A 65,617-nucleotide genomic window follows, 5' to 3' on the forward strand; every position below is an offset into this window, starting at 1 on the left:
TCACACACACATATTAAATCAGATCATAGCCTCTGGAGTGTACTGTGTTGAGATTTTCCATGAGCGGGAGAAGAAAACACACACACACACTCCCTCTAGACAAGCCTGCTATTAATCCAGCCTCCCCCTCTAGCCTAGCCCCTCCCTCTCCCCAGCGCATTTCCCAGGCTCAAGCTGTTCTTTGTTTTGACGGGTTGGAGGTTCACTGTGCTAAGATAGGCTAGCCTGGGAAGGATGACACCATGGAGCTAGCATGGCTGCACCTACTTAACCAAATTAGCAAAATACATTATGGGAAAGTGTGTATCTATGTACCATGGTCAGTGTCCATTCAGCTCCCATTCCAGTCAATTCAGGAAGTGAATAACAACAAATAGTTAACAACCATACTTAGCACTCAAGATTGGTACATGATGGCTTGACAATTCTGTTCTACAACCAAAGAGCCCAACCCTGATATCTAGAGTATAATTTCTTCGTGATCATATATTGGGCATGCACAGCACAGATAACAAACACATGATAGAAAACATTATGACATACACAAACACAAACACACACGCTCTCACACACCCTAATCATGAAAACAGAAAAAAATATATTATTAGATTAATCTTCCATTGTGTTGTTGTTTCATAGCAACTGGCAACCCCCACCTCGGTGACCCTGAACCACAGATCTGAGAGCCTGATTAAATAAAGCCCTACATACTGTACATACAAATTAAACAGATGTGAGTGAAACAAATAAACTTGTGCACACAAATACACACAAACAAAATAAACATGCACAAAAACACACACACACACATACACGTACACACACACACACACACACACATACATACACGTACACACACACACAAACACACGTACACATACACACACACATGTACACGTACACACACAAACGTTCACACACACACACAGACAATACACGTACACACACACACACACACACATACACGTACACACACACACAAACACACACACACATACACGTACACACACACACACACAGACAATACACGTACACACACACACACACACACACATACACGTACACACACACACAAACACACACACACACACACACACACATACACGTACACACACACACAAACACACACACACACACACACACATACACGTACACACACACACACACAGGGATTATGCTGGATCATAGTGAAGTCTGAGAGGTCAATAATAACAACAGGGAGACACTCAGATTAAAATTAATTTAATCACAAATAGCAAATCCATCAGTTTGGCTGTCTCTATATTCTCCATGTTAGCCAGAGGAGCATGGATCCACCCTAAAAAGGCCTGTTCCAACATGATTTCACCCTCTTCAAGGCTTTCCTAAACCATAGCTGCATCCTAATCGTGTTAGATTGGCTCCTTTCCTAATCTCGCCCAGGGTTACTGATCTGAAAGGACATAACCGGTGAAAACGATGATAAAAATGTGTTCAGCCAATCTATCTGGTATCCATCAATTGCCAAAAAGGCAAGGCAAGGAAGTAAGAAATTCAGGAGTATTGAAGCAAAGCCCTTGTTGTCCTAGCAGGTATGCTGTATTAGGGAACTAGGTACAGGAAGACAACAGTATATACTTTACTTGGAAGGCCAAATTCTCCAGATAAGTTTTCCAAGGCAGTGCCTATGTCTGTGGGAAACATATTGGTGTTGTACTCTTAAAACTTTAAAGCCAAATCACTATGAATTTAAGTTTCCAATTCTCACTTAAAATCCATATGCTCGCTTATCAAGTTTATGGAGTTATGCTCATGTGCAATTCCCCCAAGATTAAAATAACAACAATTTAGATCTATTGTTGAGAACCATGTAAAGAATTTCACAAAAAGAAGGATTTGGTAAAGTTGTGAGAATGCTGAAAAGTCCCTTTCATGGTCTGGGACATTGTTCACAGTATTTGCTTGTAGTGTGTGCCCAGGATACGCCTCACTCGCAGTAGCAGGAAGTGGGGAAAATGGCTAGCTAATCTTCACTAGCCAGCTCTAAAGAGGATAGGGCTACAAATCTACGCTCACACTCTCCCCCTCTGTTTACGAGCTTACTCGCTAGCACATGGATTATCTCCAAGGTTACTTGGCAGTTGCCTGCTTTGTGTTTTGACAACAATGAAGGCAAAGGGCTTTTATGAAGTGCATTAAGTGAACACAGAGAAATGTTACTGGTGTGTGTGTGTGTGTGTGTGTGTGTGTGTGTGTGTGTGTGAGAAATGGTGGCTCTTAACCTTCAATAACACTGTTGTTGATATCCTTCCTCATCCTTACCTCCCACTTTGAAAGTGCTTATACCAGCTCCTCTGGTCTGGAATGTGGATCTCTTGTCCTTCATTTTTATAAATAGTCTATGTATTTTACATTCAATTCTAAATAGCATTTTTGTGGGTTTGTTTGCTGCGGTTTTAATCTACAATGTAATGTAATTCATATTATTGTGTTTATGGAGTACTTTTTTACTATCAAAGTTGTATTATCATTGCATAGTAGTAGAAGTGGTAGAAGTATTATTAGTAATATGAGTAGCAGAAGTCATAATATGAGTGGTTATAGTCTATAAATCACTAACATGGCAGTAATAGAAGTAGTGGTGGTGGCAGTAGTTTAGTAGTGGTTGAAGCAGTAGTAATGGTAGTAGAAGTTACATCATTGTTACTGTTTAGGTTTAAACAGTCATCTGAGGAATGACAACAGACACCCACCCATGCACAACATCGCCCTCATTTCACATGAGGACGGCACCTCCCCAACTACTCTCCCCTTAACATCACATGACTTTTGAGGGGAAGAATTCAAAAGAGAGACTGGTTATACAGCTCTCACCAGTACAGAATGTACAGTCCTAACCAGTATGGGGTCAACGGTGGAGCTGTGTGTGATACTGGATGTTATGTAAAGGGCCGAAACAACAATGTCCAACAATGCTTACTAGCAGAGGAGTGGGGTCTGCAAAACATTATGGGACATAATGAGACTGACTATACACTGCTACTTTCATAAATGAATAATAGGCATTTCAAACAAAAACAAAACAAAAACACTGTTGTATTAGCCATACAATCAATCGAATCAACTGTAGGAATGTGGTCATTTTTGCACACAACCCCCCCAAGACACCCCCAGGGAGAACATGGCTCAGTGCTCTGGACTCTGGACTGCATCCATCTCCTACAACGGAACTGTAAATGAATGTGAGTTAAAGAGTTAGTATATCCCTTATAAAAAATAAAAAAAATAATAATATATATATAAATTTACATATATGGCTTTGTTTACTTGCCCACAGATTAGCATTAGCAATGTAGCATGCAAAACAAAGGGAGTTGTAGAACCTCTATTAGCTACAAACCAAGTTGTAATACCATTGAAGGTTGCAAATGTGTGATTTGGATAAGCTATCCTTTAAAGGGTATGCCGACAGTTCACTTAAACGTCAAGGCTCTATGATAGTGTTCTTGCACTGAACATTGGCTGTATTGGATGTAGCATGTGCCTGCTAACTTTAGCCTAAACTACTGAGAGTCCATGGACATGGTATTAGAAACTAGTATTAGCATGCTATTTTAGGGTCATAGAGGCAAGGAGAGCCTAATCTAACTGTGGACCTCTTTCGAGGCCAGAAATCATTTAGCATCATTACATTTTCACAGGGCTTTGACATTATATTTCACTTACACTTTTTCTTCTTTTAATCTAATTTGAATCACATATTCTCTGGCACAAGCTTCACCCACCCTAATTACTGAGAAGCATCTTTATGCATTGCTGACTCATCAACTGGCGAGGTTTTATTAGCACACATGCAGGGCCTCGGACTCTGTCCAACGCACACAAACAGACACACCAAATGGGCTCTGTCCATTTCTCAGTGAAGTGAGTTCCGAGAACTGACCCCCCTCAATGGGACACATTTGATGGGTGCGCCGCAGTCCAATGACACGCCAGGCAAACTCTTTGCTGTCTCCCTTAATGACTGACTCAGCTCTTGCATTCTCCCCTAGTCGAGAGGGATATGACATTTAAGGACCTCAATTACTTGTGGAAAACAAGCTGTTCATTGGTAAAATCAATTTGGACGTGATTACAAATTAGTGATAGGCTAAGTGGTTGGATGTCTTTTTGGCGAAAAGGAGGTCAGGTCAGCTTTTGTAAACAAAACAAACAACCTTAGAGTAATTATGTCCCTATAGAAACCATACGCCCTTGAGATTAACCATTGATAGTAGCCTACTTCAGTTAGGTGTGTTTTTGAATGGCCTTCAAATCCAGGGTGTGTCATGTTCAGAATCAGAAGTATAGCTATTGTAAATAGAAACGTAACAATAATAATTGAGTGGAATGGAAGTTGTGCTGCACTGAATGTCTGTCTGATTTCAGTAATGTACTGTACTGTGCTTCCACACACCCCTCTCTGCATAACGACGCTGTTATGTAAGTCTTGACACAAAGTCAATACCGTCTGTTACAAGAACGTTAGGTGAAGTAAAATGATAGGTCAATATTGATGTTAAAGGGATTACAGGCTGTCATCAAGTAATCTTTGTTTATCAATCCCACATGGCAAAAGAGGTTTATGATTGGCTAGCAGTTGCAGAGAAAAGAGGGGTGTTATAGTCTCTCAAGGAACAGCATGCCCCTGCCAAGCCAGTCCTATACACGTGTTAATTCAACACTGTATGATGCCATGTTTTTTTTTCTGAAATAGATATGTTCACATCATGATCATCACATCAGAGGAGTGCTAGTGCTTCATGGAAAAATGATCTAAAAAATAAACATGTAGCTTTTATGAATGTAATCAAAGATAGATGATGCAGATAAGTATTCTAATACAGGATACCTGCATTGTGCATCTTTTGTTTTGCTATAGCTATAGAGACAATTCAACTACACTCTTGTGGAATTTCAGCCCTGATTAAGCTGAGCTACAGACTGTGTGTGTGTGTGTGTGTGTGTGTGTGTGTGTGTGTGTGTGTGTGTGTGTGTGTGTGTGTGTGTGTGTGATTGTGGGAGATTGTGGGCGATTGTGTGCGCGTGCCATTTTACTGTAGAATATTATTGTTGAAGTTAGCTCAAGTCCACTCTGGAGTTATAAGCTTTAGTGCAACAATGAAATAAACAAAACTTCCACTATTGTGTCAGAGCGGATGCAAGCTCTTCACATTCCTGACAGACCTACACATGATGTCAGTGTGTGCTCTACACTTTCAATGGTGGAGGCGAACCCGATGAACCGCTCCTATATGGCAGAGTTCCAAGTCCTATCAAAGTTGATTCAACAGATGAATAGACACGTTGGTTACACTGTTTTCCTATTTGCCCCCTCCCCCTCTCACAGACAAGGATAGAGTCACACACTAGTAAGGAACATTCCTGCAACCGTCAACGGGGACGTCTGAACAACCAGCTGCTATTTCAGACAAACAGGAATTGTTGTTGAGCAGCCACAGCTGTTTACTTCAATGACTCAGTCATAGCGGATAGAGATGAGGAAGGGGACGTGTCTTAGTTATTGTGCTCGCTCGCTTCAAATAAACAGAGTCAACTCTCGTTTGCAAGCACGTGAATGTGTTTTATAGGCTTGCAAAACGTTATAGTAGTCAAACAGTTGTCTTCTTATCCCAAATACGCGGGACAGTAGAAGGCTACGGGCTCTGCTTTTTCTATATAGTCCACCACGTGAACATGGTAGTAGTTCCTTATTTGGTCATGAGGGCGCTCTTTGACTGGAGCATTCAAGTTTAGTACAAGGTTCTGAGAAATCAGAAAGGTACTCCATGTTCTATTCAGGCCTACACACAACTCACACACCCCGTTTGCACTGAACAGATCGTTTTCATGTATTTGTGGGTCCATCTTGAGATAATTCAATTCGAAAATGGATTCTAAATGTATCAACCATATATTATGTCATTCACACAATTACGGTGGTACTATTATTACCCATGCTATAATAGACATATATAGATTTTGTTTTTATAAATCATCGTATATGGCAATCAGACCATGCACGGCGTTTAAACAAGGAGTCTGATGAAAATGTGATTGTTGATATGATTAATATAATAATAATAATAATAATAATAATAATATTAATAATGTGAACATAATCCACCAAATGAGTTTGTTTGCTTGGGGCGATGGATATCTGCACTGAGAAGGTGTATTGGAATTTGTTGTTGATGATAGGTTGTAAATGCATCGTTTATTTTACCTACAGACATTACAGTTACGAGTTATGTAATGTCCAGTTGGCTGGATGTTCCAAGAGAGAATAGAATAAGGGGGATCTTAAAGATTGTTGTTTATACACGATATCCATAATCGGAAATATGCTTGAAAGACACTTATAATTGAACGTTACACCGGGGAATATACTAAAGCCGTGCAGATATAAAATACGTAGAAATATATACGACTCGTGTTTCACTATGTACAATCATTGGATACATGAGCGCAACCCCAACAGAAATGGTACGTTCCGTATCCTACGTCACCCATTGTTTACAAATGAACTCGAAGGGGTTGCTTTCTTGCCGAGCAGCGTGGTGAGAGCAAGGAGCCGACGTACGCTCTCATTCATTCGAAAACAAACAAAAAAAATAGCCTATAATCTCCACAAAATTACAAGAAAATGCCTTGTCGAAAAGAGAACTATATCCTTCTGGAGCAGTCTGTTACCGTCGATTCCAAAGAGGTAGACGCTTTAGTCACGAGAATCGGCGAGGCATTGCAGCTTCACAACAATAGTGCTAATCAAAACACGATGTCATGTCTCCACGGTCTCAGCAGCAACGGCGGTAGTAGCAACGGCAAACAAGCGAACAACAACAATGGTGCGGCCATGCAAAAGCGGACCGGGTGCTGCATGCGGCTTCGAAACCGGGGGCAACGTAGCAGCAGAGCCAGCCCGTACAACATCCCTGGATCAAGTGACCAGGAGTGGGACCACTTCAAACCCTGGAACCGAAAGAGGATCAGTCGCGAACAGGACGACCCACATCAATTACTTCAGGAATTAATATTGTCTGGGAATCTAATAAAAGAAGCCGTCAGGCGACTGCAGTTTTCTGCGGCGGATTGTGGGGATCTTTCGAAAACAGACAATTTGCAATGCTAATGGGCAACCGGACAATGTGTCAATTAACACAGATGTTTAGGACAACACGAAAAAAAGACTTTCTAACAAGCGTTATTATTAGCTATAAATGTTGAGAACGGTGAAACGTGTCATTGGCTTGTTGGTTTGCTTGTCTAATTTGTGTGCATCCCTGATTAGCTAGCTAGCGAACCAGCTAGATTTCTCATTTAGCCCAGCTTGGTAGTTGCCCATGTTTGTGTTTTGAACCTCTCCTCGATGGATCATTTGTTTCTGTTCACATGAGCTCTTCTCGCATGTATGCAAGCTAGCTCTTCTAGCTAGCTGTGTGGGGAAACACTGCTATGTTGACCTTGTTTACAATATCAGGGCGCCAGCATTGGCTGTTTGTTTTGGTCCTGTAGATTTGAATGACGACCCTACCCGCCAAGGTCTTCTTCTTATTGTTATTGTTGTTGTTAACTGCCCCCTCATGTCATGATGAATTTACCCTGCAAGTCAACACACTGTGACAGCGTCAAAGGCAGCTTGGATTTTTTTTTTTTACTAAGAAGAATGCAATAGAGAGAAAAACCACCAAATGTTGGGCAGACATTGAGCGACATTTGAAAACATTTGGACTCTTTGAACTGTCTGTATGTTCTACATGTGGGCATTATGGGAAGATGTCAGCCATCACACACAAGACACAGTGGTGCTTCACTTTTGAATTCCGACGGGGAGTTCTGTTTTTTTTTTTTACTATTATTTTCATTTTTTTCCACTGTGTAAAGTAATTTACCATGTCCACTTCGCAACGAAGTATTTAATAATGTTCCTGAATGTTCAGGCCCTTTGGTGTCTTAATAAACACTGTTTTTTCAATCTGCTCTCATGTTTTATTATTGTATGTCAATGCTTTTATACATATTTTGGGTTTAGGATCCTCTTTGTTAAACTAGGCCCCTAAATATGCTATTCGTGTAACCCTCTCTTTACACATGCCCCATGTCATCATTCCTTCTGAGCATGTAATCCCCCCTGCTCTTTTCAATCCTAAAAAAGTCGGGCCTGGTGTTAGTCTTGAATTTTGCCCCTGGTGGCCCATATTGAGCTTGCATTTCACCACTACTGGGTGGAAAACATGTTTTTCTATTATGACTTGGCCTTACAATACTCTGAGGGCCAAGAAATCATCCCTTCCCCCATGAATTTTATATTGCAGCATGTTCAGCTATACGTCATTATCATTTATGGCATTTGAACATATGTTCAGAGAATGTTGTGACATGTTTTGGCCTTCGAATGTAGGATTTGGGAGGGGTTTTTTGGCATAACTACACACAGTGGCCAATTATTTTTGGACCTCTGAACAATGTGGAATGTGGAAAATTAGCTATTCTTATGATCAGAATTTTTAGAATAGAACCCATTTATCCACCTCCTTTCACATTGAAGTTTCAAAGCGTGGGATACAGTGAGTGCTTAACAGTACAATGAAATGATTACTTGCAAGCTCTCCTCTTTGAAAACACAGAATACAGTAGTAACACCATAATACAGTAACATCCCAGTACACAGTAACTCTACAGCCCTGACTAAACATGATAAATAAAGTTGTGGTGAATTAATAAATAGATTATCTTGCAAGTACGATGTCTTTACCTCCATGAGGTCACATCTTAAACCGGTTGCTTTTTGAGTTTACACCACTAGTTTGGTATTGACATAAGGTCCAGGCTGAAGAGTATAGTTTGGTGTGGACACATAAACAAAGGCCATGTCCGAAAGCTCATACAGCCTACTGTTTACTGAAAGTATCTAGGCCTACTACATACTAACCATACTACATACTGTTTAGCGCCTACTGTTTAGTAAAAGGTATGCAGTAAGCGACACATTTCAATAAACTACACCTCATTCATACTGAGAAACTGGCGGGTTCATGTTGTTCATAGTAATTGGTTAAATGTCGCTACTGCTTGCCTCCCTACCTGCTCTATTAAATCGTGGGACTGAAATAGGAAAGGACTTCCCGAATAGTGTGCAGTAAGTTCATACGAGATGGAAAGGCACATTTTATAAAGGCATTTTATACATACTCAATTTTGCTAAATTTGCATACTGCAAAACTTTCTAATCTTGCATACTGAAAACACTTGCTAAATAGGTTGCAGTATGAGCATTCGGACACGGCCAAATAGGAACACCATAATCCACCATGAGGATGGAGTATTCTGTGAGCATAGCCTGCAGCACACAACATTGCACTGTTCAGCATGTCTTTTGAGAATGATTGTATCATATCAGGCTTATTCAGTGGGATACAATATATAGAATGTAACAGATAGAAACTGAACTGACTCTTCTACTCCCCAATGCTCCTTAATATGCCTATATAATGTGATCCATTCCCAACTCAAAACCACTTGAATATAGCTTTGTTTTTGTAATATTCTGCAATGGCTTCCTCACCTGTTTGGTCAGGCACATGTTGAGAGTTACCCCATCCACGTGGCGAAATATGGAGATCACAGTTTCTTGTCTGTTTGCACCTGATGGTGACCCCATGTGGCCAGAACTGTAATGGTATACAATCAATTGTCTGATCACTTTCAGCACAACAAAAACATTTGTTACTGATATATAGCCACTAGATGGCAGTATAACACTAAAACCTGAGCAAGCCTATGTTTATTCCACAAGGTTCCAGGCATTCGTAGCATTTGTTAGAACTCTAAGAAAAGATGTAATGTAAAATAATTTAGATAAAATATTTGAGAGATTGTGGCTTAAAGGTAGACTCTGGGATATGACATCACGCCTGTGAAAACAGAGCAACCTTCATCAATGATATTATAGTGAACAAGAGCGAACGAGAGGGTCCACTAGTTTGACTGCCCTCAAACATAAGATGTGTTCAACTCTACAGTGTAATCTTTTCCTCCCTTCTCTGAAATGGTTTGTGTTTGGTTTTTCAACTTTGGGTTTTCACTCTGCAGCAACATGCTCATCCTTTAGTAAACCTGAGGATTCAAATGGAACAACATGTAGCCATTAATTCACGATTTACCCAATTTCAACCATCAAACCTTATAGATCAATGTGTAGCAGAGGTGATTTGGAATCACGCTCTTGTGATGAGGTAGCCGTGTCTGAGACGTGTTAACTCAAGTGTCACTCATGGACCTTGAGGATGTCCTCCTGGCTTAATGGTGATGTTTGTGTCTTCCACATTGGAGACCTGGGTTTGAACCCTGCCCAATACAAATGCATTGGTGGAGGGTGTTGCATTCAAGAATCCTATTGTGGCTTGTATAAAACCTGAGCTTAGTGGGTAACATTGAACATTCTTGCATAAGTGTGCCACTCTCTCTCAGCCTGTTCCAATCACTTGAAGTCTTGCTCCTGCTTTCAATGTTACAAACATCGAATTCTAAACCCTTTCATATATAGGTCTTACATAAGGAAAAGCTCTCCTTATTCATAACATGTTCTATATATACCATTTAGCTGACGCTTTTATCCAAAGCGACTTACATTGCAGTGAGTGCATACATTTCAGTATATAAGATCCCAGCGGGAATCAAACCCACAACCGCTGCATTGTTAGCGCCGTGCTCTACCAACTGAGCTACAGAGGACCACCATGTTCTACATTCTCGACTAAATTGACGCAAAAGGTTAGAAGAATGGGTCTATTGAATGAAAAGGCTGTAGAACCTCCCTCACTAGAACCCTGTCTGCCACCAACAACAGCAGCAGCAGCAGCGGCAATTTATTCTTTCTCACACTGGCTACATTCCAATATCCCATCGTTGATTTGCTTCCTTACCTCATTTCCTTGCTTCCTGTCATAATCTCTTTCCCAGTGTGACCATTGATAAAACACCACAGTAGGTGTGGCATCTGTCTACAGCCATTTGAGGAGCTTTAGTCCTGTGTATGTCTCCTGGATTACTTTGAAGCGCATTCCAAGGACCGAGGCTGTGCCATATGTGTGAGCCTCTGTAAAACAAGCATTACATCACAACCTTTTGTACACAGTTTGGTTTCTGGTGAACAAGAGGGGGTGAGGGGGTGGTTAGGTTGGTGTCAAATCAACTTTGATTTTGGCACAAAACCATCCCTCTTACAGCAGATGATGCCAGAGTCTTTGGGGCACCATGCCTTCATTATGGAAGAACAAGTGCCTCTGCCAGAGCTAGTGATAAGTGGGATTAGTGGGTGGATCAAAATGTAAGCATAACCCGGTAACCCAGAGGCATACCATTTTGGGGGTTAAATTATATCTGTATATATTGCTTTATGTGTGCCTGTTAAATGTGTTCTTGTCTGTCGTGCACACACACACACAGTTACACACACACACACACACACACACACACACACACACACACACACAGTCACACAATACTTTTATTTCCACCTAATCAGCGGCCATTGTACACCTACCTCCGAGTTCTCCCTGATCATATATCCGTCCTGGCTGTGGAAGGCAACCGTTGGAACACACCTGCATGTACTGTGTAATTGGAGCAAACAATAACAAAACGTTGAGCTAACGTACCGACAACAGACATGGCTCATTTACCTCATTGCCATCATGTTCCACCTAGAAAAAAGGCCCCAGGCTGACAAATGGAGACTAGCCAACCGACTGGCACCTCAAAGCAGCTTTGTAAAAAGTGGCTTTGAAGACTTCCATTCATATTTGATTGGTATGATTGTTGTTCACAACAAAAACATCACAAAAACAACTGCGCATCATGTAAGCCATTCATTCATTATCAAACCCTCTCTGGTGTGGCGTGTTCTTTTTGTTTCTGTCACTCTCTTACTGTATTTTGGTTATTACACTGTTCTTATTTTGGATATGAGTGGTTAGCCTGGTCTCTTCAGAATTTGGTCTCTTCAGAGAACACCAAGCTCTTCAAAGCCTGGCCACATCACTTTGAGGAAAGTAATGTTACATATACAGTATATATATATAATATACCCTAAGCAATGTGACAGTAAAGCATTTTTCCTTCTTTTCAGCTCTACACTCCAAAAGTTTGGATCTTAAATCAAACAATTACTATTAGGTTAAAGTAGTGATTCTCAGCTTTCATTTCATGGTATATGTGTACATATTGGTTTCACCATTCATTAATTACACCACTTTTTATGCTGTGGGACAGTTGTTTTGGGGGTTAATGGTGAGCAATCTTCGGTCATCCACTGTAGAAGTCTTCCTTGGCCTATCAGCCCGTTTGTGATTGCTGAGCTCACCAGTGCTTTTGTTTCTTTTTAATGATGTTCCAAACTGTTGATTTTGGCAAGCCTAACGTTTTGGCTATGTTTCTGATTTTTCAACCTAATATTGGCTTCCTTGACTTTCATTGACACCAATAGCAATAGTCAACATGAGGACATGGTCCTCATGTTGACAGACACCAATAGCAGACTTCAAAGGCAAAACCAAAGCCTAGAAGCAATTTCTGAATAGTCAAACCAATATGTACACAAATACCATCAAATAAAAATTGAGAATCTCTACTTTAAACTCATAGTAATTGTTTGTCCAATTACCAATCCAAACTTTTGGAGTGTCAAGCCAAAAGAAGAAATAATGCTTCACTGTCCCATTACTTACACAGGGCGCTGTATATATGCCATTTAGCAACCACTTTTATCCACAGCGACTTACAGTGCAGTAAGTGCAAACATTTTTAGTATTTGGTCCCAGTGGGTAGCAAACCCACAACCTTAGCATTGCTAGCACCATGCTCTACCAACCTTAGCATTGCTAGCACCATGCTCTACCAACTGAGCCACACAGGACCTGTCCAGTGACTTACCTCTTCTGAGGAGGTGGTGCTCCAAATGGTAATGGGTTGAAGAATTCTTTGGATATCTTCATATTTCGATTGGTCAGGGTTAGGGTTAGGGAAACATTTATTTGCTATCACTACCAAAGGCTGCCACGGTATGTAAACAAAAAGCACACTGAAAAAGAGGAAAGTAGAGTATATTTAGCCTTTAAGCCAGCTATTTGTCATTAGACTTCCTTGAGACTTCTATGACAAATGTAATCTCTTTGACGTGCATATGTTCAGCCCTTAAGCTACAGTATGTCTTGGTATTGGATGAATGTTAGCTTTTAGCTTCAGAACTAGCCTCAGACTGCTGGGTTTATAGGATTAGATTAGAACCGATACATGAGTCATTGCTTCAGACGTTGACTCCAGAGAGTGTCTTTGTCAAGATATTTGCTTCTTTCTCGCTCTTTCATCTTCTTGGCATGGGACGCCATCCGTTATCAAGCATGGGCCCTCGTCGTTCACGGTGACATTCTGCTGGTATTTAAAATCCAGTTGCCACTTTAAGTCAAGCATTTGACACGATTGTCAATCAGTGTCACTTACGGTGGCGGCAGGCTTATTTTGACATTTTCAGGGATATTCTGAACATTTTAGAAAGTCATGGAAGAAATTTAAAAGAGAGTTATTGAACTATTGAAGCACCAGCAGAATTGATGGCGGTGGTGAGCCACATGGAATAGGATGAAGTCACCAATGGACACTCATCATAGGTCAGATATGCATCTTTCCCCTAGATAATAGGATAAGAATAGGATTTGGGGAAGGTAAACTGATCCTGGCTCTGTGGTAATGAGCTCTAGGAGTTCAACCTTCTTGTAATTGTATATTAGGAGGGAGAAAGCCAGGTTTGATGAATCAACTGTGAGGAATAATCAACAGAGACGTATTCTGAAAGGAGATTTTGCACTGCATTATGAAGCTGACGAGTCTGTGGGTGATGCCTGGTGACACTCATATAGACAGATGCCTTGTGATGAAAGACAAGGTTTCCTAGAGGAATAATCATACAGCTGAGGCAGACCGACTTGATTTAATGGATTTTCACTCATCCCGCTAAGATGATGAAGGTGTCAATCTGTACATGGTGGGAGGAGGAGAGAAAGAGACAAAGACAGATTGAAATAAATAAATGCAGAGACACAATGTCTTAAACTGATCACAAATTCACACTATACAACCATACAAAGGATAAGATACCACATGGGCATATGACATAGTATATAGATACAACAAAAACAATGACTTCACGTACAGGTACATGCCATCTCTGTATCCTGAATACTCTACAACATATTGTAACTGGACCATTGGGTGTTGTACGGCCATTCTCGATACAATATGAATTTATAGACATCACTAAAAATGTTTGTGAGTGCTTGGTTTTGATTGAGGGCACCTTTGAATCTTCTTGAAATTGATGTTTAGATGAGTGTGGGAACCCTGTGATTTATAAGTTGTCTTAACGTTGTTAATTTGTAAAGCACTGTCTTACTTCTCCATTTATTGCTTAGGCAGCACATGGGTTTCCTGTCGGCAACCAGTTAATTAAGTGCACTGTTTAGAATATTTCTGACCACCTAGATTTCAATTTAAAAAATATCAATATATGATCAATATATTTTTAAATAAATGTACAGCTCTGTATTTGATAAGTGCTCTGAGTGTTCAAGTACTGTTAAAAATTGTTTTGAACCTGAAACCATTGATCAGATAAGAGTTTTATTTTTCCACTGTGAATAACAGTAAATCCAAAAAAGTCTATTCAGTAATTGAAACATATCATGTTTTAAATAGCAATTGGCAGAGGCAGTAACCCCCTCACAGTCAAAGATTTCCACTTATGCCATCGCAGAAGATATTTGATTATATATTCCACCCACTGACACAGAAACAAGCTACAGATCTCTGCACACCACCCGCTCACTCCAGCTCCAAGTGCCACTCCTATTTCTGCAACACAGAAGTTCTGTTTAGCTGAGAGCGCTGCACAAATACTGGATCGTGAAGAGGTATGAGAGGCCATTTATATATGTGTTTTAATCACTCACAGCTTGACTTAATTCAGTGTGGGGGTTTGTCTTTTCAAAGTGGACTGAAAATAATGCCCCTGACTTTGAAAATGAGAACATTGAATGTAAATATGCTACATCCAATGTACTGTACTCTATTATTATTTTATTTTTTTAAGGTTTATTCCGTAGGCTACTATATAATGTTTTATGTTTGTCTCTTAAAAATAAAATATACTCTGTCTACTGCTACCTTGCAGTCCCACCAAGGTGCATGAACGCAAGAACAAACGGAAAGTGTGGTGATCACCCTGGTGAATACTTTTGTTTATAAATGCAATGTTTTTGTTGGATGATGAAGATACCTTTTTACTGCACGTCCACTTCCCTCTAAGGCCCGGCCACACTCGTCCATCAGAAAACGGATAAAAACATCAGATTTGATTTGTGATTTTTGACACAACGTTCGAAACAACCTAGCAACCGAACAATGCAACCTAGCAACTCAATACACAACCTTGTTTCTAATTGGCTAAACTGATAAACGGACTGTGAAAAGTTCAACTCCTTCACACTTTTTTTGTCTCTAAAAATCGGTCAAAACGTATGAAACAGACACAAACAGACTTGTTTTCCGTCAACAGATGACTAGAGAAACCATTGGCTCAATCTGTAATTAATGGATACAACAGCCAACAGTGTGGCCAGGGCTTAAAGGGATACAACATCACATATTTGATTCCTTACCCTCAAATGAGTCTATAGACAATGAGTCTTCAACCAACACTCTTCTGTTTATCTGGGCATTGTAACTAACAGCTAATTGCTGACAGCTAATAAAGCAAAATTATTAAGCAATAATGCCCTTGAGGCCGTGATTTATTGTCAATATTGTCACTTGGTAGGGCGTTGCTAATTCCCCCTACCCATGACAACATTGATGATAAATTACAGCCTCTCTGGCATTATTGCTTAATTATTTACCTTTCCCAGAAACTGTGCAGGTTAGAAGGTTTAAAGCTATATAGCGACTGGTCACATTAGCCACATTACTTGTCCTAGTACACTTCTCGAATATCAAATGAAAATATTTGATCATGCTCAACAATAAAATAGCTTTATTTATCAGTATCCTAGTAGCTCATCAATACAAGCTTGCTATGTTTGTCTCCAGACAGCTTGTTGATATTTCTGTTGTCATGCTGTTATTCGATTGTAATGTAATCAGTTTACCAGCATATTGCTGGCATTCTGCAAGACACAACTAAATAACATAGCAACACCAATGCCCAATACAATACAATGCACGTCCATCTCAAATTCTCAACAATAATCATCTCTCCAGAGATATTACACCAATGGAGTGTCATTTGACAGTGAATGTGCTATGTTAGGGAAATGGGGATAAATGCATAGAATTCCAGGTACAAGTATTCCCGATCTGGGATACCTCATTAACCCAGTTACATCCAACATCAGACAGAAGGAGGGTGAATTCTGTCAAGGACGAAGTAAAAGACATTCCCTGTAGAGTTCAAAAGTCAGACAGGTAGGTGGAGCTTGAGGAGACGAAAGGAGGCCATTCTTGTACACGACCCTTCCATTCTTGTACAATGTAGAACATGTAGAACACTGCATTGTATTTGGCTCAGCCCAAGGTTACTTGCAAGGTGGTCATTTTCTGCTTGTCCACGCTTCTATATTTACAGGCAGCATCATGGGAAGCCAACATGTTCGACTGCCTGGCAAGAGACCTGTAAATTTGCCTAAAGAGCCACGCTGCTTCACAAATATTTCCATAATTTCACAGTGGCCACAGCTGGCACCAACAGCTCTATGAAGGTCAAGTTATTAGCCCGACGAATACAGAGAATCAAGAAGAGAGTTCACCACCCGAACATCCATTTTAACTGAAAAGAAGGAATACATTTGACTGAATGCTTATTGCTATAGACTTAGAGGCTTTACACACTACAGGGCCGACCCAATCCATACTGTACTGGCTCAGATATTTTCCATTCACATTGTCCCTTTCAGCAATGTTTCAGCAACTAGTATGATGGCCAGCCCAGTACAGCTCAGCTCGGCTCAGCGTGGCTCGGCTCTATAGGGTGAATAAGGGTTTAGTCAGCTGCCCATCCTAATAATATACTACAGGGTCATGAAAAAGTGAAGGGGCGAGTGTTTGTCTATTTCACTTCCAAAATGGGAAAACCGTATTTCCTTAAGGAGTGTGTGTGTGTGTGTGTGTTTAATGAGGCAACGTTTGAAGTTTGCGATGAAAGGCTTTCGCTCAGGGCCTCTCAGATGGGTGAGGGGGGGGGGGGAATATATGGTTGCAGATATTTTTTTAATACCAGAGCAGCTAATATACTATATGTCTCTTTCTGCACATTTAGTTGCTGTTGTAGCTGTGTCCATACTCACAAAGAATGATTTTGAGCCAATAAAAGGTCTTCTAAATTGGACCCCGTTGAACAGAATGGGGTACACATCTTCACCGGCATTTTATTTCATAAATTTGGCACTGTAACACAACAGGTTTCATGGTTTAATGGGGTAACAATTTGATTTGTCTTATATTCCATGTCAACTATAGGCTACATTTTAAATTCCACCTAAAATTGTAATTATACAATTAGTATGTACACTTGCGGAATGTACCCTTAAACTTTAGGATTATAAGTGTCTTCACTACATTTTATTCCTACTTAGTCCCCAAACCTATGTTTTTAAGTTATATAGTAGCAGGTAGTTTCTCCATAACGTTTCTGTCCTCTTGGCCCAGCCCCAGTACTGTCTTTGCCCCATGGCGTGTTCTGTCCCGTCCTCCTCCTGCTCTGCAGGGGATTCCCCAGCATCCATTTTGGTTCCTACTGTACAATGTCCTGTTTGAGAATGACACTGTGCTCTGCTTTACAATACGACTCTGTCAACCTTGCTTAAAGCAGTAGGTCACCTAAACTTTATAATTCTTTCAACTTTTTCTTGCCTTGTAATTGGACTCACAGTGCAACTAACAATTGAGTGTGCCACCACAGGCTAACATTAGTATTGATTAGCTTTAAACTATTTGGTGATATGAACCAAAATCAATGGTGATACCATTTAAGTATTTTCATTTGTTTTGTATACTTTATTTATACATTTCCAATTACGATGACACAGAAAACAATTGAAAACATTTGGAAAATGGATTTATTAATGACAACAATAATATTTCATGATAATTGTGTAATACTGTAATAATGTCTCTATAAAATGTGTATATAGTCCAGTGAGTGCCCTATTTTGTCTAAATGGTACAATGGTATAATGAAAGAGACACACACAACGCTGTGCTAAGAATCATAGTCTGAAGCAATGATGGTCACGGTCTATAAGTTTGGATTTAATGGCTGCTACTGGGACACAATATACAGGTCACTGTCTGTAACAGCAGGTTATCTGGTTACAGTTCAGCATGTCTAGCATTTAAATATTTGATAGTTTATAGGGCAGTATTTTTATTTTGAAGAGAAAAATAACTACTATTTTGAAGGACATCACAAACGCGGAACTGGGTTTGAAGAGCTCTCTCATGTTGCTATCTTTACTCAGTATTTGATAAAAACTATCAAATGATACATGTATATAACCTTCAATAAAAAGAGAAAGATGTAAATCAACTTACTTCAAAGGTGATGCTACACAAGCTAGCTAGCTTGCTATATGCTCATGTTGATACTGTTATGACTGGCTAATGTAGAGCTACCTAGCTAGCTCCACACCAGTGGGGCTTTGTCGTAAGCTGGAAACAACCTGTAGTTTAAACACTGATAGTACACAGTTAGCTACACAGTAGCAGTAACAGTAGTTAGACAGTGTCACCTGTAGCAAGCCTGTAAGTTGATACCAATGTGAAACGCACCTTTCAAACTATTTATTAACTCATCTATTTTCATTCAGCAGCAGGCCAGTAGCCTTGCTGCAGTTTGTTGGGTTATGTTTTGTTAAAAGTGAATGCCATCTCTGTCATTACTATAGCATAGACAAGCATGAATTGATGTGAATTATCCATTCATGACTACTTATTATGAATCATGCAATGTTGGATCACTTTACCCCTATACACTTAAACTTATAAATGTTCATAATTGCTCATAATTGCTTATGAAAGGTAAGGCTACTTCACTTGGAGTGCCTTATTTTTAGGTGCACATTAATTATACTCAGTTACAAATGTTTATAACTCAATAATTAATGTTAGTAACTAATTCATCAATAGTAAATGGTGATGCACTTTACAATAAGGTCATATGTCATCAGTTAGAAATATTGGTAACCCATTAATAAATGTTAAGTCATTAATAAATGATCAACGGTATTACACTTTACATAAAGATCCCATTTGATCAGTTATACATGTTGGTACATGATATGGGCAGAGGTTTTCTCCATAAGTACACAGGATAGAAGAGTACGTGACTTAATTATCAATGTGGTCTACTCATTGACATACCCAAACCAGGACAGAGCACTAACCACACATCGATGAACACAGAGAAGGGGTAAGTAGTGGATAGATATATCAACAAATAAAATCTGTGAACCTGCACGGTGGATGTTTAAATGAGGAACGTGTTGACAAGGACATCAGGATATCAAAGGCCATGGTTAAAAAAACGTGTGACAGCTGTACTGTAAAAAAGTAAGTCAGAATGGCTTATATCATGTTTTAACCATGTAATCTGTATTCGCTAGTGTTTCCCAACATAAATCTCACTATTGTAAACACAGCTGCTATCCAGGATGTGTAACCATTCCCTCCCTCCAAATGTAGCTCAGAGAAAGATAGTTACATTACTACTAGTTTATTACTATCTGAGAACCAATGAATAGAACCAATTAAATAGTGTTGAAATTCAAACAGAATATATTCTACCACCCAATTACTATATTATATATTAAACACATGAACGGCACATCTACTCTACTATATTATGTTAGATATTTAGTCTCAGAAAGCGTAACTTAAGTGAAATGACGTGAATCTGGTTTATGTTAACACAGGATTAGTTCAAAGGCTGCTTACAAAAAATCCCTAGAGATTTATTTTAGAGGAAGAAGCAACTCTGGAAGAAACCAGAGAAAGGATGCGTTTAAAGAAACAGCTCAACCCCGTAAAGCATCTGGAAGAGAAGCTGTTATGACATGCCTGGTTGAGATGGTGTCTGATCACTTGCCTATTTAAACACATCTTCACTCCCTGTCTCTGGTCTCTCTCATCATTCTGTCTCGTACTCTCTTTGGTCTCTGCTCCTCTCATCCCTCTCTTTCTCTCTCTCTGGTCTATCTCTCAAACTCGTGTGTGTGTGTGTGTGTGTGTGTGTGTGTGTGTGTGTGTCTGTGTGTTGTGCGTTTTCCCGAGGTTTGGGACTCCTTGTCCAGCTGGGACATCGACAGCACTCTTATCCCATTACGTCTATTTCTATATCCTTACTGGGAAGCAGAATGACTGGTATTATTAGTGTTTATGAAAAAAACACACAAGGCCTGTTCAAACAGGGCTCTTTTGATACAGCATCAAAAGGACACTCATCGTCCTCATGTTGAATACTTTCAACTAAATGTTTCACTGAAGGATGAGCCAGTACCATTTGTCCTTTTGTTCCCCAAATACAATGAGGAAGGATACAACAGAATGTGAATGAAACTGTACATCTATTGATATTGAATGAGTGTACTGACTGAGATGTGCTCTGGGAAATGGCAGTGGGTTCTTTTAGCAAATGTTTTATGTCTAGACAGCTAACGTATAAGTAGGCCAGAGGTCTCTGCTCTTAATTGCCTCTGTCTCTGCCATGTGGCACAATGCCCCAAAGTGGTCTGCAAATTAAGTATGCGTGAGAGCAAATGTATTAATTATAAAGACAACATGATGGAGAAGAAATATTCATATTTACCATCCGTAGTTTTATCACAAATCCATTCATACTGTATCACCTAGACAGCATTTCCTCCATGTCCAAAAGATAAGTATAGTACAGACTGGCCCAATGGCCATGTAAGGGAATCCAAGTGGCCAACTGACGATTTACTGTGACTGAGTAGTAAAAAAGGGATTTTCCTGTGAGAGGTATGGAAAAACATCTATGCTGAGCAGAGGTTGGGGATAAGCTAAACAGCAAGGGCTTGAAAGGTTTACTCAGCGACATAACTTTACCATGGAAAGTGGAGAGAATTCAGAGATGTATCAGCTTCATCCAAGCAAGACGTGGATGCGATTCTGGAAGTGCACGAGCACGGCAATACAAAGTTATAGCCATGTGACAGAAAGGTTAGTTTTGTCTGCTGGAAGTCGCCCTGATGTTTTATGATTACATCATATTGCTGAGTGTACTGTACATGACATAACTCTTGAATGCTAACTTCTATTCTGTGTATATAGTACTATATTGTTATAGCCTTCTTATCTATTTATTCATCACGCAATTCATACGTTAAATAACCTCTGTCATGTGAATGAAATAAAATGAACTTGAACTTGAATTCTACATCTCAAATTAAATTACTGTAATGTTAGGGTTAGTTACTATAATGCTCTGTACCTAATATAGCTCATTTTAAAAAATGAAAAAAATTACCATGGCTATAAATGGCTATAATCGCTCCTCTTTTGACACAGATAAAAAAGCTGAAGGAAGAGAGAGGGGGGGGGGGGAGACTAGACTAGAGAGAAAGACAGAGAGTGAGAGAGAGGGGGGGAGACTAGACTACAGAGAAAGAGAGAGAGAGAGGGGCCCCCTGTTTAATGGAGGATAAGAATCCTAGAAGTACCAGAGTGGTCTCTCCATAGGTGGGCCAGACTGGGGGAGTCTCTCCACTGCCTATCTGTCTAGTACTGCCAGGTTTTATATCAGTCCAGTAGTGCATGTTACCCTCTGAGTATATGTGTCCATCTGTATGGGGTGGGGTTGTTGGTGGAAAGTATGTTCGAAGCACTTGAAGTCATACGTGTGTGCACTGTGAAAAAAAAGTCACGTCAATATGTACGTGTTTGTTTATTATTCTGTGAGTTTTGGGGAGCTTTTCTGAAGTGTGTGTGTGTGTGTGTGTGTGTCTGCATGTGCGTGTGTGTGTGTGTGCAAGTAGGCCTTTCCACTTGGTAATGCCAACCCAAAGCTCAGACGTCTTACCAATAACTAAAGTGCAACTCAATTTGCTCACATGCGACAGCCTCCTGACACGAAGACGCATCAAGGAAGGCCTGAGAGGAAGGCCAAACTACAAAGTATTTTTATTCTATTAGTTTTTTTTTTCACTACTCTGAGTGGACTGAGTGCTACCTACATCTTGTATTGCCCAGTAACCCTCTATCTCTATACCGGCAAATATCACAATGTGCTTCCACCCCATTCCTGTTATTTAATTCCTCAGGAGGACATATCGACGCTACACCCCCACTCGCAACCCTTCCAATCTAATCTACCCACCATGCTCAACTGACCACAACCTCATTGTCATGGGAGGACTTTGGAACTGCCAGTCAGCGGTCTGGAAAGCAGAGGCTATCTCAGCCTATGCCTGCTTCATGTCCCTGATGATGGATGTCCTTCTCAGCTTCTTCCCTGAGGATGGCACACCGCTCACACTACTGGGTGACTTCAAAATCCAGTCGGAGAAGCTTCACTCGTCTGGAGCACTTGACCTTCTCTCCTCCTTCGGCCTTACCCTGTCCCACTCTCCTCCGACTCATAAGGCGGGCAATCAGCTCGACCTTGTCTTCACCAGATCCTCCCATACCTCCAACCTTACTGTTACCCCTCTTCCGGTTTTTGATCATCATTTTGTATCCTTCTCCCTTCCTCTTAAATCCTCCCCCTCCCAGTCAGTCTCTACCCACACTGTATCCTCTTGTTGCAACCTGCGTACCCTCTCACTCACTGCTCTCTCTTCCTCTGTCTTATCCGCCCCACCCTCTGTTGAATCCTTCTCCATTCTATCCACTGATACAGCCTCCTCCACCCTCCTGTCCACTCTTTCCTCATCCTTCGACTCTCTCTGTCCACAGACCTCAAGGCCGGCACGATCCTCTCCACGCGCTCCCTGGCTGTCTGAAACCCTGCAACTTTGTAGAATAGGCCTCCGGGAAGCTGAGAGGAAATGGAGAAAAACTGACCTCCCTGATGACCTAGAACCTTATCTCTCTCTCCTCCTCAACTACACCTCATCTGCATCAGCTGCTAAAGCTTCTTAATACCATTCCAAAATTCAATCCTCTGCCTCTGACCCAAGGAAACTGTTCTCCACATTTTCCTCACTTCTCAACCCACCTCCTCCCCCTCCTCCCTCCTCCCTGTCTGCAGATGACTTTGTCACCTACTTTAAAAAGAAGGTTGATGACATGAGCAGCTCTTTCCCTCTACCTCTCACCAACACTGCTACCTCTCCTCCCAAACCTACTGCACTACACCCGGTCTCTGGTTTATCAGATTTCCCCCCCCCCTCTCCTTTGATGATGTTCTAAAACTGGTCACATCAAAGCGGGCAACCACCTGCCCCCTCGATCCTATCCCCTCCCCCTTTCTCCAATCCATCTCCAAAGACCTCCTACCATTCCGATCAATTTCTCTCTATCCACAGGATCTGTCCCAGCTGCCTTCAAGACAGCCACAGTCAAGCCTCTTCTCAAGAAACCAACTCTTGACTCGTCTGCTGTCCATAACTACAGACCGGTATCCCTTCTCTCCTTCTTATCTAAAACCCTTGAACATGCTGTCTCTAACCAACTGTCTCACTACCTCCTTCAGAACAACCTCCCTGACCCTCACCAATCCGGCTTTAAGGCTGGGCACTCTACTGAGACTGCTCTCCTTGCTGTCACAGAGGCCCTCCACTCTGCTCGAGCTTTCTCCCTCTCCTGTTCTCATTCTTCTGGACCTGTCCGCTGCATTCAACACAGTAAACCACCCGATCCTTCACTCCACCCTCTCAGACTTGGGCATCTCTGGCTCTGCACTCTCCTGGTTTGCATCCTACCTGGCCGATCGCTCTTACCAGGTGATGTGGAGAGGATCGCTGTCCTCTCCACGAGCCCTCACCACTGGGGTCCCCCAGGGCTCTGTCCTAGTGCCCTTACTGTTCTCCCTCTATACCAAATCTCTTGGTTCTGTAATTTCCTCACATGGTTTCTCCTACCACAGCTATGCAGATGACACTCAACTCTTTCTCTCTTTCCCCCCTTCTGACTCACAGGTGGCAACACATGTCTCTGTGTGTCTTGCAGACAAAGCCTGGCTCTCCAAGACTTCTCCATCACAGTAGAGAACTCTACTGTGACCTCCTCCCATACAGCCAAGAACCTTGGGGTGATCCTTGACAACCACTTATCCTGTGTGGCGAACATCACAGCGACAAAACGCTCCTGTAGATTCTTCCTCTACAACATCAGAAGGATACGTCCATTCCTCACCAGAGAAGCAGCACAACTTTTGGTCCAAACACTTGTGATCTCTCACCTTGACTACTGCAACGCACTCTTGGCCGGTCTCCCCACCTCCACCATCAGGCCTCTGCAGCTCATCCAGAATGCTGCCACCTGTCTGGTGTTCAATCTCCCCAAATTCTCCCATGTAACTCCCCTCCTCCGCACCCTTCACTGGCTCCCGGTAGCAGCTCCCATCAGATTCAAGACCCTGGTGCTCGCCTACCGGGTGGCAAAGGGAACAGCCCCTCCCTACTTGCAAGCAATGGTCAGCCCCCAAACCCCTGCCCGATCACTCCGCTTTTCCACCTCAGCTGGCCGCCTGGCACCGCCGCCTCTACGTGGATGCAGCAGCCGCACTACTCGGTCACGGCTTTTCACTGTCCTGGCGACCCGCTGGTGGAACGAGTTTCCCACTGCTGTCATGACTGCAGAGTCACTACCAATCTTCCACCGTAGATTGAAGACCCATCTCTTCAGGCTACATCTTAACGGTCCCTCCTAAAGACCTCTTCACCCCCACGACCCCCCTGTAAAAATGTTCCTTCTTCTAGCATTGTGACTGCCTATGGCCCCTGGTCTGAGCATTGATTACTTTATCTTATGATGATTGATGGATAGATGATTCACTTACTTAAACAAATGTATTTGTTGTAAGTCGCTTTGGATAAAGGCGTCTGCTAAATACCATAAATGTAAACGTAAATGTACATGCTATTGATCTATGGTGAGTTTACCAAAAGCTTTGTAGCTAACGTGGAACTTTATTTCTGTAGACAACTAGTCCCAAGACATCTGTACCAACTAATGCGGTACGTCTGAAAATAATGGATCCAGCTTTTGAGAACTTTGTGAAGGGAGAAAAAAATCTTCCGGGAAGGGGTCTTCAACACCTCTACCGACAAATCACACGACTTTGGTAAGGTGGGGCTCAGAATGAAGTCAGAGCGTCATTTTGTGTCTGGGGGAGATGTTGATTATAAGACACGACCAGATTTGGAAGACAAATAAAAGGTGGATTTCCTGCTCATGCATGTCCCTCCCCATCCATCTACAGCATAGGACTTGGAAGACAATAGGCTTCTAGACAGAATTTGTGGGAGGCAACACGTCTGGTGCTGCAAGACAACTCGATAGCCCAACTAGCAGCAAGAGAGTAGAAATTGTAAAATCTATGCTTGATGGTAAAGGCCTTAGCATGCTTCTATCGAACTGTTTGTGCGAAGTTGTGATGATCGCCACTAACGTAGCACAGCATACTTTGTGCCCTTCTGTTTTGAGTTTGCATCTATACACTCTTAGAACTAAAGGTGCTAGTTAGTACCAACAAAGGGTTCTTCATTTGTCCCCGTAAGGAAACCCTTTTTTGTGCTTTGTAGAACCCTTTTATAATGGTTCTATTTCGAACCCTCTACAAGCGGTTCTACCTAGTACCCGCTGTAGAGGATTCTACTAGAGAGGGTTCTACCTTGTACCTCTTGTAGAGGGTTCTTTATGAGTGTTTTGTGAGAACCCCTTGTAGAGGGTTCTTCATGACAGAGTCATATGTAGCACCAAAAAGGGTTCCCCTACAGGGACAAATCAAATAACCCTAAAACGGTTCTTCATGACAAGGGTCAGAGTCAGGCAGGGGCTAAGCTCTGGCACCATAGCTGGGCTATTAACAGCTTTTCCCCAAAATGTCATGTAGTAAACTCAAGCCCATTTTAGGCTGCATGTCACTTTGTCAAACATATGTATTACGGGTAGTCAGATTTTCTCTCATTGCGTTGCATTCAGAGATGTTCCTCATAATGTGTGCGCCCAACTCATTTTTGCCTGTCTGCATCATTCGCCAGTGAAGTGAAACATTCTGTGAGTATCGATTGTATCAACAATATGGCTTGGAGAATATTGAAACATTGTATCAATGACATGGCTTGGAGAATATTGAAACATAGTAGCCAGTGAGGTGGCTAAAGCGTACAATTGTTATTGTCTTTAAAGCCAAACTCATGCACCAACCATTAACCATTTTGCATTTGCCCAGCACAGTTAATGGACAGCCAGAATAGTTGCAGTTCCATTAGGACCAGTTCCATCCAAAAACCGCTCTAAATAACAAGTTGTTCAGTTGTGTTTATTTTCACACCAATACATGAAATGGCCAAAGATGGTGTGTGTGTGTGTGTGTGTGTGTGTGTGTGTGTGTGTGTGTGTGTGTTTTCTCTGAGGTTTGGGACTCCTTGTGCAGCTGGGACAGCGCTCTTATCCCTGAGTATCACACAAATGAACTGTCTCACTATCGCCTCACTGGGAAGCAGAATGACTGGTGTTCTCTGGTATTATTTGTGTTTATGAAAAAAACACACAAGGCCTGTTCAAACAGGGCTCTTTTTATACAGCATCAAAAGGACACTCATCGTCCTCATGTTGAATACTTTCAACTAAATGTTTCACTGAAGGATGAGCCAGTACCATTTGTCCTTTTGTTCCCCAAATACAATGAGGAAGGATACAACAGAATGTGAATGAAACTGTACATCTATTGATATTGAATGAGTGTACTGACTGAGATGTGCTCTGGGAAATGGCAGTGGGTTCTTTTAGCAAATGTTTTATGTCGAGACAGCTAACGTATAAGTAGGCCAGAGGTCTCTACTCTTAATTGCCTCTGTCATGTGGCAAATGTCCCAAAAAAGTAGTCTGCAAATTAAGTATGTTTGTGAGCAAATGTATTAATTTCTATCAATAACACATCCACTGCATACTTAAGCAGATTGAGACAGGCCTTCAAAGACAACATGATGGAGAAGAAATATTTATATTTGAATCTGTAGATACTTCTGTTGGTTACAGAAGACTGTCGTAGACTGATGTATTCTCCAATGTTTCCTACTATCACTAAAAAAGAATACTATTATTTCTCAAAAGGTTTGGTTTTAAATAATGTTTTAATGGATGCTATACATTGGTGGTGGAAGGGGTGAATTGGCCTCTATAAAATTCAAGCCAGAGTAAAAAAACGCTATAAATGCAATCCACTCCATTCCATTGCATGAATACATTCATCACTATTCCAGTGTTTCAGTTTAAGCAGTCATTTGCATTTAGACTGTCCTTACGGTTTGATTTAATAATGCATTGACATCAGTCCAGAGAGAGTTCTTTAAAGTAAAGTAGTAAAGAACCCAATCTGACGACGATAAACACATAGCCGATTAGATTATTTACTAAAACCTTTTATAGTTAATTTCAAACCTCCCTGACTTGGCGTTGTAGTGGCTGCTCTCTCACAGGAGGGCCTGGGCTGATGTGTTGTTTCTGGTTGGAGTGGGAGCAGCTACAAAATCGGCTGAGGTGAATAAACAAAATTTGGCTATGCAGGATACCGCAAACAAAACCGCTCCAGCAAACAAACAAACAGTTTGTTAACTCCGCAATAAGTCATTTTGTTTGTGCGAAACCAGTAAACTTTGTTTCGACAAGAAGCATGTTCCAGGCTTCTTCTCTCCGTCTGAACAAACTAAATTGGCCAAATGAAGCACTTTGCTGCCCTATGAGTGTTCTGGACCTGGGTCGGGAGAGACAAATACATTTACATTAACCACAAAGGTCTCAGGAAACTTAGAAAACTCAGATATGTCACCCAGACCAGAGTAGAGTAATACAGTGATATTTCAAAAGACCATTGTGACCCATAAAATAGCGAGGCAGGAGAAGAAGGCTGTTTTATTGCTCTCTACTGAAATCATGGTGTGCTTTTTCAAAACATCAATTGGCAATTACGAGAAAATAAAATAACGAACCATTTTTCAACAGAGAGAAAATAGGGGTATGATACAATAAATAACCACGTCATCTTAGAATATGCATATACACCTACCCATACACAGACGGAAGAGACACAACATGCAACAGAGTCAGAGGACACAACATTGAGAAGGTTTTCTCGTCAAAGTTTTGGCTTGACGATTTAAGGCGATATCTACCACAGTCATTTACCTTCAACTTCACACATAATGACCACTTGGCCATTGTTGTTGAATCATGATCGTGTTCTTGACCCACTTCATGATCATGTTCTTGACCCACTTCATGATCGTGTTCTTGATCCACATAATCAGGGTTCAAATTACAAGAGTGCTAATAGGTACTTTCTTATAAAAGCTGGTCCAGCCCACTGTTTTTAAAAGCACCCCAATGTCAATGTCTAACTCAATCCCTGAAAATGACCATTCCTGGACTCTGAAAGCATTCCCAGCAGTAAAGTACTTTCATCGTTTTCTCTATAGTAATACATAAACAATCATCTTACCTTCCCTACTAATCAGGTTTCCATTTAACTCAGTCAATTCAAAACAATCACCACAACAATCCTTGCGAATGGTCCGTCCCCCACACTACCAACACAGGTCATCGCCACCGCTGCTCCTCGTACTGGCCCTCTCCCTCCCCTGCAGCCTCAGCATCTCCATCACACTGCGGGCGTACGCATCCCTCAGGTTCATCCCGCCACCACCCCCTCCCGTGCCGCCCACGTCACCCACCGACCCCCGCGCCAGCCTCTTGAGTGCCTCCCCGTGGCGTAGCGCCGCCTCCTTCATCTTCAGCGTGAAGTAGCAGGCGGAGAAGCGGTCGTTGATGATGGCGATGGGCAGCGCCAGGATGAGGATGCCTGACAGGATGCAGAGGAAGGCCAAGACCTTGCCCAGGGTGGTGTCGGGGCGGATGTCGCCGTAGCCCACTGTAGTCATGGAGGTGGTGGCCCACCACCAGGCGCAGGGCACGCTGGTGAAGGTGGTGCCAGGCAGGTCGTGCTCCAGGGCGAACTCCACCGTGGCGAAGATGGAGATGCCCACGGAGAGGAAGAGGAGCAGGAGGCCCACCTCCTCGTAGCACTGACGGATGGTCATGCCCAAGGACTTGAGACCTGTATAGGGGGACACAGAAAGACTGGAATACAACTGTTGTATCCTCTATTAAACAAGAGAGATCTGAACTATTGATTCACAAGTCGGTCTCTGTACCTTGATTCAATGGCCGTTGATACAGTGTATCGGCACACTATAAAAATAAAACTTACGGGCCCTTCCCCAACAATAGCAGATATCTGAAGGAGTGGGATAGGTCTAAGAAATAAAGCAGAAGATTCCTATAACCCAAGATGGGGCCATGACCATATTGTTTCCGGCCCCTTCAGATCTGCAAACAGTGACGAGTTAGCAAATAAAATAAGAGGATGGTTGCGCAATCTTCCTTTTAACATGTAGGACTCGAAAACATTACCATTAAGATCATGAGTCATTCCTAATACCTGAATTAATTCCTAATACCTAGCAATTTTCTGTAAGCATGCAGGTGCACACCTTCAAGTGTAGGACCTTGAAAATGAACATCGTATCTAATTAGTCTTAATATTTTCTATTTATTCCTTGTTGAATATAGCCTCTTGATCCTTCTCAAGTGTGCAGGTGCACATTTTCACTTCACTATTCAATGAGTGATTGTCAAACATCAAAACATCAAAGGCGCTGTGGTGCATATCTTAGTACATTCTGGTGAAACACGGAACACAAAAGCTTGGCCTGTGCAGTTTGGGCCGAAACCTGTCCTATTGATTGACCTTTAAAGTTGCATGATGAAAACCTGCCTCTGGGGTGCTCTTGAGCTAAAAAGGGTCCCCTAAATAGTGAGAAATAATGTCCAGAAATTACATAATTGAATAAAACGGGGCACACCTCCCCATGCCCATGAGCATAAGCCTATTTTACCAAAGTTAGCTTACAACTAAGGATTGTGTGGTTCAATGAGGCATGGCTTTTATTCATATTATATCATGTTATGAAGTAAAGTATGATAAGAGGTGTACAGTGAACACTCAAGCAAAACATTTAGGTCAACAATTAGTAACTCAACTTCCATAGTGTACTTTTAATCTCATATTCATGCATTTGTTGAGGCTATGAACAGCAGACCTATAGCATTTGACAACATTACAGTGTCTCTTTGGACATTATCTTTCAGTAAGAACTGCAATCAGCAGACTACCACAGAGAACACAGCAAACAGAACGTCACTTGAGTCTTTCTCTTTCACGGTGTGTGAAAGTGATGACCTGCAGTGAAACATCTGGTAGGTAGAGCGGTAGGTAACAGTCTGGTAGGTAGAGCACACGTCTGATCAGCTGGTATGGTTCACACCCTGGAATTGCTTCACAGCTCTCCAAACTCCTCAAGCAGAAAATGCATCTCGGATGAAGTTTGTGAAGTTTGTGTGGGAGTAGATATTAGCATTTTTCAGATGTTTTTTGTATTTTGAATATACTCAGAGTTTGTGTTTTTGTCAGAGAGTGGGAACTATGTAGGCAATATGTATTAAAGCACTATAGAACAGCTGATGGACTCAAATGAAATCCTAAAGTTTCAAAAAGCTTCAAAGACCAAAATGAAAGTCCACTAACAAATTAATAAAACATATTTTTCATACACAGTTCAATATCTCTCATATTTGAGCTGGCAGGAGCGGCTTTATTTGATTAGATGGGATCTTTTCAAGAAAGCAAACCAGGCTAATACACTTTCAAGGACGTCCGTCAATGCAGGCATAGCGAACTTGAGAGTCCTTCTGTGTTCCAGGTATCTCTTTTCATTTGGCTTTTGTTTGTTTTGATTGTTCCTTAATCTTATCAGATAAGCAATGGGAGAAAAGAGACACACAACAGTTCTGCTGAGAGTGCTTCAGGGGCAGAGGGAAGAAGGTTATTAAAATGGAGATAGACCAGTACACAGGCTGTCCTTCTCCTCATGTATATAAGCCCTAGAGTATGGTGAACTTGTCTTTGTTTACAGCCAAAGAGCTAATGAGAGTGCCCTTGGTTCTGGATCTCTGCTGTCTTTAATATCCAAGTTGTTGTTTGCTTGTGTACGCTATACTCAAATGACCTTACCCATGTACGTTTTATTAACATTTCTGAATCCTGTGGTTCAATGAGCTTATCTGTTCATGTTGGTGTACGGCGTCCAATGTTTATTATCTGCAGTAACATGTTTCATATGAGGAAATGCTTATCTACTGATCAGTAAATCAGTAGATAAGCATTTACATTAAGTCACTTTACATGAAGATAATAGGCTTAAGATAAATTTAGCAGTGAAATCTATTAGTATCCTGGGAGACGTCATGCTGTGCCAAGAGCAAGTACAGAACATGCAGACAAATTCACACTTTCCACTAAAACACATCTGCTTAGCGACTATCACCCCAGAGAGTGAGAAATCTGTCTTTAAATCCGTTTTTCCCCAATCGGTTTTCTTCTCTTCATGACAAGACTTGCCATTCCAATCTGCTGAAGTTAATTTAGAGTGCTTAGTTTTCATTAACCTCACTGTTATAATGGCCTTAAGTAACCCAGTGATGTACAGTCATGAGAAAAAGTTAGGACACCCCCCAAAATATTAAGTTATTCTCTTAAAAATATGGACATATCAATATGTTATCTTCTTTCTAACAATGTCTATAGATAAAGGGGATGTAATTGAACAAAAAACTGTGAAATGAAAATGTAACTTTGTAATCATTTATTTAACGAAAAATTAACAATAATGCCAATTCCTACTGAGGAAAAAGTTAGGACACCCTATGCCCTAATAGCTAGTATTGCCCCCCTTGGCTGAAATAACCTCAATTAGACGTTTCTTATAACTGTCTACAGGTCTCTGACATCAATTGGGAGAAAGTTTTTCCCACTCCTCCTTGCAGAATTCTTTCAGCTGTGTGATGTTCGAGGGGTGTCTTGCATGCACAGCCAGTTTCAAATCAATCCACAGCATCTCAATAAGATTAAGATCCGGGCTTTGACTTGACCATTCCAGAACTCTCAATTTATTTTTCTTGAGCCATTCCTTGGTAGATTTACTGGAATGTTTTGGGTCATTGTCATGTTGCATGGTCCACATCTGCTTCAGCTTCAACTTTCGAACAGATGGTCTCACATTTTCCTCAAGCACCCTCTGATACAATACAAAATTCATAGTGGATTCTATGATGGTGAGCTGACCAGGCCCTGCTGCAGAAAAGCAGCCCCAAACCATGACATTTCCACCCCCATGCTTCACAGTTGGTATGAGGTTCTTGTTCTCAAATGCTGTCTTGGTTTTGCGCCAAACATGTCTACTCTTACTGTGCCCAAATAGTTCAACTTTGGATTCATCTGTCCAAAGCACATTGTTCCAGAAGTTCTGGTCTTTCTCTAGGTGTTCTCTGGCAAACTTTAGTCTTGCCCTGATGTTTTTTTTTGACAGCAGGGGTTTCCTCCTTGCACACCTCCCATGTAATGCAAACTTGTTCAGTCTCTTTCTTATGGTGGATGCATGTACTTTGACATCAATTGTGGCAAGAGATACCTGTAGGTCTCGTGATGACATTCTGGGATTGTTGGAGACTTCTTTAAGCATCTTTCGGTCAGCTCTTAGGCTGAACTTGCTTGGGCGGCCTGACCTGGCCATGTTGGTGGTGGTTTTAAATGTTCTCCACTTGTAAATTATTTTCCGGACAGTGGAATGGCCAATTTCGAATAGTTTGGAGATCTTTTTATATCCCTTCCCAGACTCATATGCATCTACAATTTTTCTTCTGAAGGCCTCAGAGAGCTCTTTTGATCTCGCCATGGTGATGCAACTCACTTCAACAATCAAGAGCAAACCAAACTAAATATCTGAGGCTTAAATAGGACAGGCTCCTCCAAAATCCTCTGTAACGATGTTCTAATCATTTGCACCTGATGTGGTGCTCTTTATTATAATTTTAGGCATTTTAAGTGGAACTAAATGTGGGGGTGTCCTAACTTTTTCCTCACAAGAAGATTGCATTTCTATTAATTACATTTTACCAATCATTTTTTAAATAATTTGTTTCAGTTGTATTTGTTTAGTTATATTACCTCAATTTTTCAATATTGTTCAAATGAATATCAAATGTCCATATGTTTGAATATGTTGAAGAAGACAAAGGTTTTCATAGGGTGTCCTAATTTTTTCTCATGACTGTAAGTGCATCCTAGATCAAAGGCACATGCCAAATGTCACCATTTTCTTTTTTTCTTTCCCTCTTTATTGAGGGGACTAGATGAGATGTGCTCTTTTGCTTTCTCTTCTCTCTTCTACAACCGTCCCTCTCAAAGTGGTAACATCATGACTCGGGAGTCTCTACCTGAAACCAGAATCCTCATCCCCCACCAAAATCATCAAAGCCAGACGCCCTCACTCACACACACACACACACACAAACACACACAAACTACTTCTACATCAAGAACAGGCAATCAAACCATCAATTGAGTCTTGGAGACTGACGCGCTGAAAGACGATTATGACGCATTAACGTTACACCGTCCCAAAAAAGAAACAAAGGTCTGAGCACAAAATGAATTCATTATGGACAAACTCCTCCCATCGACGACATCGTTTACGACCATAAGCTCTTTTAGTTGTAGTAGGTAGTAAGTTAATCATATTTCGACCTCAAATATATTTTCCGCTAAACCTGCAGACTGAGTGTTAGGTAAGTTGATTTGATTAACCAACTTTATCTAGGTTAGTCTCACTAAGATAAAATATATTCACTTACACTTACACTTACACACACTCACTCACTCACACACACACACACACACACACACACACACACACACACACATACACACGCACACACAGGCTGGGGAACTTTCTCTCGCCTGTCAGGCAGGCCCCCTCCTCCCAATCTCCCAAGGAAATATGAATGAATACATTTCTTCTCCGTTTCCCTGCCTATCTCATTCCCTTTCTCACTCAGTTCTCTCTCAGGCTTTCTATTACCTGGAAAAAATCTCTCTCAGAAAGATTCCACCATGTTAGAATCTCTCCTGGGATCCACCACCTCTCAGAAACTAGTTTTATTACAGAGAAGAACTTGAATGAGATTTTGTTTGACATTTCTATATAGTCAGTGTGATGCTATTGTTTTACAATGAACACTATAGCCATCTTGTCTCACATTTCCATTCTAGTTAACGCCCTGTATGCACACACATCTGCAGTCACCAAAGAGTTACTGAACTTCTGGCAGTTGAAAGTAATGACTGAATCAGTTTTGATCTCTGATATCTTTAAAATGCAATTATTGTCCTGATAAACAACAAAGGTTAGCGCTGAGAAATGATGGATGCAGTGTCCATTGCTGCGATTACGTGATGTGCTTTTTGGTCATAAAAGATCATATTTATCATATAGCGGCATTGATCATGTTCAAGCACTGAGAATCAAGGTGAAAGTCTGGATAAAGAATGTATGTATATCAGTGTAAGACTGCCATTAGCGAAATTCAGTCCACCACTAGGTTTAGTAACCATAGTATCTCCCCTAGTGGCAGATTTTGGATTTATAGAATAGAATACAATCATCTTCCTCCAATTAGCATAGAACTTGTACAATGAAGAGTTTAGGATCAGGTGTTGCTATTGAGATTAGAGCTTGTCAGTTTATGCTTGTGTGACCTTACCTGTGGAGTGTCGCCCCAGCTTGAGCAAGCGGAGGGATCTCATGAGCCGGAGCACCTGCACCACGCGACCCATGTTCTCCAGCTCGGTTGAGCCGCCGTGCAGACTCTCCACCGCCAGTGTCACGTAGAAGGGAAGGATGGCCAGCAGGTCGATCACGTTGGCCACACTGCGGCTAAAGCGGCACTTGTCACGCACGCAGACGAAGCGCAGCGCCAGTTCGCCCGTGAACCACACCACACACACATACTCCAGCGTGTCCAGGAAGAACGGCTGGACACTGGCGTTCCCACCCGCGCCCCCGAGGTCGCCCAGGTCCAGTGAGATAAGCGCCATGTTGACGATGGACACCACCACGAAAAAGATGGAGAGCGTGCCGAAGGTGCGTGCCGCCCGCGACGACTCGGGCTTCTCCAGCAGGTCCCACAGATGCCTGCGAAGAGCCGGGCACACGGCCCCAGAGAAGTCCTCATCGTCGCTGTCGTCGGGCTCGTCAACGCGCGGCATGTCCAGGCTCTCCTTCAGCTCCTTGCGGCGGTAGTAGCGGTCACGGCAGCACGGGTCGATGCGGAGCTCATCGATGCCCCAGTACTCGATCTCCTGGAGGAAGGAGACCACGCACAGCTCCTCCCTCACATAGAGGCGGCCTGTGCGGTAGTAGTTCATCACGTATCTGTTATTTGAAAAAAGAAATGACAGCAAGTAAAGTCTATACTTGAGTGACCCTTTATTTTTGTTAGGAGGTCAAATCCGCAGGAGTTTCCTCATAACATTTTTCTTAATAAAATAAGAATGTAAAGGTGCAATCTGTAACTTTTATTTTCCCAGTGGCAACTTGAGGTACTGCAAACACATTCAGCCAAGAATCAAAACAACAAATTCACAGAAACCCATCCCTAAATTTAAAAGCACTACTTTTCAACAGAAACCAAAGACACCGATTGCACCAATAAAAATAAAGTATACCACATACTGAAAGGTCTGCGAGTTACGGTCAAAGAAGAACTCGTTCTCCAGGAAGTCGGCGTCATCACACAGTTCCAGGGCCGAGTCGCGGGTGGACAGGGCCAGCTTACCGAGCCGTGTCTCTGGGTAGGACACCAGCAGCTCTTGGGACAGGACGTAGCGGCTGCCACCCACGTTGATGATGAAAAAGTCTAGCGGGTTGTCGCAGAGGGGCGGGGGCTCGCTGTAGAAGACACTGGAGTCCAGGGACAGGAGGGAGGCACTGTCCCCGTAGAACTCAGCCGGACTGGAAGAACAGCTCGTCATGGTGTGGTTGGCCTACACTCCAATGGGGGGAGCTAAATTGGTAAAACAGGAAGCAAATGGAAGTACAGGTAAATCTCCCAGGTATACTATGAAGCAAGCTAAAGGACTTAGCCAGCTAACTTTTACCCAATATCCTCCAACTCGGGATAACCCATGTCATGAAAATTACATTGTTGGAAGCCTGAACCTGAATTTGACAATAACTCAAGCCCGCTAATTTTACATAATCTTCAATATAAAAAGTTTGATTCATAGTATATCCCTTAGGAGTGCATAACATGTTAATAATCACATTATAATAAAACTATGAAACACACATTGCTTATATGGTAATAGGTAATGAAAGCATATTCCTTGATTTTGTTTCTGTAATTTAAAGCCGCAATCTGCAAACGATGAAATAGCAAATTTGCTGACAAACATCCTCTTGGACTGATCTGAGCAGAAGGAGAGATGCATACGGCACAGGTAACGTTAGGTTGCTATTCCCCTATCATTTATCAATGAAAAACAAACATGGATATGTTGCATAGGCATGTGGCCAGACTGTTACTTTTACTAAAACAGATATTACTAAAACATATTTTCCATGTTGTTGACCCAGAGTGGTGGCCAGGATTTTACTGATTATGAAAAACTGCATATATAGGGAATAGGGAACTTGGTAAGTCATAAGTCACACTTTCAAAGTGAATTTTTTACTCCGTTCCCACTCTTGCTACTGTAGCTTTGCTCAGTCATGTGCTCTACTGTTCAGTATGGTCCTCAGTTAAACCACCTTTGCAATGAATTCCCTGAATGAATCCATGGTTTCCTCGCTTGCTCCTGCCAAGAATGGTGTGTCAAACATCAGATGGAGAGAGAGAGAGAGCGTGAAATAGAGAGAAAAAGCCTCTGGCCGTGTCCTACTTCTTCAAAGCTCTACTGTATGTTAAGATTTAAATATTTCAGCTGGCCTACCTAATTAATAGAATGCTACTATTCCTGTAATCATTAATTCCCTTTTGGTAAGTTCCTCTATCTAACATTGTCATTGTGATAATGTTCATGGCCTGCATATTTCATGAGATCATTTGAGCAGACACCAAAGAGGTCTCAGAGAAAGAGCTGAGACAGGGGTACACCATTTTAAAATATGTGCATGGGTAGTTTATAAAATCCTTAAAATGTATATTGTTTTAAAATCCCATGTGGCAAGTACAACGACACCATAGTGTACACCTAAAAAATGTTAATGATAGAAAGGAAATTTGTTCAAACACAGTCAGTGTGTGTAAAAATTTGATTATGAAGGATAATCATTTTACTCCATTTTGTCTAGAAGCGAGAGGAGGGACATGATAATGAATGTTTTTTTAAATATGTTTATATATTTGAACACATCCATTTGGGGCGACATTGCTACTCAAAAACCACAACTCAGAGGACCTGCCATAAAATTCTGGATGTCTGGAATAAAGATGTATTGCTCATTGCAATAAAAGAGATATTCTGATACATTTCAGATTTTGTGTTGAGATCAAATGCCTGTCATAATGACAAATAAAACATGAGACAAATTAGATATTAACCAAGATAATCACACAGTGGTCACAGAGTAAGAACTTGGTAAGAATTTGATTAGCATATTACATGACAGGGGGGGAAGAGGAAGGAAGTGGGGCTTCTAGACTCCCACAATAACAATGTAATATGTTGTAACACGTACACTTAATGAGAAGAATGGCATTACAAACACAAAGAAAAAACACAAATGCACTCGTGGTATTTCATCCAAGGTAAGAAAAGGAATCAGTGAGCTGTTGAATAGCTTATGTAATATCAGAGCAGCACATACAAGACCAGTTGTTTTGAATGAAAGAAAAGGTATATTGGTATTATGAAATAAGTTCGTCAGATGGTAGTGCATATTTATCTTGGATAGAGAAAATATTGTTTTATTTTTATTTTTTAAGTTTCTGCGAAATATTCAGCTTTTCGACGGAAAACAAATTGAAAAGCTATAATGAATAGACAGTGTAATTACATAAATCGCGCAACTTAATTGGGCACGACACAGCTGGGCACGATCTGTAGCAATAGGCTACACCACAAGTTCACTTACCGCTACATTTTACTTTTACGCGTGTATTGGAATTCAAGACTATGTACCCCAGCCGATTGAGTGAATTAGTGAAATATTATCAAGAAGAAAACTCACCTATATGTTGGCTTTCGTTGTCATCGTGTTATTAGAAGGGATAGATGGAGTATCCATACACGTATCCATAGTTCATTTCCAGCGTTAAACCAAAAGGCATTTGGCACGTCCAATGTATTGTAATCATGATACAATTCTTCATGCGAAATACTGCTAATCCTTAAGTGTAAATGATATCCAAAAAACAAGAAAACAAAACTCCGTGCACTCCAAAGAACACAATCCAGACACTTCTGTCAACTCCACTTCTGTAAAAACATGAGGAGAGCGAAAGCAGGGAGCAGATCAGGCGACAGGCTGCTGCTAGGCAACAAACTAGGGTTTTCTGAATCAACCCTCATGGAAATTAACAGTTGTTCCACTTTTCTGCCTAAAACACTCCGAAGCGCCACCAGGTGTCCCTCAAACTAACACTACTGCAAACATGTCTTGTGAGTGTTTTTGGATGCAAGAACTCTTCTTAGATCAAATAATAGATACTGCAGATATATGAGACTGGGGCTACAGTATCATGTTGCTTTCAATTTAGACTGCTAGACATTTTACTCCAACTTCCGCAACAACAACTTCTGCAAAAAAAGGGTAAAGAGGGTAATAAAGATGTACTGTATTAATCGACTACAAAGTTAATACATACAATATGAAATAAATGAAATAAATTTGCAAAGTGACACTACAGATCTGGATCACGCAGAGCAACCAAGTTTAGAGATGTCCTAAAAGATGCAATATCCACTCTGCAACAACTGAAAACTGCAGCAAATGTTTTTATGGCACTGCAGTTACTTTTCAGGGACCTATACTGTAACAAATGCCTCTATTATAGAGCCATAAGCTGTTCTTATGCCCAAGCACTACTTCACAACAAAAAAGAGGAAAGTACAAAAAAAGGAAAAAGAATACATTCAAGTTACTGTACATCAAGGACAGAAAAATAATCAACAGGAAAATAATCAATGTTATATTGAGTGTTCTCAGGGCATTTGTGTTGTCGAGCCACTATCCGGAGCCTTGAAGCAGTGTGAACAAATGGAGGTCCGAAATTGAATTTTCACCTCCCATTTAAATATAATGAGTTTCCACTCTTTATTTCTAGTATTTAGGAGAGAGGAGAGATAGAAAAATACTTGCATTTCTATGTGGAGCAGGTTGGGTGGTAAAAAAACAACCATGTCAATTTAAACAGATTCAGGACACACTGTTTTGAAAGGTAGGTTCCTGAATTCCCGGTCCAGGTCTGCTTGTCACACACAACCCCCTTCCGTTGAGCTAGGAGGACAGTCCCTTGGATCGTTTCACATTTCCCCTGGCAAATACGGTTTATTATTCATACAGTCTATTATGCTTTGACTGCACCTCTGCCAATCTCCCTACATGCAGTTATGGTCCGTTTGGGCGGTTCTCACAATATTCACCAGGGTGCTATGTGTATGTGTCATAGTAGGGCACCAGTGTTTTTCCTGGTGAGAGATATTTCAACCATAATGAATACCAGACATAAAAACCTTGCACCAGGTGTATTGTACAGTTTCTGGATCATAAAGTATGGTATAATGATATCTGCTAAAAAATATATATTGTAACGAACGGCGGGGTAGAGTAGCTTGCCTTAAGCGGGTATCGAACTCGCAACCTTCCGCTTACAAACCGGCCGCGCTAGCCACAACACCAAGAGAGTTAACTCCCTTGGCGGAGCTGCTAACGGGCCTTACACAGGGTCGTTACACTATCCCCTCCGTTCGGGAGAGCGTGCCCTCACGCTTCACTATACAAGTCTCTCACGTGGACACGCCTCTCCGATGGCCTCACGGGCGCCATCCCACTTCTGACACCAATGTAACGAACGGCGGGGTAGAGTAGCTTGCCTTAAGCGGGTATCGAACTCGCAACCTTCCGCTTACAAACCGGCCGCGCCAGCCACAACACCAAGAGAGTTAACTCCCTTGGCGGAGCTGCTAACGGGCCTTACACAGGGTCGTTACAATATATTCATAGGCTGTGTGTAGCAGTCTACCACGAAAAACATCGGAGTAATTTCGGTGACGATTCAAACTAACTCTAAGCTACACACAACAGTTCACCACATTGCAAATACTTTAACATTTTAAACTTGCGCTCTTGACAAGTGAAGAACACCTCATTAAAACATATGATGGGAACTATGGTATTGGAGGGTAGTTTCTAGAGGCCCAGCAATATCATTCCTCCCATTAACAAGGTACTTGGCGCCCTCTGCTGTTCATAAGAGGTAAAGGACTCTTGGTTGGACACGTGGTTGGAAGTGCAATAATGTAGCAGCAATATTTGGCAGGATTCCAAAAATGTGTGAGTGAATTATTATTGCACAGTCTTGTTATTGTGCACTTGATCATTTTTTGCACTTCTGAGATTTAGCACCTTTTTGGCATCATATTGAAATAAAGAATAATACATTTGAGCATTTCCAGCCTCATGTTTTCTGTCCTCTGATTTCTACTCCCACCAGCCTCTACTGAGCCACACAGAGAAAACTGTAGGCCATGGCAACATGCTGTACCTCGCAATTCTCAACCAATTTCCAGCAATAGAGCTTTCAGAGAAGGGATATTATATATAGATACTATCTTTCAACTACTCAGTCACCATCCTTTCTTCCTATTGCCAGTCACTACCGCTTTCTCAGTATAATTCATACTTAATTATATTGATCTATCTATCCTCCCCTCTTTCATCTATCCTCCCCTCTTTCATCTATCTATCTATCTAACCTCACATCTATCTGTCTATATGCAACCCTTTATATTTATATTTATACCCTTTTATATTTTACTGTATCCATTGTTCCATCCTATTATCTCACTTTCTTTCAACTACCTAGTCAATCAATCTCATCTTTAAACTATTACCCCAACCTAAATAAGTTATTTTCTAGTTTTTATATATTTTTTATTTTGACCAGAAATCAATCTTGCTACATATTGTAGAAATGCAAATAAGCAGGGGTATGAAAACTAAGACTCTGGTTGGTTTGGGCATGTCCGGGGGTGTGGCTGGTGGTCTCACACGGCGATGTGTCCATGTACACGGAACCGGTACAGGCAGGTGTACTCCAGCTGGCCCCAGTTGCTGATGATACGCAGCTCGACGAAGCGAAACACAGAATCGGAAGGATTCTAGGATTTGGAGAGAGAGAGGGGCAAGACAAAATGTATGAGAGAGAGTAAGACTAAGTGTTTAAGTTCAATCCAATTTCTACTTGTATCTGTGTGAGGACATTGGTGTACCTTAGTGGAGTAGTCTAACTAACAATGTAGTCTATCTAACTTTCTAATAGTGAGTCAGACTCACGGGCAGTTTGAAGGTCTGGGTGGGCTCTCCATCCTGGTCATAAGTGAACTTCCCAAGTAGAGTTCCCTCCTCAGTGTCAGTAGACATACCCTGGAAAGAGAGAGAGAGAGAGAGAGAGAGAGAGAGAGACAGAGAGAGAGACAGAGAGGGAAAAAAAGTAATTCTGTTTCTGAAGGGGGAATGGATTCTCAAAAGGGTCATAAATGGGGTCACATTGATGACCTCATTTACACCATGCATCCTGTATCCAGATATGGTCCACATCCAGATTGTGTCCACATGAGAAGGTGTGTGTAAGTGGAAAAATGACACATTGTAATCGGATCTGTGAAACCACCTCCAGAGGCGGACGAGCTGGCATTGTACACAAGTGTAAATGGAATCTGGACACAGCGACTGTTTACCACAGTCTGTTAAACTTCAATTAGACACGTGACCGTGAGCCAAGTGAAGGGACATGTAAACCAAATCCGATCACAATGCAGACACGGAAGTCAGATAAATGGTGCATTGCTAATGCGAGCTGGCCAGATCATATGTCATCATATGTGACCTGATCACAGGACGCATGTTAATGAAAGGTGTAAATGGGGTCTAAGATTAGCAGCACACTTCTACTTCTACGACATATGTCTCTGTGGATAATGTCACACTTTAAATTAAATGATATTCATTCTACAGGTTAGGGGTTAAGTGGTCAGGGGACAGGTCATAGGTCAAAGGGGACTCACATAGACATGGAAGTCCTTGGGGGCGCTGTGGATTTGACCATTAGGGGAGTTACAGCGAGGCAGGTGGTCCAGAGTCACATGGGTGACCTTGATGGGGTGGGACAGGGAGACGGCCATCGTACCCTGCGATCCCTGGAATGCCCAGCACTTACCAGGAAGTAAGACTGGGTTACCCTGGGAGGAGGAGAGGTCAACAGGTGTGTGGATGGAGGGAGAGAGGAGTGGAATGGATTAGAATTGGTCATGGATGGAAAAAGAGAGAGAGAGAGAGAGAGAGAGAGAGAGAGAGAGCTAGGTAGTGCTACCTGGATGACTGTCCGTGGGCTCTCTGATGGATACCACAAGGGAAACCCAAACAATGTCAAAGACGGCGACCGGGTGTGGTATGACTTTGAAGACCTTGAGTTTACCACACTGGCACCTACAGGTACACACACGCACACACACGCGCGCGCACACACACACACACACACACACACACACACACACACACACACACACACACACACACACACACAGAGGTCTCAGCACATTCAGTATTCACAAAGGGTTTACCACTCTATCCAGATACAACAAATGATGAGGAGCATTGATGATGTCACCAACCTTGAGATTCTAAGGCGAAGTCAGGCATTTTGTCTGCCATAGGGGGGCTGCAACCCTGACCATCCTTTTTCATATCCTGCTTCACACACACATACACACACACACGCACGCACACACACACACACACACACACACACACACACACACACACACACACACACACACACACACACACACACACAGTTACACTCTTCCATCTCTTGCAGCTATGTTAGATCAGTGTCGAGGGGCAGGTTGCTCCTCTTACCTGGGCCGCTCTGTCAGTAAACCATTTCTCCATGGCTTCTCTGAGTTCTTGGGTGAGTCCAGTGTTGACGGGGGGCGAGGCTGTGGGGCAGGGCTCAGGAGGGGTCACCTGCACAGAGGACAGGTCCTGCTGCAGCTACAGGAAACACAAGTTCAGACTCAGGTCTAGATTCAGGTTCAGATTCAGATTTAGACAACTTTATTGTCATCCAATAGTTGCTGCCGCTATAGGAAACCAGAGGAGATGTGTGCTGGCGTTACCATGGCACTCTGGACCTCCTGGGTCTCCACCCTCTGTCTGAGCCTGGTGGTCACTCTCTTCAGGCCGCTCATCTCATGGCTCAGCCTTGTAGTGACTGATCGGGCGCTGGTTTGTTCTGCTCTCAGGTCTGTCACCTCCTGGTACAGACGCACCTGCTGTTCTGAGTCCACTCTACACACAATATCATACAAGTCAACTTTATTGTCCATTTTGTGAGAGACAGAGATTTGTCCTCTGTGTGTTTTGTGGACAGTTGTCTAGCTCTCTGCACACACGCACGCACGCACGCACGCACGCACGCACGCACGCACGCACGCACGCACGCACGCACGCACGCACACACACACACACACACAAACATACATCAACCATGCTTAGTATCAGACACACTGACCTCTCCACTCTGACTCTGACCTCCTTGACATCAGTCTGTAATCTCTGTACCGTCTGTGAGAGGAGACAAACAGACTGAATACGCGTGTCACAGCCCTCAACACACACTTTCTGTTGGCTCAAAACTAAGAATACAGACACAGAGTGGACAAGGACAGAGAGAAAGGACATATGCAGGCCTTTCACCTCAGAAACCAGCATCTGCTGGTGTTCCATTTGCTTCAGTAGTTCCATCTCTTTCAGTATCGTTTTCATTTTAGCTTCCAAAGCAGAGTTAAGGACAGCAGTTCCATCCTGTCAAGAAGGTTTAGGGTTTTAACAAGTCTTCATTGCAAGGAACACACATATCAAGTCTAGCCAGGGGGTTTCCCTGATCACATGACCTGACCAGGTAAAACTCTTGGCCCTTGTACAGTGATAGGCTATAGCCATGTCTTACCATAGCCCTGGGAGCCAGGGGGGTGAGAGGTGTGTGTGGGACAGATTGGGTCATAGTGAAGTTCTGAGCCAAGAGGGTCAACATAGGGAACAAGTACCAAAAACCTGGAGAACAGGGAGAGATACACAGGCTCTGTTCAGAAACAACCCCTTCACCCTACACACTCAATCTCAGAGGATTGGATAGGTTAACCAATATGGTGGTAGCTCCTTGATCCTCTCAAAGACTTGCAAATACCTATTCAATCCTTCCATATCTACACAAGTGCCTCGGGGTATAAGAGCGAGTTCAATACAGTTCGGACATGTGATTCCAGAATGTAAAGGGTGTGATGTCACACTAACCGAGGGTAAAGAGGAGGAGGAGGAGGACATGCAGTATGGCCTTCCTCACACCATCGGTGAACAATGGACGAGCTACAGGGGAGAGAGAAGAATGGGTTGAAGCTAATCTAAGATAATGCACACTAAGAACCTCAAAGGAGGGAGAAAACATGCACACACACACACACACACACACACACACACACACACACACACACACACACACACACACACATACTCTCTTATTTACCTGGTGCAGGAGGAGGCGATGGAACTGAGCCTAAAAAGGAGGAAGTACAAAACATTGTAAGTTCCTCTGTGTTTGTGAGCTCTAAATCTTTAGGTCAAATTTAAGTGACCTCTAAATGTTGAGGTTGCTCCTAACCAGAATCACACACACACACACACACACACACACACACACACACACACACACACACACACACACACACACACACACACATACCACACACACACACACTGTACTGACTATAGCAGGTGGAGGTGGTTGTCGTGGTACTGGCTCCATCTGAGGAGGAGTAGCCTGAGGTGCTTAAGGCAGGAGAAAGCAGGCTCAGACTGGGGGCCTGGGCCAGAGTCAGGGTCAAAGCTGGGGTCAGGACTGAGACAGGAGCTGGAGCCATACTGGGAGGAGGCCTGAACGTCTGCCTCCTCTTCACTGCCCTCAGAGCATGGGCCATGCCTGAGAGATAGGAAGGGGGAGAGAGAGGCATTAAGCACCTTTTTCAATCTGTGTCATTAGTGAGTGCAGAGCAGTGGAGCCTGGTGGAGGTAGACATCGAAGGACAGGCTCATTGTAATGTATGGAATGATACGAGGAGTGGTATGAACACACATATTTGATACTATTCCTTATTCCATTCCATGCATTACAATGAGCCTGTCCTCCCATTTCTACCTCCACCAGCCTCCCCTGGTGCAGACGTGATGTCATCTGTACCAGGATAGTCCTCGGCATTGATTGGCTCCTCAACTGCGTGTGGGTGGGTGCTGGCTGTGCTGGTGGCACGGCTGGAGGCACGAGAGGAAGCTGTTTTGCGCCCTCCTGTACGCCTCTTGTTGAAAACCCTGAGAGAGAGAAGGGGGGGTGGGGAGGGGTGAATTTCTATTGGTTTACAATTAAGTCAGTGTTGAACACTTTGCTTAATGCTTCTCTATCAAAGACCACACACTTACTTCACAGAGTTCTCTTTGTAAGAAACACTCGCAGTGCTGCTGTTGGAGTCATCATCAGACTGGTAGTACCCACCTGATGCCAGGCGGGCACTACGCCGCGACATGACTGAGAGAGGGAGAGAGAGAGAGAGGTAGTGGGGGGCACCAAGAGAGAGAAAGAGAAACACAGGGTCAAGTGTTGATTCCACACACTGTTTGTGCCCCTGGCCACTTGGGGGTTGCCCCCAGTAAGAGAGCGTAGAAAAGTTAGTTAGTTGTGGTAAGTCAAAATAAATCACCTTGAAGACTTTCACTTAAGTAAGCAATTGGTTTAGAAATCCAACCACATGTTTCTGCTCATCAAAATGTTTCCTCAAATATAATGCTGGGGAAAGCTTAGCTATTGGTCCAACCTGGGACACACAAACATGTGTGTCTGTGTCTGTAATTTGTTTTATGATGTATGTGTGTCTACGTTTGTGATTTGTCTGAAACAGACTGTCTGTCTTGGACCAGGTTTCTCTTGAAAAAGAGATTTTATCTTAGTGAGACTAACCTAAATAAAGTTGGTTAATCAAATCAACTTACCTAACACTCAGTCTGCAGGTTTAGCGGAAAATATATTTGAGGTCGAAATATGATTAACTTACTACCTACTACTTACTAACTAAAAGAGCTTATGGTCGTAAACGATGTCGTCGATGGGAGGTGTTTGTCCATAATGAATTAATTTTGTGCTCAGGCCTTTGTTTCTTTTTTGGGACGGTGTAACGTTAATGCGTCATAATCGTCTTTCAGCGCGTCAGTCTCCAAGACTCAATTGATGGTTTGATTGCCTGTTCTTGATGTAGAAGTTGTTTGTTTGTGTGTGTGTGTGTGTGTGTGTATGCGCGTATTTGACTTAATGTAGCTTAATACAAAGGTTTTGGAAAAAATATAGGCTTGAAGAGAGTTTAATTCCAAAACGCCGTACTTTCAAACGTATCATAAAGGGGTTTTATGTTGTTTCAATAGTCTGCACACAAAGTGAGTGAAATAGATTCGATGTAACCACACGGCATGCGCCATTCCTTTAGCCCTGTACATATACATTCGTTTGAAAGACGAAAGATTTAATGTAAACGCAAACTAATAATTGAATTTTGAAATTCGTTAGGCTATAGGCCTACTGCATAATGCTACAATCTACACAGCCACCCTTGTTGAGCTTATTTGATTCATTAACAGACCTGCTTCCTACAGCTTTTACGTTTACGTAGGGACAGGATTTTGTCACATTCAACGGACAGAGTACTATAGTCAATCATAGACAATTATACAATCGGGCCTATTTAATTAATTCAACATGTTGATAAATAAGGCCTACTGAACATAAACAACTGTCTAAAACAGGGTGGTTGGCCAAAAAAAAGTATGTAATTGTCCTACTTAGATTGCAATTGTCCTACTTAGTTTTAGGATTATTGAGATTAGTTGTGAATTTATATTTGATATTAGGTGCTTATTTCTCTGCATCTACGCCTCTGCAACGCTCTCTCTGCCGAGGAAAATAGACTAGAAGTGATAGAGATAGAAGTGCTGCTTTCGCATGCTGTCTAGCATGTCTCATAGATCACCTTGAGTTATTCAACTGCGGCTCACGGTGCGGAGACGTTGCTGTGCCGTAAGGACGTTGGTCTAGTTTGGCCCTGATATATGTGTAAATTCTTCGGCAGCAACACAGTAGTTTTCAGGTTTGCAATGAGATGAAATAAAGAGATCTGAAGGTTGACGTCTTTTGGAGAGGGTACTTTATTCGATGTTACAAAGAAATAATGTTTCAGGCTATGTCTCTCTCTCTCTCTCTGGGACTCATCTCCCAGAGAAACTATATAAACTAGCCATGGAATTTGGCCTCGGATGCTACAGGTCCTAGTCCTTCCCTATTATCTGGTGTTATGTCTGTGTTGTGTATTTGACAGGTTGTTACTTGGCCAGAAGTGAGGGGCACATAGAATGCTTGAAAATAGAATACATAAATTATGGGACAATTCTAACACCCTTAGACCTATTCCCGGACACAAGCTAGCTACGAACCCAGCAGACTCATCACCGGGACAGTTTGCGCGTAATGAACACCTATGTTCAGACAGGAATGTTTTTACTGAAAATGCCAATTGCGCACAATCGCCCAACCTCCTAAAAGCCTCATTAGGAAGCGTTTTTTTCCATGCTATATTGCCAACTAACTTGTATTATTGTCCCGTTCTATTTAGGCTATTGTTTTACGCATGGGCTGCACATTGTCATCCCTTTTAACAGGAACGGTAAATGGCCACATCTTCCTGTGGCTACATATGGAGTGTTTTTTATTGTGTGTCCTATATGTCTCCGCTGTATGGCTTTAGTCTGAATGCTGTCCGCGGAAGACTGGAAAAAATGTAGGCTAAAGCCATCTGGCACTGCTAAACTCGTTTATGTAAATAAGCTAGCCCACTAAAAGTTATTGATCCTGCATCATTGGCCGACTTCTGTCTTTATACAATAGTCTATACTGTACCTGCCAGGCTAACGGGCCCTATAGCCTATATGCTCCATTTCCCCAACAATTGCGTCTCACCAACCAAGAGTAGCCTAATATCATTGCATGTCCAGTGTGTTACGCACTCCACCAAACACATCAGCAACAGAGAGGTGCTCCATATTGATAAATGACATTCATTTACGCCTGAGGGTTTAAGTAGCCCTATGGTGATGGGTCCTTGTGCCTTTGGATAATTCCATTTCTTATATTTACCCACAAATCGAAATAACCAATATGCTTAACCAATAAGGTGTGTGTACCTTGGGATAATTCCATATATCATTGTTACTCCCAAATTAAAAGGTTACGAAATAACCTTTTCCATTTCTAAAGCTAATTCACTTTTTCAGGATGACCGTTTTTGCTCGCCGGAACCTCATGTTAACACAAGCAGGCATGGAGCCAGTGGCAGACATATGCCCTTGGCACGATCTAAAAGTCAAGGTAGATGTACTGTGGGCCGACACTTAAAGCACATTCAAAGTACATTACAACTATTACAAGATGCACAGTAAAAAACAATATATTATTATATTATTATAATTTTACAATATATTATTATATATATTTAGGTCAATTTTAAGCAGGGCATCTAGTACATCAGAAGTAGAAAATTGTTCAAATGAAAACAAAGATTCACTAGTAGTTGACTGATCTCCCATGGAGCCAACTGGGGGCTGGGAGATGGGAGCGCAGTCGACCGTCTGACCAGGGTCAGCCAAACCACCATTTCTCTCAAATAAAAACCATGCTGAGATAAAATGCTGGTTAAAGGCATTACTGATCTCAATTATCTCTGTAATGAGGCCAGACTCTGACGAAAGTTCTTTAGGTCGGGATGAAGAGGAATTTCCACACTTCAGGGCTTTAATTGTTTTCCAAAATTTTGTAGGATCACCAGCAGAATCTGAGATAGCACTTAGGAAGTAGCTTGATTAAGCTTTCTTAATTGATGAGGTGCAACTGTTTATCAATTGTCTGAATATCTGCCAATCAGTTACCAAGTCTATTTTCCTATCTTTTGCCCAGGCCTGGTTTCTCAACAAAAGGAGATTTAAATAAAAGGAGATCTGAGATTTGGAATACCAAGACATTAGTTCTATTCTTAATTCTAAGGTGTGTAAAGGGAGCATGTTTATCAGTCAGAGATGTAAATATAGATGAGAAATGTTCTAGAGCCAAATCTGGGGTCAAGTATGCAGCTGATAAGGGAAAGATTCGACCAATAAAGATCATCCTTCAAACCTTGCTCGCTAAAATTTATAATTTATTTTTGTAAGGAAGCGTGAAGCAGATTTTTTTCTCTTTTCAGTTCTAATACAGGCTATTGGACAGTGATCGCTGGTGTCATTTGCAAAAACACAACTGGCTGTCACGCCTGAGACTGCTGCCTGGTGACTCTGGCGCCCCCCTCTGGCTATACGGGTCAGTGCCTCCCAATCTACCCTGAATCATATCTCCTGTGTGTTCTGTCCCCTGTTTGTATAACTAGCCTGTGTGTTCCCCATGTCTTCGTCCGAGATTCTCCCTGTCTGTTGTGAGTACCCTGTCTGCCTGTCCGTATCGTTAGTCCCCGTGATAACCCCGTACCACGTATTATTCCACTTGTTAAGTGTGTACCTTATTTAGCGGAGCTTGTTTTCTCCACCTTTGTTTTGCCGTTTGGTCCCCGTGTTTGTTTGTACCCCATTCCCCTCTTTTGTATTAAAACCCCTGTTTCAGTATTTACGCTGTGTCTGAGTATCTCTCCGCACTTGGGTCCCTCGCACTACCTACCAACCCTAACAACGGCCTTAGAAAGATGTCTAGCAGGGTGGATTTATCTGGGTTCTTCAAGTTAGGCTGTGCTGGTTTTGAGATGTTGAGCATGTTCTGGATGTATTGGACCTTCTGCTAGCTCTTGCTGGGGATACCTTTAAAGATTACAGTAATCCAGACTTGAAGAGACAAGGCAGTGTTCATTCCATTCCATGCATTACAATGAGCACATCCTCCGATTTCTACCTACACCAGCCTCCCCTGCTTTACAGATGTTTTTATGTGGATGTCAGACACCAGGGAGTCAAACGTTATGCCAGGGTTGGAGACTAGATGTTTTTACCGTCGATGGAGTGGTGGGTTATGTTGGACCAGGTGAGGGCTTCAGTGCTGCTATTAAGTTGTAGACAGTTGATTGTCATTTATCTCCTTCCAGAGGATAGCACATGAAAGCATTTCTAAAAAAGTTATTTCCAATGGGGTCAATGGTGAAACAAACAACATTCAATGACGTACAGCAACAGACAAGACATACTACATACAAGAAATAAGAATCAGCTAGCCAACCCAATAAAAAGCATAATTCTTCATAGAAATGCATACAAAAAATACTATTGACCTATTAAAATACAGTCCTGACCTAACATGGCATCCAACTTTAGTCTAACAAACACTTTAAATACATGTTAGTGTTATTGTTGGCATGAGTACTGTAATCACTCCGCACCACTGTAGAAGAGAATGACAATTCATACTGTCACTCGGGAGCTTACTCTCCTTACCAAATATCGTAAGGAGAGAATGTTGCGGTGGCAGACACTGGGTGAAGATGAGACAGCCTAACCATACCAATAAAGTCCAACTTGGTTTCTATTAGGATCTTTGCTCGAAGTTTGTCCTCAGTCTCACTAACATGACCTTGAATATATTGTTTCCTCCTGGAGTGCCTCCAAGACACATGTTTTTTATCTTGTTTTTTTTTTACCGGTTGTTAATATCTGATCTTATCTAAAAGTCCATCAAGTGTTGAAGTTGTGATCTCTATGAATCATGACTATTTTGTCAGGAGATTGACAACAGAGAAAGTGGATAACATTGACAAACATGCTCAAACTTGGTGACTAGTATATAATACCTGTGAGATTCACTTTATTTCTTTATAATTCACTTTTATTATTCTCATCAGCATCTACTGTGAATATTCTTCTGAGAGGACACAACAATGTTACTTTTTAAAAGAAATACAAGGTACCTGAGTACAGTAATTCAAACCTGTTCGCATATTATTTTCTAGGTTTCTTCTAATGCAGCCTATGCTTTATTACAGGATGAGGGTTTACCTGAGGGTTTAATATTCAGTAATGAATTCATTTAAATGATAAACTAAAATACAGACACTTAAAAACAATAAGCAAATACATGGATAAAATCGTCAAGCAATGCTGCACTTAATCAAATGGGTATTTTATAGCACAGACAATTAATGATTCTGGAAAACATCTATCAGACATAGACATTTAAACATCTAACATCTACCAACACCCACATTTGCATATAATCTTCCTTTCACTTTTAGTTTGGCTTCCAAATTTGGTGCATCACAGGCATTGAAACTGGGCACATGGAATATCATATTTTCTATTTACTATTCACAGTTAGTCTGCAATTCTATTTGACGACACAGAAAAAACATTTGAGTGAAATCCAAGTTTGATTTCACTCTGCCATGTGCCTGAGCATCTTGTTTTAACAACTACATCTACATATGTATGCCTTTAACACAGTTTCTTTTAATATTCTTTGACTTGTTGTGTTTCTCCTCCAGAATGATGAGACATTCTTTCTCTTGTTGGCTTTTGTGGGAACGCTAATCAGCACCATCTGTCACAACTCCGCCTCCATGATCTCTTCTGGCGGTGACTAGCACACCTGTCGGCAATCGAGTAATCGATACTCCTAGTGTTGCTGCTAGTCAACGCTGGATCGTTGCCATTCATGGTTTTGTCTTTGTGCCACGCTTCCAGCTCCAGTACCCTGCCTGTCTGACTACCCGTCTGCCTGCTCAACCCCTGCTTGTCTGACTACCCACCTGCCTGCTCAACCCCTGCCTGTTTGACTACCCGTCTACCTGCCCGACCCCGGCCTGTCTGACTACCTGCCTGGCCCGCCTGTTCCTTTCTATTTTACCTGTCTTATTAAATCTACTTGCTATACACTTACCTGCTTGTCCCTAGTCTGCATTTGGGTTCGGTCTCTGATTCGTGACACCATCAGTTTGTCGGTTTACAGTTTGCTAAAAGGTACCTGCAAAGCGTGCAGAGGTCTGGAAAATGGTCTTGTAAGACGAATATTATGTACCAGAGTGATTGCAAGAGGAAAGTTTGGAGAAAAAAGCATCTGCCCAAGATTTACAGCATACCACCTTATCTGTGAAACATGGTGGAGGGGGTGTTATGGTTTGGGCATGTATAGCTGCCACTAGAACTGGATAACATAATTGATGATGTAACTGGTGACAGCAACAGGAGAATGTATTCTGAAGTGTACACAAACATCCTGTCTGCTTGAGTACAAGCAAATGCCTCCAAATTCATTGGATGGCGCTTCATCATACAGTAAGACAATGTCCCAAATCAATCTTCAGATTTAAATCCAATTGAACAAGAATTTAATTTCCTGATGATAAGATGTGAGGCAAAAATTCCTCAAAACTAAGAACAACTGAAGATGGGTGCAGTACAGGCGTGGCAGAATATCACCAGAGAAGATACCCAGCGTCTGGGGGGGTCAATGGGTATTGACTGACTTCAGGCAGTTATTGCATGCAAAGGATTATCGATCAAAGACTAAACACATATGTACAAAAATACCCTTAAATAAATAACTTACAATCTATACTTTATAATAGTAGTATAGTAATTGTTTGATTTCAAATCCAATCTTTTGGAGTACAGACCCAAAACAAGTAAAAATGCTTCACTGTCCCAATACTTCAGCAGGGCACTGTGCATAGTCACCTCCTGTCACCAATAGATGATTTTTGTTGCTATGTTTTTTGATACAAATAATATCCTTGTCAAATATTTTACATATGCACAAATGAAAATCTGATTGTGATGCTCTATGGCCCGGCTTGAAGTTACTGAAAAGGTAACATGCTAATAATTTAATGTTAGCATTGTGGCTGCGAGTGTGAACAGCAAAGTAAACCGACAAATGTTGTTCTAACTTAGGAGTCCTGCAGGGTCTGTACCAATATGAATGAATTATGTCATCAACTAAAATGAAAACATCTGAAGTGTTGGTTGAAAAAGTAAAGAAATTAAGCGACAAAAGTTGTTTGCCCTTCAAATGTCTGTGACACACGTGTCCGGCCTAAACTTCCTTGTAAATGCTTACTGTTGTTCTCCTCCATATCATTGTACAATAAACACATTTCCATTGGCTAGTAGTCCTGTGTCTCTCCATAAATAGGAATCACGTTTCAGTTATTTAACATTATAAAGCCTTATCTATCTGATAAGAGCACGTGCCATTTTACGTGTAGACAACAATACCATAAGATCATTAACCTGACGACTGGTGTATAAATACCTCTGTGGCATTCACCATAGTTTACAGAATTTTTGCATCAACACTGACAGTGACTTTACAGTATTCCTCTGAAAGTGAAGGTAAGATGATGACAATCCTAATTGTTTTTGTTGCTTTATAAGAATACAAACTGTCTGGGATAGTTATAATATGCAATGATGTATTTTGTTTTACTATCCATGAAATTGTCTAAATCAATGTTTGAATAGTGTTTGTTCAGTGAGGCCATAGCCCTGTATGTTTGCGTCTCCATGTCTCTGTGTGTTAGTCTAAGGACGAAACCGCTTTGTTATTGTTTGATAATCAAATCCCAGATTGCCCCTTTAATGACAAAAATTACAATAAATGTGTAGGATGTGGACTAATCTTGACATTAGACTACTTTTGAGGTCTGGAAAACATCTGAGTGAACTTTAACCCAATGTCTCATGTGCCTGCCCTGTGTCCCTGTGTACATTATCTATCCTGCTCTCTTTCCCCTCCAGAATGATGAGACAGGTCGTACTCTTCCTCTTGTTGGCTCTCCTGGGAACACCAATTGGTGCAAATACTCCAAGTAAACACACAGATCTTTTACCTCAAAATTGTTGTCCAGATCACCTTATGAATGTGTGGGCATGTGAAAACGCTGTGTATCGCTAGTTTGAGGATTTTAGCCTGAGTGATGTATTTGGGAGTAAGCCAACTGTTCCCGAAGTGGCCTGGTTTGTTTACATCCATAAGCACCGTGCTAGCACATACATCTATCTAATTATCAATCTATCGTTGTGGTGACCATCTGTGAAATGTTCCTTTAATATCACTTATTCTAGTTATTTCTGTGAATATGCTGTCTTTGAGATTATTTGAGAACGGCACAACCTCTTACTATCAAAAGTATGAGGTTTTGAGGTTTAAGTTAAAACTGGATGAATTTGGGAACCAAGTAAAAACTCTTTGGGCTTTCATTATATATATCTAGTAACCATTAGGGTTATGGGCAGGGAAAATTCTGGGTGCTGGGGTCTAGTTTAGTTTATGGCTGTAATATCTGTAAAATAATACATTTTCATCACATACAAATGACATGGAATTGGATGTTAATGTCCATGCTCTGTACTCACACAATTGTATTTATCCTCCTGCAGAAAATCTTGCCTTGCGTGGAAAAGCTACCCAATCAAAGGTCTTTAGTAGCCCATGGTCAGGTCACAGTAATGCCCACAATGCCATTGATGGGAACCGGAATTCAAATTTCTATGCTGGGTCCTGTACTCACACTATTGCCGAGACCAACCCCTGGTGGAGAGTGGACCTGCTGGACACATACATAGTCACCTCTGTCACCATCACTAGCAGAGGGGACTGCTGTGATGGATCTCTCAATGGAGCTGAGATCCGCATTGGAAACTTGTTACAGGATAATGGCGTTCACAACACAAGGTAAATGTTGAGATATTCTCACCATTGTATCTACCCTACTAAACCTGAATGGAAGAGAAAACTATATAATAGTATAACCAAGAAATGGAGATTAAAACACTTTTTTTTCTAACACCAGTTTTGATAGTAAAAAACATACAGGAAACATGACTCTTTCATTAAATGAAAGTAAAGTTGAAAAGCAGAAGTTGCCCTCAACATTCCCACCAGTGCTCAACACTGCTGTCTCTCCCATTTTTCACCTTTATTTAATTAAAACTGAAGCACACAGTTTTGTGATTTGCTTCCCTGTTTTGCCACATTGAAAATGTGAAAAAGTAAATATGCTACATTTTCTAATAGTGGTCCTCTGTGGCTCAGTTGGTAGAGCATGGCGCTAACCACGCTTAGGTTGTGAGTTTGATTCCTGCTGGGACCATATATACTGAAATGTATGCACTCACTGCAATGTAAGTTGCTTTGGATAAAAGCTAAATGGCATATATTATATTAATAGCGCCAAATATGGGTATATCCTTGTAAACAAACAAAACGTAAAAAAGGTACGTAAAGGCCAGCGATCAACTTTGGCAGTAGATTTACAAAGGGCTTTGTTTGTATCTTTATCATGCAATCGTATTCCTAAATTTTTAATGCAAATTTTTTTTTAAAGAGCTTTTCCGAATGAAAAGCGCTATACAAATAAAATGTGTTATTATTGTCATTCATTATAAATTACCCTCTCCCACTCTCTTCAGAGCTGGAGTGATCTCCTCCCTTCCAGCAGGTAGATCTCTCACTCTGAAGTGGAACACAGGTTTTGAGGGTCGTTATGTGACTGTGGTTCTTCCTGGATCAGGAAAATATCTGATGCTCTGTGAAGTGGAGGTGTATGGGTACCTTGCCCCAACTGGTAAGGATATCACTTGCATTTTTTCTGGAATCATACATTTTATTACTACTGAAACAAGTAATGAAGGGTTATATCCATTTATAGAACAGTGATGGTCTTTAGTTTTAAAAGGCATACGTACAATCATTCAGTTATTCAGTCATATGTTAAAAATAATGCAACTTTGTAATATATATGAATACATTTTTATTAGATATTTATATTGAATTCAAAGCATTACGTATATCTTACTGTAATTGGTTCAACAACTAAAATTCCATGTACAAATTGCAGTGCATGGACAGTCTATAACAAACTAAGTTATATTAGGATATATATAATGGATATATTTTTCTTCACATTTCTGTCCAGGTAAAAATGTGGCAATGGCAGGAAAGGCTACACAGTCGTCATTGGGTGGGTTTGGTTTCGCTAACAATGCTATTGATGGCAATCGGAATGGCATTTATGGAGATGGGTCCTGTACCCATACCAAAGCTAACTTTAACCCATGGTGGCGAGTGGACCTTTTAAAGACCTACAAGGTGTTCTCTGTGACCATTACCAACACAGTGGACAGTGTTCCCAACAGACTCAATGGAGCTGAGATCCTCATCGGAGACTCTGTGGACGACAACAATGGCAACAACAATCCCAGGTGAGAGTTTCTTCTGTTTATATCAAACACATTCAGACTAGTAGTATTTAAGTAAGTCAAACTGTTAATATTAACCTTACTGTCACTTTGTCACTATTTAGTTTCTGCTCCATTCCTCAGGTGTGCTGTGATCTCCTCCATCCCTGGAGGTTTCTCCAGAACCTTCCAGTGTAATGGGATGGAGGGTCGCTACGTCAACGTGGTCATTCCAGGCAGAAAGGAATACCTGACCCTGTGTGAGGTTGAGGTGTATGGATCACCTCTGGACTGATTGAATCAGAGAACATAATTCCTAAGACTCAAACTACTCAATGACTCAAGTCTTTGAAAATGTGTTACCTGTGGTAACATTCTCTTTGTATTCATTCATCAACAATTTAGTCTTTTTCAGTTTTGTAAATTGTATATATATTGAGTACAAACATTAAGATGTGCAGTCCGGGGCTATACTAACCCAAGACCCCAGCAAACTTGTTCTGAAATAAACAAAATGTGTTTCTTTTTTCATGTACATACTATATGTTAATGCACGTAATGAGGCCGAGGCTCAGAGTGTCGTGTAGGAATGACGCCACCTGTCGTAAGACAGTGGGTTAGGGGTCAATTCCTTTTCAATTACGTCAATTCAGGAAGTGAACTCTATTCCAATTAAAGGGGCAATATGTAGCATTTCCCCTTGAAAATGTCCCTAAATAACCATGCTGAATCATTACTAATAATACATTGGCAGTCTGTGACTGTATTCTGATGATTTCTCCAAGTAAACGTACTGCTTGATATTACAGCCTTGCCTGAGTTTTGTTTGGGAAAGAAGGGGATTTGTTTCAAACTTTGGGTTTAGCAAATGTGAGTGTCTCATTTCTCATTTGGCTCATTTCTGTGTTCATGTTTCTGCAAACATTTCCAAACTAAATAACAACTTTCAACCATGCATTCAGAAATGACAACATCTTTTCTGCATAGGCCCCCTATTTATTGTAAATCTACAGTGTATATAAAAAAGAAAGAAAATCTGATTTTTAATTCATTTTTTGGCTTGGTTTGTTGGCTAGCTACAGATGGTAATGAATTTTGGTTAAAACATTTATAAAAAATAAAAAAAAGTGTAAAACGACAGTGCTGATTGGAACACATTGTTTTCAATTCAATGTAAAATACGAGGGAGTGATTCAAATATTAGTATAACTGTGCATATCTGCAGTGTTTCTTTGTATTTTGTATTTTTGTAATGTCTCGTCCTGTTTCTTAGTTTATGTTTGTCTTTGTTTCATGATATTCATTTATTGTTTCCTGTTTACTTTTGAGTTCCTCACCGTGTCTCTCGTTTCAGACGCACAGACCTGCCCTTGTGTGTTTCGCCGCCTGTGTGACATAAATTATGGGACAATTCTAACACCCTTAGACCTATTCCCGGACACAAGCTAGCTACGAACCCAGCAGACTCATCACCGGGACAGTTTGCGCGTAATGAACACCTATGTTCAGACAGGAATGTTTTTACTGAAAATGCCAATTGCGCACAATCGCCCTCCTAAAAGCCTCATTAGGAAGCGTTTTTTTCCATGCTATATTGCCAACTAACTTGTATTATTGTTCCGTTCTATTTAGGCTATTGTTTTACGCATGGGCTGCACATTGTCATCCCTTTTAACAGGAACGGTAAATGTTCCTGTGGCTACATATGGAGTGTTTTTTATTGTGCGTCCTATATGTCTCCGCTGTATGGCTTTAGTCTGAATGCTGTCCGCGGAAGACTGGAAAAAATGTAGGCTAAAGCCATCTGCCACTGCTAAACTCGTTTATGTAAATAAGCTAGCCCACTAAAAGTTATTGATCCTGCATCATTGGCCGACTTCTGTCTTTATACAATAGTCTATACTGTACCTGCCAGGCTAACGGGCCCTATAGCCTATATGCTCCATTTCCCCAACAATTGCGTCTCACCAACCAAGAGTAGCCTAATATCATTGCATGTCCAGTGTGTTACGCACTCCACCAAACACATCAGCAACAGAGAGGTGCTCCATATTGATAAATGACATTCATTTACGCCTGAGAGTTTAAGTAGCCCTATGGGGATGGGTCCCTGTGCCTTTGGATAATTCCATTTCTTATATTTACCCACAAATCGAAATAACCAATTTGCTTAACCAATAAGGTCTGTGTACCTTGGGATAATTCCATATATCATTGTTACTCCCAAATTAAAAGGTTACGAAATAACCTTTTCCATTTCTAAAGCTAATTCACTTTTTCAGGATGACCGTTTTTGCTCGCCGGAACCTCATGTTAACACAAGCAGGCATGGAGCCAGTGGCAGACATATGCCCTTGGCACGATCTAAAAGTCAAGGTAGATGTACTGTGGGCCGACACTTAAAGCACATTCAAAGTACATTACAACTATTACAAGATGCACAGTAAAAAAACAATATATTATTATATTATTATAATTTTACAATATATTATTATATATTTAGGTCAATTTTAAGCAGGGCATCTAGTACATCAGAAGTAGAAAATTGTTCAAATGAAAACAAAGATTCACTAGTAGTTGACTGATCTCCCATGGAGCCAACTGGGGGCTGGGAGATGGGAGCGCAGTCGACCGTCTGACCAGGGTCAGCCAAACCACCATTTCTCTCAAATAAAAACCATGCTGAGATAAAATGCTGGTTAAAGGCATTACTGATCTCAATTATCTCTGTAATGAGGCCAGACTCTGACGAAAGTTCTTTAGGTCGGGATGAAGAGGAATTTCCACACTTCAGGGCTTTAATTGTTTTCCAAAATTTTGTAGGATCACCAGCAGAATCTGAGATAGCACTTAGGAAGTAGCTTGATTAAGCTTTCTTAATTGATGAGGTGCAACTGTTTATCAATTGTCTGAATATCTGCCAATCAGTTACCAAGTCTATTTTCCTATCTTTTGCCCAGGCCTGGTTTCTCAACAAAAGGAGATTTAAATAAAAGGAGATCTGAGATTTGGAATACCAAGACATTAGTTCTATTCTTAATTCTAAGGTGTGTAAAGGGAGCATGTTTATCAGTCAGAGATGTAAATATAGATGAGAAATGTTCTAGAGCCAAATCTGGGGTCAAGTATGCAGCTGATAAGGGAAAGATTCGACCAATAAAGATCATCCTTCAAACCTTGCTCGCTAAAATTTATAATTTATTTTTGTAAGGAAGCGTGAAGCAGATTTTTTTCTCTTTTCAGTTCTAATACAGGCTATTGGACAGTGATCGCTGGTGTCATTTGCAAAAACACAACTGGCTGTCACGCCTGAGACTGCTGCCTGGTGACTCTGGCGCCCCCCTCTGGCTATACGGGTCAGTTCAATTCAATTCAATTCAAAGTGTTTATTATCATATGCACAGCAGAAAACATGTTTCACTGTACAACGAAATTCTTGCTTTGCTGTCCGCAGAATGCCAACCAATGTAAAATATACAATACTAAAGAATATACAATATATACTAAACAAATGTACAAGACAGCAAAATTTAAGGCATAAAATAAAATAGCAGCAATAATAATAATAAAACAGTGCAAATGTAGCAGTGCAATTATGCAAACTGGAAAGTTCAGTTATTGAGGTAGTACGGTTATATTAATCTCCTATGGGTTGTTTAGGAGTCTGATGGCAGTGGGAAAGAAGGAGTTCTTCAGTCGGGTGGTCCTGCATTTAACACTTCTGTACCTCCGGCCTGAGGGTAGAAGTGTGAACAGTCCGAGCTGGGGGTGGGTGGGGTCCTTGAGGATGGAGGCGGCTCTCCTGTGGACTCTGCGGTGGTAGATGCTCTGCAGAGAGGGCAGTGGAGTCCTGGTGATTTTCTCAGCAGTCTTCACCACTCTCTGCAGGCGTCTGCGGTCCATAGCAGTAGTGCTGCCATACCACACAGTGATACAGCTAGTTAGGATGCTCTCAACAATGCAGCTGTAGAAGTTGCTGAGGATCTTGGGCGACATGCCAAACTTCCTCAGCCTCCTCAGAAAGTACAGCCGCTGTTGGGCCTTCTTAACCAGCTGAGTGGTGTTAAGTGTCCAGGTGAGGTCCTCGCTGATGTGGACGCCCAGGTATTTGAAACTGCTCACCCTCTCTACTTCAAGTTCCCGGATGTACAGTGGCCGATGAGGTCCCCTCTTCTTCCTCATGTCCACTATCATCTCCTTCGTCTTGTCCGTATTGAGGGTGAGGTTGTTGTCCTCGCACCATGTTACCAGACTGGCCACCTCCCTCCTGTAAGCTGCTTCGTCCCCGCCAGTGATGCATCCTATCACTGCGGTGTCGTCTGCAAACTTTAGGATGATGTTGTCCTTGTGGGAGGCGACACAGTCGTGGGTGAACAGGGTGTAGAGAATGGGGCTGAGGACGCATCCCTGTGGGGTGCCAACATTTGTAATAATGCTGGCTGAAGTCCTATTGCCAATCCTGACAGACTGGGGCCTGCCAGTCAAAAAGTCTAGGAGCCAGTCACAGAGGGTGGGGTGCAGGCCAAGTGTGGACATTTTGTGGATGAGTCTGTGGGGGATGACTGTATTAAAAGCGGAGCTGTAGTCTACAAAGAGCGTCCTGATGTAGGAGTCTTTGTTTTCCAGGTGGGAGAGGGAATAGTGGAGGACAGCAGCGATAGCGTCTGAGGTGGACCTGTTGGGCCGGTAGGCATACTGCAGGGGGTCTAGGGTGTCCGGCATGCTGCTCTTAATGTGTGCCAGTACCACTCTCTCAAAACACTTCATAATGATTGGAGTGAGTGCTACTGGCCTGTAATCATTCAGGCAGGCAGGTTGGCTCTTCTTGGGAAGGGGGACGATGGTTGTGGTCTTGAAGCAGGAGGGAACAGTGCTGTGACTGAGGGAAAGGTTGAAGATGGAGGTGAGTGCCTCCCAATCTACCCTGAATCATATCTCCTGTGTGTTCTGTCCCCTGTTTGTATAACTAGCCTGTGTGTTCCCCATGTCTTCGTCCGAGATTCTCCCTGTCTGTTGTGAGTACCCTGTCTGCCTGTCCGTATCGTTAGTCCCCGTGATAACCCCGTACCACGTATTATTCCACTTGTTAAGTGTGTACCTTATTTAGCGGAGCTTGTTTTCTCCACCTTTGTTTTGCCGTTTGGTCCCCGTGTTTGTTTGTACCCCATTCCCCTCTTTTGTATTAAAACCCCTGTTTCAGTATTTACGCTGTGTCTGAGTATCTCTCCGCACTTGGGTCCCTCGCACTACCTACCAACCCTAACAACGGCCTTAGAAAGATGTCTAGCAGGGTGGATTTATCTGGGTTCTTCAAGTTAGGCTGTGCTGGTTTTGAGATGTTGAGCATGTTCTGGATGTATTGGACCTTCTGCTAGCTCTTGCTGGGGATACCTTTAAAGATTACAGTAATCCAGACTTGAAGAGACAAGGCAGTGTTCATTCCATTCCATGCATTACAATGAGCACATCCTCCGATTTCTACCTACACCAGCCTCCCCTGCTTTACAGATGTTTTTATGTGGATGTCAGACACCAGGGAGTCAAACTTTATGCCAGGGTTGGAGACTAGATGTTTTTACCGTCGATGGAGTGGTGGGTTATGTTGGACCAGGTGAGGGCTTCAGTGCTGCTATTAAGTTGTAGACAGTTGATTGTCATTTATCTCCTTCCAGAGGATAGCACATGAAAGCATTTCTAAAAAAGTTATTTCCAATGGGGTCCTCTATGGTGAAACAAACAACATTCAATGACGTACAGCAACAGACAAGACATACTACATACAAGAAATAAGAATCAGCTAGCCAACCCAATAAAAAGCATAATTCTTCATAGAAATGCATACAAAAAACACTATTGACCTATTCAAATACAGTCCTGACCTAACATGGCATCCAACATTAGTCTAACAAACACTTTAAATACATGTTACTGTTATTGTTGGCATGAGTACTGTAATCACTCCGCACCACTGTAGAAGAGAATGACAATCCATACTGTCACTCGGGAGCTTACTCTCCTTACCAAATATCGTAAGGAGAGAATGTTGAGGTGGCAGACACTGGGTGAAGATGAGACAGCCTAACCATACCAATAAAGTCCACCAACCTAGATTGTATGGCAGTAAAATCATATTTTATCTGTTTTGTTATTCTTGTTGAAATGACATTGACAAGTGCAGGCTTGTTGTTCATGAGCACTTCAGATAGCACCGGTGCAACCTTCTACATACTGCATAAATATTCATGGCCCGATCAGTTTTCACGTGGCTGACTGGCAGATAAGCAGCTTGGCTTTGGGAACTTGATGAATAGTCAATGATGAGCCAGGCCGGGACTAGACCCATGTGTGGCAGCAGCTCCCATTGGAAAAACGGCCTGTCCATCAACTTGGTTTCTATTAGGATCTTTGCTCGAAGTTTGTCCTCAGTCTCACTAACATGACCTTGAATATATTGTTTCCTCCTGGAGTGCCTCCAAGACACATGTTTTTTATCTTGTTTTTTTTTACCGGTTGTTAATATCTGATCTTATCTAAAAGTCCATCAAGTGTTGAAGTTGTGATCTCTATGAATCATGACTATTTTGTCAGGAGATTGACAACAGAGAAAGTGGATAACATTGACAAACATGCTCAAACTTGGTGACTAGTATATAATACCTGTGAGATTCACTTTATTTCTTTATAATTCACTTTTATTATTCTCATCAGCATCTACTGTGAATATTCTTCTGAGAGGACACAACAATGTTACTTTAAAAAAAAATACAAGGTACCTGAGTACAGTAATTGAAACCTGTTTGCATATTATTTTCTAGGTTTCTTCTAATGCAGCCTATGCTTTATTACAGGATGAGGGTTTACCTGAGGGTTTAATATTCAGTAATGAATTCATTTAAATGATAAACTAAAATACAGACACTTAAAAATAATAAGCAAATACATGGATAAAATCGTCAAGCAATGCTGCACTTAATCAAATGGGTATTTTATAGCACAGACAATTAATGATTCTGGAAAATATCTATCAGACATAGACATCTAAACATCTAACATCTACCAACACCCACATTTGCATATAATCTTCCTTTCACTTTTAGTTTGGCTTCCAAATTTGGTGCATCACAGGCATTGAAACTGGGCACATGGAATATCATATTTTCTATTTACTATTCACAGTTAGTCTGCAATTCTATTTGACGACACAGAAAAAACATTTGAGTGAAATCCAAGTTTGATTTCACTCTGCCATGTGCCTGAGCATCTTGTTTTAACAACTACATCTACATATGTATGCCTTTAACACAGTTTATTTTAATATTATTTGACTTGTTGTGTTTCTCCTCCAGAATGATGAGACATTCTTTCTCTTGTTGGCTTTTGTGGGAACGCTAATCAGCACCATCTGTCATGACTCCGCCTCCATGATCTCTGCTGGCGGTGACTAGCACACCTGTCGGCAATCAAGTAATCGACACTCCTACTGTTGCTGCTAGTCAACGCTGGATCGTTGCCATTCATGGTTTTGTCTTTGTGCCACGCTTCCAGCTCCAGTACCCTGCCTGTCTGACTACCCGTCTGCCTGCTCAACCCCTGCTTGTCTGACTACCCACCTGCCTGCTCAACCCCTGCCTTTTTGACTACCCGTCTACCTGCCCGACCCCTGCCTGTCTGACTACCTGCCTGGCCCGCCTGTTCCTTTCTATTTTACCTGTTTTATTAAATATACTTGCTATACACTTACCTGCTTGTCCCTAGTCTGCATTTGGGTTCGGTCTCTGATTCGTGACACCATCATTCCAATTAAACAGACTAATTTTATTGAGGAAAATATGATGTCCTTTAGACTGATGGGGAAAAGCCTCTCACTATAAGAACTGGCAGCTATGATTACTGGTGTCCTGTTTCATTTACAACACAGCTGTAATAGAATAGATGATCATTAACTCAAACCAGGAACAAGGAACTGGACTGGGCTGATAAGACATTTACAGCATGTTGTTCTGACACAATTGTATTAAATTTGGCCTTGCCTGGAAATGCTACCCAGTCAAACCTCAACAACAACCCAAGCTCAGGTTATACTGATGCCCACAATGCCATTGATACAAATATGGATGCTGACTCCTGCTCTACCACCGACTCTCAGACTTACCTTGGTGGAGAGTAGACTTCACATACCAAGTCACCTCCATTACTGTCACCAATAGAGACTTGCCCCTGGTGGAGAGTAGACATACCGGACACATACAGTGCCGTGCAGTGATGGGACAGTGAAGCATATTTTCTTCTTTTGGCTCTATACTCCAAAAGTTTGGATTTTAATTTTAATTTTTTTTTACTATGAGGTTAAAGTAGAGATTCTCAGCTTTTATTTGATTTGTGTACATATTGGTTTCACCATTTAGAAATGACACTCTTAACTTTATGATCACTTTTTATACATAATCCCCCTATTGATTCTAGGCTATGCATTTGCCTTTGGAGTCTGTCAACATGAGGACCAAAGAGGTGTCAATGAAAGTCACGGAAGCCATTATTAGGCAGAAAAATCTGAATCGCTAACATAATAAAAATGATAAAAAAAACTGTCAGATCAGGAACACTCCAGAAAGTAGGTATCAGAAACTACCATCCACAGAATATATCACCAGCCGAACTACAGAGGCTTGACTGCAATGTGCAAACCATCCTCAAAAAGGATGCTCAGGTTACAGTTTGCTAAAAGGTACCTGCAAAGCGTGCAGAGGTCTGGAAAATGGTCTTGTAAGACGAATATTATGTACCAGAGTGATTGCAAGAGGAAAGTTTGGAGAAAAAAGGATCTGCCCAAGATTTAC

General features: G+C 41.6%; 4 protein-coding genes across 4 annotated transcripts; 2 read left to right on the forward strand and 2 right to left on the reverse strand.

Moving 5' to 3' along the window:
• Positions 1-6,576: 6,576 nt before the first annotated feature.
• gbp (glycogen synthase kinase binding protein) lies at positions 6,577-7,993 on the forward strand. The gene has a single exon (XM_083678981.1). It carries the CDS (start codon positions 6,665-6,667, stop codon positions 7,148-7,150), a length of 486 nt encoding a protein of 161 aa, XP_083535107.1. The 5' UTR covers positions 6,577-6,664; the 3' UTR covers positions 7,151-7,993.
• Positions 7,994-28,135: 20,142 nt separating this feature from the next.
• On the reverse strand, positions 28,136-38,650 carry kcnv1 (potassium voltage-gated channel modifier subfamily V member 1). The gene is made up of 4 exons (XM_083678319.1): positions 38,436-38,650; positions 35,937-36,267; positions 34,966-35,636; positions 28,136-29,362 (listed from the first exon to the last, which is right to left on the reverse strand). Exons 2-4 carry the CDS (start codon positions 36,233-36,235, stop codon positions 28,833-28,835), a joined length of 1,500 nt encoding a protein of 499 aa, XP_083534445.1. The 5' UTR covers positions 36,236-36,267; positions 38,436-38,650; the 3' UTR covers positions 28,136-28,832.
• A 2,767-nt stretch (positions 38,651-41,417) lies between these two features.
• LOC310811334 (uncharacterized protein) lies at positions 41,418-46,063 on the reverse strand (the record flags this gene model as incomplete). The annotated part of the gene is made up of 14 exons (XM_083679455.1): positions 41,418-41,587; positions 41,763-41,852; positions 42,494-42,667; positions 42,799-42,914; positions 43,100-43,175; positions 43,347-43,481; positions 43,607-43,778; positions 44,002-44,054; positions 44,187-44,294; positions 44,440-44,543; positions 44,784-44,855; positions 45,253-45,465; positions 45,724-45,851; positions 45,960-46,063. The coding sequence occupies 14 exons, from the start codon at positions 46,061-46,063 to the stop codon at positions 41,474-41,476; spliced, it is 1,659 nt and encodes a 552-aa protein (XP_083535581.1). The 3' UTR covers positions 41,418-41,473.
• Positions 46,064-50,607: 4,544 nt separating this feature from the next.
• Positions 50,608-57,075, forward strand: LOC310811335 (fucolectin-4-like; the record flags this gene model as incomplete). The annotated part of the gene is made up of 6 exons (XM_083679456.1): positions 50,608-50,634; positions 52,085-52,175; positions 54,981-55,275; positions 56,013-56,167; positions 56,519-56,804; positions 56,925-57,075. The coding sequence occupies 6 exons, from the start codon at positions 50,608-50,610 to the stop codon at positions 57,073-57,075; spliced, it is 1,005 nt and encodes a 334-aa protein (XP_083535582.1).
• Between the last annotated feature and the right edge of the window lie 8,542 nt (positions 57,076-65,617).

This window comes from Argentina silus (assembly GCF_951799395.1).
Source record: "Argentina silus genome assembly, chromosome: 10".
In the NCBI taxonomy this organism is placed as follows: Eukaryota; Metazoa; Chordata; class Actinopteri; order Argentiniformes; family Argentinidae; genus Argentina; species Argentina silus.

What these genes read in the sequence shown, in the direction of transcription:
- gbp (XM_083678981.1), top strand. Translation starts at nt 6,665, where the DNA reads ATGCCTTGTCGAAAAGAGAACTATATCCTTCTGGAGCAGTCTGTTACC.
- kcnv1 (XM_083678319.1), bottom strand. Translation starts at nt 36,235, where the DNA reads ATGACGAGCTGTTCTTCCAGTCCGGCTGAGTTCTACGGGGACAGTGCC. An exon ending in CGTAACTCGCAGACCTTTCA is followed by an intron (nt 35,637 to 35,936) that starts GTATGTGGTATA and finishes TTCAAATAACAG; the next exon opens with ATACGTGATGAACTACTACC. An exon ending in GCTGGGGCGACACTCCACAG is followed by an intron (nt 29,363 to 34,965) that starts GTAAGGTCACAC and finishes CCCCCTATACAG; the next exon opens with GTCTCAAGTCCTTGGGCATG.